The sequence below is a fragment of the Rhinichthys klamathensis genome, unplaced genomic scaffold, assembly GCF_029890125.1.
Source record: "Rhinichthys klamathensis goyatoka isolate OS25496 unplaced genomic scaffold, OSU_Roscu_1.1 h1tg000098l_1, whole genome shotgun sequence".
Lineage (NCBI taxonomy): Eukaryota > Metazoa > Chordata > Actinopteri > Cypriniformes > Leuciscidae > Rhinichthys > Rhinichthys klamathensis.
In genome coordinates this window covers 314,025-386,113 of record NW_026606637.1, presented here as the reverse complement: position 1 = coordinate 386,113, position 72,089 = coordinate 314,025, and the positions used below count along the sequence as shown (strand labels likewise).

Below are 72,089 nucleotides of genomic sequence, written 5' to 3'. Positions count from 1 at the left end.
CAAAGACTCTTTGGACAGAAAAATGTTAAGTGGGTCCTTAAGTGGACCACTCTATGGCTGATGAAACATCAGAAGGAGTTAATGTATAGTATGTATAGAAAGATCAAGAACAAGGATTCTCCGGCAAGATATATGTACAAAAAGTCATATTTGAACTACTGATGAAACTTCAGAAAGAGTCTATTATAATGCATAGAAAGATCAAGATTAAAGACTCTTTGTCCAGAAATGTGTTCATAAGGTCAAATATGGTCTAATCTATGGTTGAAGTAACATCAAAAGAAGTCTATGAGTATGCAAAGTAAGTTAACATATTTCTGGCCAAAGTCTGTTCTAAGGCTAAGTAGGTCAAATATGGACCACTGTCTGGCTGATGAAACATCAGAAGGTGTCTATGAGTATTTATAGAAAGTTCAAGATTAAGGACTCTTTGTCCAGAAATGTGCTCATAAGGTCAAATATGGTCTAATCTATGGTTGAAGTAACATCAAAAGAAGTCTATGAGTATGCATGGTAAGTTAGCCTTTGATAAGACCTTGGCCAGAAATATGTTAAGTAGGTCAAATATGGACCACTGTTTGGCTGATGAAACGTCACGAGTCTATGAGTTTTTATAGAAAGTTCAAGTTCAAGTTCAAAGACTCTTTGTCCAGAAATGTGTTTATAAGGTCAAATATGGTCTAAACTATGGTTGAAGTAACATCAAAAGAAGTCTGAGTATGCATAGTAAGTTAGCCTTTGATAAGACTTTGGCCAGAAATATGTTAAGTAGGTGGTCCACTGTTTAATGTTAAATATGTTAAGCATGAACCACTGTCTGGCTGATGAAACATCAGAAGGAGTCTATGAGAATTAATAGAAAGGTCAAGTTCAAGTTCAAAGACTCTTTGGACAGAAATATGTTAAGTAGATCTAATATGGACCACTCTATGGCTGATGAAACATCAGAAGGAGTTAATGTATAGTATGTATAGAAAGATCAAGAACAAGGATTCTCCGGCAAGATATATGTACAAAAAGTCATATTTGAACTACTGATGAAACTTCAGAAAGAGTCTAGTATTATGCATAGAAAGATCAAGATTAAAGACTCTTTGTCCAGAAATGTGTTCATAAGGTCAAATATGGTCTAATCTATGGTTGAAGTAACATCAAAAGAAGTCTATGAGTATGCAAAGTAAGTTAACATATTTCTGGCCAAAGTCTGTTCTAAGGCTAAGTAGGTCAAATATGGACCACTGTCTGGCTGATGAAACATCAGAAGGTGTCTATGAGTATTTATAGAAAGTTCAAGATTAAGGACTCTTTGTCCAGAAATGTGCTCATAAGGTCAAATATGGTCTAATCTATGGTTGAAGTAACATCAAAAGAAGTCTATGAGTATGCATGGTAAGTTAGCCTTTGATAAGACCTTGGCCAGAAATATGTTAGGTAGGTCAAATATGGACCACTCTCTGGCTCATGAAACATCAGAAGGAGTCTATGAGTATTTATAGAAAGTTCAAGTTCAAAGACTCTTTGGACAGAAATATGTTGAGTGGGTCTAATATGGACCACTCTATGGCTGATGAAACATCAGAAGGAGTTAATGTATAGTGTGTATAGAAAGATCAAGAACAAGGATTCTCCAGCAAGATTAAATATGCTAAATATGTTATCTTTCATAGCATTCATAAACTAACTTGTTTCGTTTTGCAATGAAGAGATATTGCATTACATATGAGTGGTTGCATCGCAACGCATACAGAACTAATTTATTCCCATGTGCATTGAAGAAGTAGCACATGACATACCGGTATGTGATGTTTCATTGCAATCCATGCACGAAATAAATGAATCCGTTATGCATTTATTTGCATGCAAAATCTAACTTATTTCTGTGCATTGAAGAGTACAACATATGTGCTTGTAGCATAGCGCTGCATACAGGACCTAAGTTTACTGACTTTATGCATTGAGGAATCACAGTAGTGACATGGTCTTTTTCATTGAACTGTATACAATAACTAACTTATTCTATTGTGAATGATTCAATCTTCGGTTGTGTATTCTTCAAAGTTAGATCTTGTAATGCAATGCAACAGCACACATGTATTCTCTTCAATGAACCGCAAAATGAGTTAGATGTTGTATGCATTGGAATGCAAAAGCACGCGTGTTGTACATCCGAAAGTGGGTAACACAAAATGCATGCTTTTGCATTCCAATGCATAAAACAACTAACTCATTTTGCTGTTCATTGAAGAGATTACATGTGTGTTGTTGCAATGCATTGCAAGATATTACTTGGAGATAAATCATCTTGCTGTTGCATTGCAATGCATACAAGAACGAACTTATTCCGATGCATTTTACTGTTGCTCTTCTAGTGCATTGCATACTCAGTCTAACTTATTTCACTGGGCAATTAAGAGATATCGCATAACATATGAGCTGTTGCTTTGCAACGTATTGCATTGCAAAGCTATGCATTTTGCACAGCAATGCATAAAGAACTAAACTCATTCCGTTGTGCATTGAAGATATAACATCTGGACTGTTTCATTGAACATACTCAATCTAACTGAATTCGTTGTGAAGTGAAATACATGAAATATGCTATCTTTCATGGTATTGCATAAAATAACTAATTTGTTTTGTTTTGAAAGGAAGAGATATTACATTACATATGAGCAGTTGCATCGCAACTTACACAGAATTAATTAATTCCCCTGTGCATTGAAGAAGTAGCACTGACATACTTGATGTTTCATTGCAATCCATGCACGAGACAAATTAATCCGTTGTGCATTTTAATTTTGCATTGGAGAGATACAACATATGTGCTTGTTGCATAGCGCTGCATATAGGACCTGAATTTACTGACTGATATGGTCTGTTTCATTGAACTGTATACAATAAACTAACTTATTCCGTTCATATACAATAACTGAATTATTCAATCTTCTGTTGTGCTTCTTCAGAGTAATTTAGATCTTGCAATGCAATGCAACGACAAATATGTAATCTCTCCAATAAACAGCAAAATGAGTAAGGTGATGTATGCATTGGAATGCAAAAGCACCCGTGTTGACATCCGAAAACTTAACAACATGCATGCTTTTGCATTCCAATGCATAAAACAACTAACTAATTTTGCTGTTCATTGAAGAGATAACACAATATGTGCTCTTGCACATGTGACGTAATAGAGTTATACTTTGTCTAACTTATTTCGCTGTTCAATGAAGAGATATCGCATACCACATGAGCTGTTGCATTGCAACGCATACAGAAGTAATTAATTCCCTTGTGCATTGAAGAAGTAGCACATGACATATGTGATATTGCATTGCATTGCATGTACGATATAAATTAATCCGTTGTGCATTTATTTGCATGCAAAAGCTAACGTTTTCAGTTGTGCATTAAAGATATAACATATAACATATGACCTGTTTCACTAAACTGTATACAATAACTAACTTATTCCGTTGTGCATTATTCACGCATGTTGAGTTACCACTTCGGATAGCACAATATGTGTGCTTTTGTATAGCAATGCATAAAGAACTAAACTCATTCTGTTTTGCATAGAAGATATAACACATGCACTGTTTCTTTGAACACACCCAATCTAACTGAATTCGTTGTGAAGTGAAAAACATTCAATACTATCTTTCATAGTATTGCATAAAATAACTAATTTGTTTTATTTTGAAATTAAGAGATACTGCATTGCATATGAGTTGCATCGCAACATATATACAGAACTCATTCCCCTGTGCATTGAAGAATTAGCACATGATATAAGTGATGTTTCATTGCAGTGCATGCACGATATAAATTAATCTGTTGTGCATTTATTTGCATGCAAAAGCTAACTTATTTCATTGTGCACTGAAGAGATACAACTTATGCTTTGCTGCATTGCACTGCAACTTCCATTGTGCATAAAATACATAAAATTCGCCTTCGGATAACACAATATGCGTGCTTTTGCATTACACTGCATAGGACAACTAAATCATTCTTGTGTGCATTGAAAACATAACATAAAAGGAAAGCAGTCGTTTGCATGTTAGTTCTTGTATACAGTGTATAATGCACAATGAATGAGTGTTGTTCTAGTTATGCTTTGCAATGCTTTGCAGTTTGCACATATGGTACATGCACGGTATACAAAAACTTCCGTTGTGCAATCTTCATTCTGCTATTGTGCATTCTTCAGAGTGTTAGATCTTGCAAGTTAGCATGAGTTAGATGTTGTGTGCATTGGAATTCAAAAGCACACAGTTGTGATACCCAAAAGGGAGATAAACCATATGTGCAAACTGCAAAGCATTGCAAAGCATAACTAGAACAACACTCATTCATTGTGCATTATACACTGTATACAAGAACTAACTTAATCCGTTGTGCATTCATGAATAATGTATGTATTGTATACAAAAACTAACATACTCCGTTGTGAAATGGAGAGATAAAAACGCAATATAGTAATTTTGCACTGCATCGCATACAATATCTAAATAATTTGATATAGCACAACATAAATTGCAGTACATGCAGACAACTACGAATTTGTTCCGATGTTCATTGAATAGATACCACACCATGTGTGCTCTTGCATTGCACTGCATACTCAATCTAGCTAAATTGACACGTGGATTTAAGAATTGACAAATAATAAGGTATCTTTCATGGCAATTAATTCCATTGTGCATTGAAAAGATAACACATGACAATTTCACTGTTTCATCGAAATCTATACAAGAATGAATGCAGCCATCGAGTAGTTCAAATATGACATTTTGAACATATTTCTGGCCAAAGAATCCTTGAACTTGATATTTCTATACATACTCATAGACTCCTCCTGATGTTTCATCAGCCAGACAGTGGTCCATATTTGAACTATACATATTTCTGGCCAAAGTCTTATCAAAGGCTAACTTACTATGCATACTCTTAAACTTCTTTTGATGTTACTTCAACCTTAGATTAGCCCAGATTTTTCCTTATGAACACATTTTTGGACAGAGTCCTTATTCTTGAATTTTCTATACATACTCATAGAGTCACTCTGAAGTTTCATCAGCCAGACATATTTGGCCCACCTAACATATTTCTGGCCAAAGAGTCATTGAACTTGAACTTTCTAAAAATATAGACAAGTTCTGATGTTTCTTCAGCCATCCAATAGTTAAAATATGATATTTTGAACCTATTTTTGTCCTGAGAGTCCTTAAACTTTCTTTAAATACTCATAGACTCCTTCTGATGTTTCATCTGCCAGACAGTGGTTCATATTTGACCTACTTAACATATTTCTGGCCAAGGTCTTATCAAAGGCTAACTTACTATGGATACTCATAGACTCCTTTTGATGTTACTACAACCATAGATTAGACCATATTTGACCTTATGAACACATTTCTGGACAAGTAGTCCTTAATCTTGAACTTTCTATAAATACTCAGACTCCTTCTGATATTTTATCAGCAGGAGAGTGGTCCATTTTTGACCTTCTTAACATATTTCAGGCAAAACTCTTATCAAGGGCTAACTTACACATCCTTTTGATGTTACGACAACCATAGATTAGAACATGGTTGAAAGAGTCCTTAATCTTGAACTTTCTATGCATACTCATAGACTCCTTCTGATGTTTCATCAGCCAGACAGTGGTCAATATTAGCCCACTTAACATATTTTTGGCCAAAGAGTCTTTGAACTTGAACTTTCTAAAAATACTCATAGACTCCTGATGTTTCATCAGCCACACAGTGGTCCATATTTGACTTCCTTAACATATTTCTGTCCAAAGAGTCTTTGAACTTGAACTTGAATTTCTAAAAATACTCATAGACTCCTTTTGATGTTCAATCAGCCAGAGAGTGGTCCATATTTTACCTACTTAACATATTTCTGGCCAAAATCTTATTACAGACTAACTTACTTAAATATACTTCAGTCTATACATACTTATAGACTTCTTTTGATGTTACTTCAACCATATATTAGAAAATATTTGATCTTATGAAAACATTTCTGGACAGAGTCCTTAATCTTGAACTTTTATACATACTCAGACTCCTTTTGATGTTTCATCAGTAGTTCAAATATAACTTTATGTACATTTTTCTTGCCAGAGAATCCTTGAACTTGATCTTACTATACATACTCATAGACTCCTCCTGATGTTTCATCAGCAAGAGAGTGGTCCATATTTGACCCTTTTAACATATTTCAGGCCAAAGAGTCTTTGAACTTGAACTTTCAATAAATAATAGACTCCTTCTGATGTTTCATCAGCCAGACAGTGGTCCATATTTGACATACGCAACATATTTCTTGCCAAAGTCTTATCAAAGGCTAACTTTCTATGCATACTCATAGACTTCTTTTGATGTTACTTCAACCATTGATTAGACCATGTTTGACCTTATGAACACATTTCTGGACAAAGAGTCCTTAATCTTGAACTTTCTATCTATACTTATAGACTCCTTCTGATGTTTCATCATCAAGACAGTGGTCCATATTTGACCCACTAAACACATTTCTGGCCAAAGAGTCTTTGAACTTGAACTTTCAATAAATAATAGACTCCTTCTGATGTTTCATCAGCCAAAGAGTGGACCATATTTTACCTACTTAACATATTTCTGGCCAAAGAGTCTTTGAACTTGAACTTGAACCTTCTATAAATACTCATATTCTCCTTCCGATGTTTCTTCAGCAAGACAGTGGTCCATATTTGACCTACTGAACACATTTCTGGCAAAAGAGTCCTCGATTTTGATCTTGCTATACATTCTCATAGAATCCTTCTGATGTTTCATCAGTAGTTCAAATATGATATTTTGAACCTATTTTTGGCCTGAGAGTCCATGAACTTTCTTTAAACACTCATAGACTCCTTCTGATGTTTCATCAGCCAGAAAGTGGTCCATATTTGACCTACTTAACATATTTCAGGCCAAAGAGTCTTTGAACTTGAACTTTCCATGAATAGTCATAGACTCCTTCTGATATTTCATCAGCCAGAGAGTGGTCCATATTTGACCTACTTAGCATATTTCTGGCCAAAGTCTTTTCAAAGGCTAACTTACTATGCATACTCATATACTTCTTTTTATGTTATTTCAAACATAGATTAGACCATATTTGACCTTATGAACACATTTCTGGACAAAGAGTCTTTAATCTTGAACTTTCTATACTCATAGACTCCTTCTGAAGTTTCATCAGTAATTCAAATATGACTTTTTGTACATATATCTTGCCAGAGAATCCTTAATCTTGATCTTTCTATACATAGTCATTGACTCCTTCTGATGTTTCATCAGCCATACAGTGGTCCATAATTGACCTTACTTAACATATTTCTGGCCAAATTCTTTTCAAAGTCTAACTTACTATGCATACTCATAGACTTCTTTTAATATTACTTCAACCATAGATTAGAGCATATTTGACCTTATGAACACATTTCTGGACAAAGAGTCCTTAATCTTGAACTTTTCTACATAATCTTAGAATCTTTATGAAGTTTCATCAGTAGTTCAAATACGACTTTTTGTACATATATCTTGCCGGAGAATCATTGAACTTGATCTTTCTGTACATACTCATTAACTCCTTCTGATGTTTCATCAGCCAGACAGTGGTCCATTTTAGACCTTCTTAACATATTTCTGTCCAAAGAGTCTTTGAACTTGAAATTGAACTTTCTATAAATACTCATAGACTCCTTCTGATGTTTCATCAGCCAGACAGTGGTCCATATTTGACTTCCTTAACATATGTCTGTCCAAAGAGTCTGAACTTGAACTTGAACTTTCTATAAATACTCATAGACTCCTTCTGATGTTTTATCACCAGGAGAGTGGTCCATTTTTGACCAACTTAACATATTTCTGGCCAAAGTCTTATCAAATGCTAACTTGCTATGCATACTCATAGACTTCTTTTGATGTTACTTCAACCATAGATTAGACCATATTTGACCTTATGAGCAGATTTCGGGACAAAGAGTCCTTAATCTTGAACTTTCTATACATACTCATAGACTCCTTTTGATGTTTCATCAGCCAGACAGTGGTCCATATTTGACCTACTTAACATATTTCTGGCCAAAGAGTCTTTGAACTTGAACTTGAACTTTCTATAAATACTCATAGTCTCCTTCTTATGTTACTTCAACCATAGATTAGACCATATTTGACCTTATAAACACATTTCTGGACAAAGTGTCCTTAATCTTGAACTTTCTATTCATACTCTAGACTCCTTCTGATGTTTATTCAGTAGTTCAAATATGACTTTTTGTACATATATGACAAATATGTACAAATATGTCCAGAGAATCCTTGGACTTGATCTTTCTATACATACTCATAGACTCCTTTTGATGTTTTATCAGCCAGACAGTAGTCTAAACTTGACCTACTGGACATATTTCTGGCAAAAGAGTTCATCAAAGGCTAACTTAGTATTCATTCTCATAGACTTCTTTTGATGTTACATCATCCATATTTTAGTCCATATTTGACCTATTAAACATTTTTCTGGCCATAGAGTCTTTGGACTTAAACTTGAACTTTCTATACATACTCATAGACTCATTCTGATATTTCATTAGTCAGACAGTAGTCCATATTTTAACTAACGAATATATTTCTGGCAAAATAGGCCAGATCATCAAAATCATCAAAGGCTACCTTTCTATGCGTTCTCATAGACTCCTTTTGATGTTACATCAAGCATATATTAGTCCACATTTGATCTATTGAACATTTTTCTGGCCAAAGAGTCTTTGGACTTGAACTTGAACTTTCTCTACATGAACTTGAACTTTCTATACTCATAGACTCATTCTGATATTTCATCAACCAGACATTAGTCCATTTTGACCTATTGAACATATTTCTGGCCAAAGAATCATTAAAGGCTATCTTACTATACATTCTCATAGACTTCTTTTGATATTGTATCAACCATATATTAGTCCATATTTGACCTATTGAACACATTTCCGAGTATATTTACCGTATATAAAGGTAAAGTTTAAAGACTCTTTGACCAGAAATATGTCATATTACTGTAAGTCATATTTGAACTACTGTTGAAACATCAGAAGGAGTCTATAGAAATTGAGCATATATAAAATGTTCCAAATCAAAGACTCCGAAATATGTTCGTTATGACAAATTTGGAAACTTGTCTGGGTGATGTAACATCTGAAGGGGTCATCAGTATGTATGTTAAGTTAAAATTCAAGGACTCTTTGGAAAGTTCAAGATCTAGGACTCATTGGCCAGAAATGTTTTCAATATGTCAAATATGGATTCATATATGGTTGATGTAACATCAAAAGAAGTCTATAAAAAATGGATAGTAAGTAAGCCCTTGATGATACTTTTGCCAAAAATATGTTCTGTAGGTCAAGTTTGGACTACTGTCTGGCTGATAAAACATCATAAGTCTATATGTATAAAAAGTTCAAGTTCAAGGACACTTTGGCCAGTAACATGTTCAAAAGGTTAAGAAACATAAGGAGCCTATGAGCATGTTTAGAAAGTTTAAAATCGAGGACTCTTTGGCCATTTATGGGGAATAGGTCAAATAAGGACTAATATAATGGTTAATTTAACATCAAATGAGTCTGCATGGTAAGTTAGATTTTGATGACTATTTGGTCAGAAATATGTTCAGTAGGTCAAATATGGACTACTGTCTGGCTGATGAAACATTCAAAAGAGTGTGTGTATGAATAGAAAGTTCTAAATATATTCTAAATGTCAAATTTGAACTACAGGATGGTTGAAGAAACATCAGAACAAGTCTATATGTTTAGAAAGTTCAATGTAGATGACTCTTTGGCCAGAAATGTGTTCAATAGGTCAAATGTAGACTAATATATGGTTTATTTAGCATTAAAAGAAGTCTATGAGAACACATAGTAAGTTAGACTGTGATAAAATTTTGGCCAGGAATATGTTACTGTAACTGTCTTGCCAGAAATATGTTCAGTAGGTCAAGTTTGGACTACTGTCTGGCTGCTGAAACATTAGAAGAAGTCTATGAAAATGTTTAGAAAGATCAAGTTCAATGATTCACTGACAAAAAATATGTTCAAAAGGTCAAATTTGGCTGAAGAAACATCAGAACAAGTCTCTATGTTTAGAAAGTTCAAGATTAAGGACTCTTTGTCCAGAAATCTGAGAAATCTTGCTCATTTGTTATGTAAGTCAAAAATGGACCACTCTCCTGCTGATAAAACATCAGAAGGAGTCTATGAGTATTAATAGAAAGTTCAAGATTAAGGATTCTTTGACCAGAAATGTGTTCATAAAGTCAAATATGGTCTAATCTATGGTTGAAGTAAAAACAAAAGAAGTCTATGAGTATTTATAGTAAGTTAGCCTTTGATAAGACCTTGGCCAGAAATATGTTAAGTAGGTCAAATATGGACCACTCTCTGGCTCATGAAACATCAGAAGGAGTCTATGAGTATTTATAGAAAGTTCAAGTTCAAAGACTCTTTGGACAGAAATATGTTAAGTGGGTCCTTAAGTGGACCACTCTATGGCTGATGAAACATCAGAAGGAGTTAATGAACAGTATGTATAGAAAGATCAAGAACAAGGATTCTCCGGCAAGATATATGTACAAAAAGTCATATTTGAACTACTGATGAAACTTCAGAAAGAGTCTAGTATTATGCATAGAAAGATCAAGATTAAAGACTCTTTGTCCAGAAATGTGTTCATAAGGTCAAATATGGTCTAATCTATGGTTGAAGTAACATCAAAAGAAGTCTATGAGTATGCATAGTAAGTTAACATATTTCTGGCCAAAGTCTGTTCTAAGGCTAAGTAGGTCAAATATGGACCACTGTCTGGCTGATGAAACATCAGAAGGTGTCTATGAGTATTTATAGAAAGTAATAAGCATAGTAAGTTAGCCTTTGATAAGACCTTGGCCAGAAATATGTTAAGTAGGTCAAATATGGACCACTGTCTGGCTGATGAAACGTCAGGAGTCTATGAGTATTTATAGAAAGTTCAAGTTCAAGTTCAAAGACTCTTTGTCCAGAAATGTGTTTATAAGGTCAAATATGGTCTAAACTATGGTTGAAGTAACATCAAAAGAAGTCTGAGTATGCATAGTAAGTTAGCCTTTGATAAGACCTTGGCCAGAAATATGTTAAGTAGGTGGTCCACTGTTAAATGTTAAATATGTTAAGCATAAACCACTGTCTGGCTGATGAAACATCAGAAGGAGTCTATGAGTATTTATAGAAAGGTCAAGTTCAAGTTCAAAGACTCTTTGGACAGAAATATGTTAAGTGGATCTAATATGGACCACACTATGGCTGATGAAACATCAGAAGGAGTTAATGTACAGTATGTATAGAAAGATCAAGAACAAGGATTCTCCGGCAAGATATATGTACAAAAAGTCATATTTGAACTACTGATGAAACTTCAGAAAGAGTCTAGTATTATGCATAGAAAGATCAAGATTAAAGACTCTTTGTCCAGAAATGTGTTCATAAGGTCAAATATGGTCTAATCTATGGTTGAAGTAACATCAAAAGAAGTCTATGAGTATGCATAGTAAGTTAACATATTTCTGGCCAAAGTCTGTTCTAAGGCTAAGTAGGTCAAATATGGACCACTGTCTGGCTGATGAAACATCAGAAGGTGTCTATGAGTATTTATAGAAAGTTCAAGATTAAGGACTCTTTGTCCAGAAATGTGCTCATATGGTCAAATATGGTCTAATCTATGGTTGAAGTAACATCAAAAGAAGTCTATGAGTATGCATGGTAAGTTAGCCTTTGATAAGACCTTGGCCAGAAATATGTTAAGTAGGTCAAATATGGACCACTCTCTGGCTCATGAAACATCAGAAGGAGTCTATGAGTATTTATAGAAAGTTCAAGTTCAAAGACTCTTTGGACAGAAATATGTTAAGTAGATCTAATATGGACCACTCTATGGCTGATGAAACATCAGAAGGAGTTAATGTATAGTATGTATAGAAAGATCAAGACCAAGGATTCTCAGGCAAGATATATGTACAAAAAGTTATGAACTACTGATGAAACCTCAGAAAGAGTCTATTATTATGCATAGAAAGATCAAGATTAAAGACTCTTTGTCCAGAAATGAGTATGCATAGTAAGTTAACATATTTCTGGCCAAAGTCTGTTCTAAGGCTAAGTAGGTCAAATATGGACCACTGTCTGGCTGATGAAACATCAGAAGGTGTTTATGAGTATTTATAGAAAGTTCAAGATTAAGGACTCTTTGTCCAGAAATGTGCTCATAAGGTCAAATATGGTCTAATCTATGGTTGAAGTAACATCAAAAGAAGTCTATGAGTATGCATGGTAAGTTAGCCTTTGATAAGACCTTGGCCAGAAATATGTTAAGTAGGTCAAATATGGACCGCTCTCTGGCTCATGAAACATCAGAAGGAGTCTATGAGTATTTATAGAAAGTTCAAGTTCAAAGACTCTTTGGACAGAAATATGTTAAGTGGGTCCTTAAGTGGACCCACTTAACATATTAAGAAATATGTTAAGTGGGTCCACTCTATGGCTGATGAAACATCAGAAGGAGTTAATGTATAGTATGTATAGAAAGATCTAGAACAAGGATTCTCCGGCAAGATATATGTACAAAAATTCATATTTGAACTACTGATGAAACTTCAGAAAGAGTCTATTATAATGCATAGAAAGATCAAGATTAAAGACTCTTTGTCCAGAAATGTGTTCATAAGGTCAAATATGGTCTAATCTATGGTTGAAGTAACATCAAAAGAAGTCTATGATTATGCATAGTAAGTTAACATATTTCTGGCCAAAGTCTGTTCAAAGGCTAAGTAGGTCAAATATGGACCACTGTCTGGCTGATGAAACATCAGAAGGTGTCTATGAGTATTTATAGAAAGTTCAAGATTAAGGACTCTTTGTCCAGAAATGTGCTCATAAGGTCAAATATGGTCTAATCTATGGTTGAAGTAACATCAAAAGAAGTCTATGAGTATGCATAGTAAGTTAGCTTTTGATAAGACCTTGGCCAGAAATATGTTAAGTAGGTCAAATATGGACCACTGTCTGGCTGATGAAACGTCAGGAGTCTATGAGTATTTATAGAAAGTTCAAGTTCAAGTTCAAAGACTCTTTGTCCAGAAATGTGTTTATAAGGTCAAATATGGTCTAAACTATGGTTGAAGTAACATCAAAAGAAGTCTGAGTATGCATAGTAAGTTAGCCTTTGATAAGACCTTGGCCAGAAATATGTTAAGTAGGTGGTCCACTGTTAAATGTTAAATATGTTAAGCATGAACCACTGTCTGGCTGATGAAACATCAGAAGGAGTCTATGAGTATTTATAGAAAGGTCAAGTTCAAGTTCAAAGACTCTTTGGACAGAAATATGTTAAGTAGATCTAATATGGACCACTCTATGGCTGATGAAACATCAGAAGGAGTTAATGTACAGTATGTATAGAAAGATCAAGAACAAGGATTCTCCAGCAAGATATATGTACAAAAAGTCATATTTGATCTTCTGATGAAACTTCAGAAAGAGTCTAGTATTAAGCATAGAAAGATCAAGATTAAAGACTCTTTGTCCAGAAATGTGTTCATAAGGTCAAATATGGTCTAATCTATGGTTGAAGTAACATCAAAAGAAGTCTTTGAGTATGCATAGTAAGTTAAAATATTTCTGGCCAAAGTCTGTTCAAAGGCTAAGTAGGTCAAATATGGACCACTCTCTGGCTGATGAAACATCAGAAGGTGTGGTTCAATCTATGGTTGAAGTAACATCAAAAGAAGTCTATGAGTATGCATGGTAAGTTAGCCTTTGATAAGACCTTGGCCAGAAATATGTTAAGTAGGTCAAATATGGACCGCTCTCTGGCTCATGAAACATCAGAAGGAGTCTATGAGTATTTATAGAAAGTTCAAGTTCAAAGACTCTTTGGACAGAAATATGTTAAGTGGGTCCTTAAGTGGACCACTCTATGGCTGATGAAACATCAGAAGGAGTTAATGTATAGTATGTATAGAAAGATCAAGAACAAGGATTCTCCGGCAAGATATATGTACAAAAAGTCATATTTGAACTACTGATGAAACTTCAGAAAGAGTCTATTATAATGCATAGAAAGATCAAGATTAAAGACTCTTTGTCCAGAAATGTGTTCATAAGGTCAAATATGGTCTAATCTATGGTTGAAGTAACATCAAAAGAAGTCTGAGTATGCGTAGTAAGTTAGCCTTTGATAAGACCTTGGCCAGAAATATGTTAAGTAGGTGGTCCACTGTTAAATGTTAAATATGTTAAGCATGAACCACTGTCTGGCTGATGAAACATCAGAAGGAGTCTATGAGTATTTATAGAAAGGTCAAGTTCAAGTTCAAAGACTCTTTGGACAGAAATATGTTAAGTAGATCTAATATGGACCACTCTATGGCTGATGAAACATCAGAAGGTGTCTTTGAATATGTATAGAAAGTTCAAGATTAAAGACTCTTTGTCCAGAAATGTGTTCATAAGGTCAAATATGGTCTAATCTATGGTTGAAGTAACATCAAAAGAAGTCTTTGAGTATGCATAGTAAGTTAAAATATTTCTGGCCAAAGTCTGTTCAAAGGCTAAGTAGGTCAAATATGGACCACTCTCTGGCTGATGAAACATCAGAAGGTGTCTTTGAATATGTATAGAAAGTTCAAGATTAAGGACTCTTTGTCCAGAAATGTGCTCATATGGTCAAATATGGTCTAATCTATGGTTGAAGTAACATCAAAAGAAGTTTATGAGTATGCATAGTAAGTTAGCCTTTGATAAGACCTTGGCCAGAAATATGTTAAGTAGGTCAAATATGGACCACTCTCTGGCTCATGAAACATCAGAAGGAGTCTATGAGTATTTATACAAAGTTCAAGTTCAAAGACTCTTTGGCCAGAAATATGTTAAGTAGGTCAAATATGGACCACTGTGTGGCTTATGAAACGTCAGAAGCACTCTGTGAGCATGTATATAAGATCAAGTTCAAGAACTCTCTGGACAGATTTATGTACAAAAAAAAATTTGAACTACTGAATTAACATCAGAACATGTCTTTATGTTTAGAAAGTTTAAGTTCAAAGACTCTTTGGACAGAAATATGTTAAGTGGGTCTAATATGGACCACTCTATGGCTGATGAAACATCAGAAGGAGTTAATGTACAGTATGTATAGAAAGATCAAGAACAAGGATTCTCCGGCAAGATATATGTACAAAAAGTCATATTTGAACTACTGATGAAACTTCAGAAAGAGTCTAGTATTATGCATAGAAAGATCAAGATTAAAGACTCTTTGTCCAGAAACGTGCTCATAAGGTCAAATATGGTCTAATCTATGGTTGAAGTAACATCAAAAGAAGTCTATGAGTATGCATAGTAAGTTAGCCTTTGATAAGACCTTGGCCAGAAATATGTTAAGTAGGTCAAATATGGACCACTGTCTGGCTGATGAAACGTCAGGAGTCTATGAGTATTTATAGAAAGTTCAAGTTCAAGTTCAAAGACTCTTTGTCCAGAAATGTGTTTATAAGGTCAAATATGGTCTAAACTATGGTTGAAGTAACATCAAAAGAAGTCTGAGTATGCATAGTAAGTTAGCCTTTGATAAGACCTTGGCCAGAAATATGTTAAGTAGGTGGTCCACTGTTAAATGTTAAATATGTTAAGCATAAACCACTGTCTGGCTGATGAAACATCAGAAGGAGTCTATGAGTATTTATAGAAAGGTCAAGTTTAAGTTCAAAGACTCTTTGGACAGAAATATGTTAAGTGGATCTAATATGGACCACTCTATGGCTGATGAAACATCAGAAGGAGTTAATGTACAGTATGTATAGAAAGATCAAGAACAAGGATTCTCCGGCAAGATATATGTACAAAAAGTCATATTTGAACTACTGATGAAACTTCAGAAAGAGTCTAGTATTATGCATAGAAAGATCAAGATTAAAGACTCTTTGTCCAGAAATGTGTTCATAAGGTCAAATATGGTCTAATCTATGGTTGAAGTAACATCAAAAGAAGTCTATGAGTATGCATAGTAAGTTAACATATTTCTGGCCAAAGTCTGTTCTAAGGCTAAGTAGGTCAAATATGGACCACTGTCTGGCTGATGAAACATCAGAAGGTGTCTATGAGTATTTATAGAAAGTTCAAGATTAAGGACTCTTTGTCCAGAAATGTGCTCATATGGTCAAATATGGTCTAATCTATGGTTGAAGTAACATCAAAAGAAGTCTATGAGTATGCATGGTAAGTTAGCCTTTGATAAGACCTTGGCCAGAAATATGTTAAGTAGGTCAAATATGGACCACTCTCTGGCTCATGAAACATCAGAAGGAGTCTATGAGTATTTATAGAAAGTTCAAGTTCAAAGACTCTTTGGACAGAAATATGTTAAGTAGATCTAATATGGACCACTCTATGGCTGATGAAACATCAGAAGGAGTTAATGTATAGTATGTATAGAAAGATCAAGACCAAGGATTCTCAGGCAAGATATATGTACAAAAAGTTATGAACTACTGATGAAACCTCAGAAAGAGTCTATTATTATGCATAGAAAGATCAAGATTAAAGACTCTTTGTCCAGAAATGAGTATGCATAGTAAGTTAACATATTTCTGGCCAAAGTCTGTTCTAAGGCTAAGTAGGTCAAATATGGACCACTGTCTGGCTGATGAAACATCAGAAGGTGTTTATGAGTATTTATAGAAAGTTCAAGATTAAGGACTCTTTGTCCAGAAATGTGCTCATAAGGACAAATATGGTCTAATCTATGGTTGAAGTAACATCAAAAGAAGTCTATGAGTATGCATGGTAAGTTAGCCTTTGATAAGACCTTGGCCAGAAATATGTTAAGTAGGTCAAATATGGACCGCTCTCTGGCTCATGAAACATCAGAAGGAGTCTATGAGTATTTATAGAAAGTTCAAGTTCAAAGACTCTTTGGACAGAAATATGTTAAGTGGGTCCTTAAGTGGACCACTCTATGGCTGATGAAACATCAGAAGGAGTTAATGTATAGTATGTATAGAAAGATCTAGAACAAGGATTCTCCGGCAAGATATATGTACAAAAAGTCATATTTGAACTACTGATGAAACTTCAGAAAGAGTCTATTATAATGCATAGAAAGATCAAGATTAAAGACTCTTTGTCCAGAAATGTGTTCATAAGGTCAAATATGGTCTAATCTATGGTTGAAGTAACATCAAAAGAAGTCTATGAGTATGCATAGTAAGTTAACATATTTCTGGCCAAAGTCTGTTCAAAGGCTAAGTAGGTCAAATATGGACCACTGTCTGGCTGATGAAACATCAGAAGGTGTCTATGAGTATTTATAGAAAGTTCAAGATTAAGGACTCTTTGTCCAGAAATGTGCTCATAAGGTCAAATATGGTCTAATCTATGGTTGAAGTAACATCAAAAGAAGTCTATGAGTATGCATGGTAAGTTAGCCTTTGATAAGACCTTGGCCAGAAATATGTTAAGTAGGTCAAATATGGACCACTCTCTGGCTCATGAAACATCAGAAGGAGTCTATGAGTATTTATAGAAAGTTCAAGTTCAAAGACTCTTTGGACAGAAATATGTTAAGTAGATCTAATATGGACCACTCTATGGCTGATGAAACATCAGAAGGAGTTAATGTATAGTATGTATAGAAAGATCAAGACCAAGGATTCTCAGGCAAGATATATGTACAAAAAGTTATGAACTACTGATGAAACCTCAGAAAGAGTCTATTATTATGCATAGAAAGATCAAGATTAAAGACTCTTTGTCCAGAAATGAGTATGCATTGTAAGTTAACATATTTCTGGCCAAAGTCTGTTCTAAGGCTAAGTAGGTCAAATATGGACCACTGTCTGGCTGATGAAACATCAGAAGGTGTTTATGAGTATTTATAGAAAGTTCAAGATTAAGGACTCTTTGTCCAGAAATGTGCTCATAAGGTCAAATATGGTCTAATCTATGGTTGAAGTAACATCAAAAGAAGTCTATGAGTATGCATGGTAAGTTAGCCTTTGATAAGACCTTGGCCAGAAATATGTTAAGTAGGTCAAATATGGACCGCTCTCTGGCTCATGAAACATCAGAAGGAGTCTATGAGTATTTATAGAAAGTTCAAGTTCAAAGACTCTTTGGACAGAAATATGTTAAGTGGGTCCTTAAGTGGACCCACTTAACATATTAAGAAATATGTTAAGTGGGTCCACTCTATGGCTGATGAAACATCAGAAGGAGTTAATGTATAGTATGTATAGAAAGATCTAGAACAAGGATTCTCCGGCAAGATATATGTACAAAAATTCATATTTGAACTACTGATGAAACTTCAGAAAGAGTCTATTATAATGCATAGAAAGATCAAGATTAAAGACTCTTTGTCCAGAAATGTGTTCATAAGGTCAAATATGGTCTAATCTATGGTTGAAGTAACATCAAAAGAAGTCTATGATTATGCATAGTAAGTTAACATATTTCTGGCCAAAGTCTGTTCAAAGGCTAAGTAGGTCAAATATGGACCACTGTCTGGCTGATGAAACATCAGAAGGTGTCTATGAGTATTTATAGAAAGTTCAAGATTAAGGACTCTTTGTCCAGAAATGTGCTCATAAGGTCAAATATGGTCTAATCTATGGTTGAAGTAACATCAAAAGAAGTCTATGAGTATGCATAGTAAGTTAGCTTTTGATAAGACCTTGGCCAGAAATATGTTAAGTAGGTCAAATATGGACCACTGTCTGGCTGATGAAACGTCAGGAGTCTATGAGTATTTATAGAAAGTTCAAGTTCAAGTTCAAAGACTCTTTGTCCAGAAATGTGTTTATAAGGTCAAATATGGTCTAAACTATGGTTGAAGTAACATCAAAAGAAGTCTGAGTATGCATAGTAAGTTAGCCTTTGATAAGACCTTGGCCAGAAATATGTTAAGTAGGTGGTCCACTGTTAAATGTTAAATATGTTAAGCATGAACCACTGTCTGGCTGATGAAACATCAGAAGGAGTCTATGAGTATTTATAGAAAGGTCAAGTTCAAGTTCAAAGACTCTTTGGACAGAAATATGTTAAGTAGATCTAATATGGACCACTCTATGGCTGATGAAACATCAGAAGGAGTTAATGTACAGTATGTATAGAAAGATCAAGAACAAGGATTCTCCAGCAAGATATATGTACAAAAAGTCATATTTGATCTTCTGATGAAACTTCAGAAAGAGTCTAGTATTAAGCATAGAAAGATCAAGATTAAAGACTCTTTGTCCAGAAATGTGTTCATAAGGTCAAATATGGTCTAATCTATGGTTGAAGTAACATCAAAAGAAGTCTTTGAGTATGCATAGTAAGTTAAAATATTTCTGGCCAAAGTCTGTTCAAAGGCTAAGTAGGTCAAATATGGACCACTCTCTGGCTGATGAAACATCAGAAGGTGTGGTTCAATCTATGGTTGAAGTAACATCAAAAGAAGTCTATGAGTATGCATGGTAAGTTAGCCTTTGATAAGACCTTGGCCAGAAATATGTTAAGTAGGTCAAATATGGACCGCTCTCTGGCTCATGAAACATCAGAAGGAGTCTATGAGTATTTATAGAAAGTTCAAGTTCAAAGACTCTTTGGACAGAAATATGTTAAGTGGGTCCTTAAGTGGACCACTCTATGGCTGATGAAACATCAGAAGGAGTTAATGTATAGTATGTATAGAAAGATCAAGAACAAGGATTCTCCGGCAAGATATATGTACAAAAAGTCATATTTGAACTACTGATGAAACTTCAGAAAGAGTCTATTATAATGCATAGAAAGATCAAGATTAAAGACTCTTTGTCCAGAAATGTGTTCATAAGGTCAAATATGGTCTAATCTATGGTTGAAGTAACATCAAAAGAAGTCTGAGTATGCATAGTAAGTTAGCCTTTGATAAGACCTTGGCCAGAAATATGTTAAGTAGGTGGTCCACTGTTAAATGTTAAATATGTTAAGCATGAACCACTGTCTGGCTGATGAAACATCAGAAGGAGTCTATGAGTATTTATAGAAAGGTCAAGTTCAAGTTCAAAGACTCTTTGGACAGAAATATGTTAAGTAGATCTAATATGGACCACTCTATGGCTGATGAAACATCAGAAGGTGTCTTTGAATATGTATAGAAAGTTCAAGATTAAAGACTCTTTGTCCAGAAATGTGTTCATAAGGTCAAATATGGTCTAATCTATGGTTGAAGTAACATCAAAAGAAGTCTTTGAGTATGCATAGTAAGTTAAAATATTTCTGGCCAAAGTCTGTTCAAAGGCTAAGTAGGTCAAATATGGACCACTCTCTGGCTGATGAAACATCAGAAGGTGTCTTTGAATATGTATAGAAAGTTCAAGATTAAGGACTCTTTGTCCAGAAATGTGCTCATATGGTCAAATATGGTCTAATCTATGGTTGAAGTAACATCAAAAGAAGTTTATGAGTATGCATAGTAAGTTAGCCTTTGATAAGACCTTGGCCAGAAATATGTTAAGTAGGTCAAATATGGACCACTCTCTGGCTCATGAAACATCAGAAGGAGTCTATGAGTATTTATACAAAGTTCAAGTTCAAAGACTCTTTGGCCAGAAATATGTTAAGTAGGTCAAATATGGACCACTGTGTGGCTTATGAAACGTCAGAAGCACTCTGTGAGCATGTATATAAGATCAAGTTCAAGAACTCTCTGGACAGATTTATGTACAAAAAAAAATTTGAACTACTGAATTAACATCAGAACATGTCTTTATGTTTAGAAAGTTTAAGTTCAAAGACTCTTTGGACAGAAATATGTTAAGTGGGTCTAATATGGACCACTCTATGGCTGATGAAACATCAGAAGGAGTTAATGTACAGTATGTATAGAAAGATCAAGAACAAGGATTCTCCGGCAAGATATATGTACAAAAAGTCATATTTGAACTACTGATGAAACTTCAGAAAGAGTCTAGTATTATGCATAGAAAGATCAAGATTAAAGACTCTTTGTCCAGAAATGTGCTCATAAGGTCAAATATGGTCTAATCTATGGTTGAAGTAACATCAAAAGAAGTCTATGAGTATGCATAGTAAGTTAGCCTTTGATAAGACCTTGGCCAGAAATATGTTAAGTAGGTCAAATATGGACCACTGTCTGGCTGATGAAACGTCAGGAGTCTATGAGTATTTATAGAAAGTTCAAGTTCAAGTTCAAAGACTCTTTGTCCAGAAATGTGTTTATAAGGTCAAATATGGTCTAAACTATGGTTGAAGTAACATCAAAAGAAGTCTGAGTATGCATAGTAAGTTAGCCTTTGATAAGACCTTGGCCAGAAATATGTTAAGTAGGTGGTCCACTGTTAAATGTTAAATATGTTAAGCATAAACCACTGTCTGGCTGATGAAACATCAGAAGGAGTCTATGAGTATTTATAGAAAGGTCAAGTTCAAGTTCAAAGACTCTTTGGACAGAAATATGTTAAGTGGATCTAATATGGACCACTCTATGGCTGATGAAACATCAGAAGGAGTTAATGTACAGTATGTATAGAAAGATCAAGAACAAGGATTCTCCGGCAAGATATATGTACAAAAAGTCATATTTGAACTACTGATGAAACTTCAGAAAGAGTCTAGTATTATGCATAGAAAGATCAAGATTAAAGACTCTTTGTCCAGAAATGTGTTCATAAGGTCAAATATGGTCTAATCTATGGTTGAAGTAACATCAAAAGAAGTCTATGAGTATGCATAGTAAGTTAACATATTTCTGGCCAAAGTCTGTTCTAAGGCTAAGTAGGTCAAATATGGACCACTGTCTGGCTGATGAAACATCAGAAGGTGTCTATGAGTATTTATAGAAAGTTCAAGATTAAGGACTCTTTGTCCAGAAATGTGCTCATATGGTCAAATATGGTCTAATCTATGGTTGAAGTAACATCAAAAGAAGTCTATGAGTATGCATGGTAAGTTAGCCTTTGATAAGACCTTGGCCAGAAATATGTTAAGTAGGTCAAATATGGACCACTGTCTGGCTGATGAAACGTCAGGAGTCTATGAGTATTTATAGAAAGTTCAAGTTCAAGTTCAAAGACTCTTTGTCCAGAAATGTGTTTATAAGGTCAAATATGGTCTAAACTATGGTTGAAGTAACATCAAAAGAAGTCTGAGTATGCATAGTAAGTTAGCCTTTGATAAGACCTTGGCCAGAAATATGTTAAGTAGGTGGTCCACTGTTAAATGTTAAATATGTTAAGCATGAACCACTGTCTGGCTGATGAAACATCAGAAGGAGTCTATGAGTATTTATAGAAAGGTCAAGTTCAAGTTCAAAGACTCTTTGGACAGAAATATGTTAAGTAGATCTAATATGGACCACTCTATGGCTGATGAAACATCACAAGGAGTTAATGTACAGTATGTATAGAAAGATCAAGAACAAGGATTCTCCGGCAAGATATATGTACAAAAAGTCATATTTGAACTACTGATGAAACTTCAGAAAGAGTCTAGTATTATGCATAGAAAGATCAAGATTAAAGACTCTTTGTCCAGAAATGTGTTCATAAGGTCAAATATGGTCTAATCTATGGTTGAAGTAACATCAAAAGAAGTCTATGAGTATGCAAAGTAAGTTAACATATTTCTGGCCAAAGTCTGTTCTAAGGCTAAGTAGGTCAAATATGGACCACTGTCTGGCTGATGAAACATCAGAAGGTGTCTATGAGTATTTATAGAAAGTTCAAGATTAAGGACTCTTTGTCCAGAAATGTGCTCATAAGGTCAAATATGGTCTAATCTATGGTTGAAGTAACATCAAAAGAAGTCTATGAGTATGCATGGTAAGTTAGCCTTTGATAAGACCTTGGCCAGAAATATGTTAGGTAGGTCAAATATGGACCACTCTCTGGCTCATGAAACATCAGAAGGAGTCTATGAGTATTTATAGATAGTTCAAGTTCAAAGACTCTTTGGACAGAAATATGTTGAGTGGGTCTAATATGGACCACTCTATGGCTGATGAAACATCAGAAGGAGTTAATGTATAGTGTGTATAGAAAGATCAAGAACAAGGATTCTCCAGCAAGATTAAATATGCTAAATATGTTATCTTTCATAGCATTCATAAACTAACTTGTTTCGTTTTGCAATGAAGAGATATTGCATTACATATGAGTGGTTGCATCGCAACGCATACAGAACTAATTTATTCCCATGTGCATTGAAGAAGTAGCACATGACATACCGGTATGTGATGTTTCATTGCAATCCATGCACGAAATAAATGAACCCACTGAGCAAGCGACGTCTGTGGACATACAAAACAGGTTGATATCACGTCCGTCCGTCCAGGCCATAATCTGAACGTCCATTGACATCCAGAATTAGTTGATTAATGACAATGAGAAATTATGTCCAATCTGGCTATAATCTAAACGTCCACTGACAGCCAGAACTAGTTGAGAAAAGACGTTCATACTGGCTATAATCTGAACGTCCGGTGACATCCAGAATTAGTCGATGAATGACTTAAAAAAATATGTCCAATCTGGCCATAATCTAAACGTCCACTGACAGCCAGAACTAGTTGAGAAAAGACGTTCATACTGACTATAATCTGGACGTCCGTTGACATCCAGAAATAGTCCATAAATGACGTGAATAAAGATATCCAATCTGGCCATTATCTTAATGTCCACTGACAGCCAGAACTAGTTGAGAAAAGACGTTCATACTGACTATAATCTGGACGTCCGTTGACATCCAGAAATGGTCCATAAATGACGTGAATAAAGATGTCCAATCTGGCCATTATCTAAACGTCCACTGACAGCCAGAACTAGTTGAGAAAAGACATTCATACTGACTATAATCTGGACGTCCGTTGACATCCAGAAATGGTCCATAAATGACGTGAATAAAGATGTCCAATCTGGCCATTATCTAAACGTCCACTGACAGCCAGAACTAGTTGAGAAAAGACGTTCATACTGACTATAATCTGGACGTCCGTTGACATCCAGAAATAGTCCAGAAATGACGTGAATAAAGATGTCCAATCTGGCCATTATCTAAACGTCCACTGACAGCCAGAACTAGTTGAGAAAAGACATTCATACTGACTATAATCTGGACGTCCGTTGACATCCAGAAATGGTCCATAAATGACGTGAATAAAGATGTCCAATCTGGCCATTATCTAAACGTCCACTGACAGCCAGAACTAGTTGAGAAAAGACATTCATACTGACTATAATCTGGACGTCCGTTGACATCCAGAAATGGTCCATAAATGACGTGAATAAAGATGTCCAATCTGGCCATTATCTAAACGTCCACTGACAGCCAGAACTAGGTGAGAAAAGACGTTCATACTGACTATAATCTGGACGTCCGTTGACATCCAGAAATGGTCCATAAATGACGTGAATAAAGATGTCCAATCTGGCCACAATCTAAACGTCCACTGACAGCCAGAACTAGTTGAGAAAAGACGTTCATACTGACTATAATCTGGACGTCCGTTGACATCCAGAAATAGTCCATAAATGACGTGAATAAAGATGTCCAATCTGGCCATTATCTAAACGTCCACTGACAGCCAGAACTAGTTGAGAAAAGACATTCATACTGACTATAATCTGGACGTCCGTTGACATCCAGAAATGGTCCATAAATGACGTGAATAAAGATGTCCAATCTGGCCATTATCTAAACGTCCACTGACAGCCAGAACTAGTTGAGAAAAGACGTTCATACTGACTATAATCTGGACGTCCGTTGACATCCAGAAACAGTCAATAAATTACGTAAATAAAAGATGTCCAATCTGGCCATTATCTAAACGTCCACTGACAGCCAGAACTAGTTCAGAACAGATGTTCATACTGCACTGTAAAAAAAAATCCTAATTTTACAGTAAATAACTTCCTATTTTCATCATTGTGGTGGCGTTCATGTGTGTTCAATTCGTAAATACGATCTTTATGACATGTCTTGAATGCATCAATAGCTCTATTTTAGGGACAATCCTTACAAACAATCATTGCTAAAATACATTACAGACTGTCACAGTGAGAAGATCTTTGTCCTTTATCAATGCTAAAGACCTAACCACTGCAGTCAACACCTTGGAGTATCCATGCTGTTAAATAAAAGTCTGTAGACAAGGGTTAAGGTTAGGGTTAACCCCTTAATTTCTAACCCCCGGTTTCACAGACAGGGTTTAGATATAAAGCCAGGATTAGGCCTTAGTTAAATTTGGGCATTCAATTATAGCTTTTAAAAATGTACCTTAGAAGAAAAAAACATTACTGGTGTGCATCTTGAGACAAAACAATGGCACTGACATAAGATATGTCAGTATAGCCTACAAGTTGCTTTCAGGTAATACAGCTCAAACGTGCATTTTAGTCTGGACTACAGGCTTAAAGGAGAACTCCGGCGCAAAATGAACCTCGGGTGTAATAACACATTGGTACAGACTAAATCGTTCCCTGAGATTTGTTTTCATGATAATCGAATGTAAAGAGTTTTATCTCTAAAAACAGTTTAGCTTATAACGCTAGTATATTGGGCATCGAGTAAGCAAAAAGAGATCGCTAGTTAATACCATTAACAAGGCTCAAATTAGCCCCACACTAACACGGCAGCATAATGAGTGTCCTTACATGCAAACCGAAGCATTGAGAACTTTGTAAGTGTATAGACAGTTTAATAAGAAGATACTTTACACAGACAGTACAGTTAGCGCATACAGACAGCAGCCATCTTGGAAAACAGTCTCGCATAAGAGAAGCACTTAACGCAACAGAGAAAATAAAAAAATAAATATAATTTATCTTATCTTCAATATCTACACGTACTGTTCGCTCACTCTCGTGGTTCGATTGGTCGAGACTGTTTTCCAAGATGGCTCCTGTCTGTATGCGCTAACTGTACTGTCTGTGTAAAGTATCTTCTTATTAAACTGTCTATACACTTACAAAGTTCTCAATGCTTCTTGCATGTAAGGACACTCATTATGCACTGTTCTGATAAATTGCTGTTTATCAGAACAGTGATAAATAAATGTTATTATATATGGTATACAAGTTACTGTTTAATCTTTCATTTTTTATCTTTCATTTTTTATCTTTCATTTTTAATCATGCACTGCAATGAAAACACATTTAAACAATTGATTAAATATAACAGCCAGCCTACAAATACAACTAAATAGCACGTGTATATTTTTTTCCTATTCTTTCTTTTAAAACATTTCATATTGTCCTGTTATTGCAATGTTTTCACACTATTGGCTGTCTCTCCGAGTTGTTTTGAGCATGATTGGTTATTCTGACTGTCATCCAGGAATCTGGCCAATGACAACTATGCGCGCCTTTACCAGTCAAGTTTGAATACGTCAGTTGAAGTGAGTGGGTGTCTGTGCTCCTGCTCGGGACCTACTTCGGTTTTGTGGCTTTTACATTGTTTAAAACATGGATTATTTTACATCGGACTGCTAAATGTTTATTTTGAGCGAGTTGCGGGATGTAAATGAAGAACAAACAAGGAATATGGACAACGAACAATGGACATATTGCAATCTACGGAAGGTAACGTAAATAACTTTTTATTTTATACAAATTCTAATACATCAAAATATAGTGTATTAAATTGAGAATCTAAACGCGATTAGAGAAATATTGATATTAGTACGGTATTCCAATGTATTAGGCTAATTATGTGCTGAGCTAGCATGTGTATTGTCAGCTAACTTAGTTTATGATAAAAAATAAAATAAAACTCAGCATTGGAGCTTTACAATGAGTGAACTGAGAACATTGTCTCTTTAGACAGAAGAACTCGAACCACACTCCTTTACTCGAGTCTAGAAGAATCTGCAAACTAGGCTTTTAAATTGTTGATCGCGGGATTTAACGTTAAAGTTAGGCCTAACGTTATTGTCTTGGAGCTGGTGAGTCAATTTTGCAAGCTTTTGCAAATGTCTCTGTTAGTAGCCTAAGTAAAAACAAATAGCTAATATTGCTGTGTGTGTTTCCTTCATGATCCAGGCATTTTGGGAGTAACGTTAAATATTATCCAGCCACACGATCTTCAGATGGTGAGTATTGTCATAAAATACACGTGAAATAGAGGCAGAACATGGACACTCTGCTCAAAGGCACACTGGTTCAAACCCTCCAGACAATGTTTTATCTTCTATCTTCTTGAGTTTATACAGGCCTAGCTGACCCAAAAATAAATGTCTAACTTACTTTTGTGAAACACAAGAATGTTGGGAATAAAACAACTGTATGAGAAAAACAAAAACAAATAAGGCATTTCTCAAGATATCTTAATTATGGTTCTACATAAGAAACTCATACAGTTTCAACATGAGGGTGAGTAGGCTAAATAATGAGAGAACTTTTCTTTTTTTTTTGGATGAGCTGTTCTTTTAAGGACATTTGCTAAATTAACCATGGTTTTTATTATAGTAAAGGTGTAGAAACCATGTTTTTTTTATGGTGGATTGATTACAATAATTTATTACCATTTGGTTAGTGTCACAAAACATTGTTAATTTTAGTAAGGGTTCTCCAGATTTATATAACACATAACCTGTATAATTTATTTAAGGAACACATTAAAAATGGTCCTATGTCACCCAGATCAATAATTTATTAACGCACTTTTTAACTTTTTTTTTTTTTTAGATCAAGCATTGGAACAATGTTTACGGAGCAGAACAGGCACCAACAGAGAAACAAGTCCATCACTAGTAAGTATCCATTGCAGTATCTAAAACCGTAGTCAATTTTAAAGGCACAGTGCACTCCAAAATAAAAAAAAATCTATTTTTTCCCGTGCCATTCCAGATGTATATTTTCCACAAAGATTTTTTGAAAAATTATCCATTATTGTAAGCCAATATAATGCAAGTGCATGCACCAGAAACTTCATACAGTACAGCCTGCTGTGTTGTTCACACAAGATGTTTTCTGCATTTATCATGTGAGCTTTACAATGCTCTTGGACTTTTTCGACCTTCCGCATTTTGGTGTCTATTCACTTGCAGTATTTAACACAAACACAAGAGATGGATAATTTTTCTAAAAGTCTAGTTTATTTTTTCTAAAATGTGTTCATCTGAAGAAAGAAAATCACATACCCTTTCGGACGGCATAAGGTAGAGAAAATAAAGGGGGTATCAGTTTACTCTCCTTTAGCTACTATTTATAAACCTTACATGTGATTTAATAAATTTACAATTAAAGGGGTGTTCCAAGCAAACAGCTATGTGTGTTTATATTAGGGGTGTACGATTCAGAAAATGTCACGATTCCGATTTTTAGGCTCAAGATTCGATTCAATAGCGATTTTCGATGCAAAAACGATTCTCGATTTAAAAAAAACGATTCACAGTATGTAAATGTAGTTACTTTTCCTATGTAGGTATTAGGGATGTGCATCTCCATAACTGAGGCCGATGCGATACGCATGTCGATGCATAGCCAACGATACGATACATTAAAGATAGGCTACATATAAGCAGCTACCGATGCAATGCAATGCGATTCACTATTATTACGATGCGGTGCGATTTGATTTCAACTCAACGCGATGCGATTCAATGTAATACGATGCAATGGAGAAAAATATGATGCTATGCAATTCAATATTCAATTATTTTATTTATTTTGTTCATATTTTGTGCCATCTGACTTTTAACGCATGGCTCTTTCACATACAAAAGATTTGGTTTTCAAAACAAAAAAAAACATAGCGTTGCGACGTTCGTCTGTTATAGGACAACTTAGTTTGAATAAACGAGCAGACACTGCTACTTGCTCTACGTTTATTTAGAATTAACAGCCAGACAACTAGCAGTGACTTGAGCTTTCCATTAAATGAATCACACACAGTAAACAAATCCTTAAAGACCCACTCCGATGAAAATAATGTTTTTCTAGGTGTTAACATGTTCTTGTGGCATTTTTCTGATGTTAGAGGACATATCTTGAGAAAAATAAGCTTGTATTTCTGAGTATTTCTACATTCAAATGGCTGTGAATCAGTAGCAGACGCTAAAATGCCGGCTAAAATAGACTGGAGTTGTGACGTAGTAACTCCACTGGGCGTCTCCACACGCGATGTCTTGGAGTGAAATAATGATTGGTGATCGGTGATAACTTTGATTAACTTCGGATAATAATAATTAACGTGTATATAATACTGTTGCCCCACCGGTATTGGGGGTGTAAGCTAGCGGGAGAGACAGAGCTCTCAGCAACGGGCAGGGGGAGGGTCGTCTCCGTGCCAACGGCACCGCCCACAACGCAGAGGCGATTTGCTAATGAGCTACTGCCGCTCTGCTGAAGCGAAGTCCCAGAATACGGCACAGGTTTTGTGATTTTGGCTAAAAATGGCATAATCATAATTTAAAGACCACTGGGAATGTTTAAAAATAGCTCAAAATATGATCGGAGTGGGACTTTAACAAAAAAAAATCAAACAGGCCTATTCTGGTGGGTGCGGTGATGCGGTGGTGTAACATGTAAGGCTGGTGCTGCCAATAAGCACCTAAAATCTGTCACAAAGAACCGGCAAAAGTAATGATTATGAATATGTAAAATATAGCAATGAGATATTTTAATTGTTTATTAATAAACAAGTGTTTTCTTTGCCAGTGTCGGCTGCAAAGATGAAGTTGACGATGCTGACTCACGATCTTCGCAGTAGTCAACGCGCCAGAGAGAAATACACAATTCATACGGATTATCTGCTTATTACATAAGCAGAGAGCAGTCTGTATTCTTACGTTTTGAATTGTTCTGTTTAAAAGTAGACCTGTCTGTGAGGCAAGTAGGCTACCTTATATGCTGAGTTTCGGTTCATTTATGAGACGAGCTCCAGTTCACACGCCGGCGCCTCCGTGTTTATCGTCTGCTATATTTACTTCTTATTTATTAAATCCAGGCAATTGGTTGATGAAACATTGATTAAAATTAAGATACAATTAATACAAAACTAAATGCACTTTAAAGAAAGGTTTTGTGCTTTCTGTTTGGTGTGTCTGTGAAATTTTTAAAGCATCTTTTAGTGCCGCGTTCAGAGCGCTCATGTCCGTAACATTGTTTTTTCCTCATAAATGCAAACCCAATTTTTTTTTTTTTACACTTTTTTTTGTTCTGTGGAGACTACAGTTAGGCCTACTCATAATTTGTATTCTGAATACGTAACGCTGGTATATGTATTCCGTTACTCCCCAACACTGATATTAGTATAACCTTATCTGCAATATATTTTAATAACACGGTTTTGGCGGTTATAGAGTTTATTGTGGCAAAAATTCATCTCAAACAAACATCACTGCGTAAGAGACACTCAGAGTCAAATTATATAAAATAGAAGTATTTATTCTTGCAAGAATAGGAGCAGTCTAATACACAGTTGTTACCCTGTGCAGAAGAGTGACACACCCCCAGACAGACTGAACTAGCTTTTATCTTAGTTTCAAGGCCTTCTTCCCCCCAGAGCCTTCCTCCCAGTAGTTTTCCATAGACGTCACTAGTTGGCCCACTAAGCTCCCCTGCACTAAGTGGCCTTCTGACATCTAGGTCAGAGGTCCTTGTTCGTCTGTTCTCTGGAGTGTCTCCCTCTTCTGCCTCCCCAGGTACATAAACAGAATCCTCTCTCACTACAAGTGAGAGACACACATGTGACATTCTTTGAATCATCTATATTTAACTAAAGATCAATGAATATCATTAAAATTGCCACCACAAGTTCTAATGACGGTGTTCAACTATAACCATCGGTCTCACGGTTATAGAATAACCGTCACACCCCTAGTTTTAACATAAACAATAATAAAAATAAAAAACCTTTCACAAACAGGTCTTCGATAACTATTCAAATGTAAATAAATATATATGTTAGGGGTGTGACGGTTCACAAAATTCACGGTTCGGTACGTTTTTGATACAGCAAAAAGAAAGAAAAGCCAGAGAAATTTCCTTGATTTAATTTTTTTAATAATTTTTCATCAAAGTATGATAATTTTTTACTTTGAGCAGTGATGGAGCTACACTTGACTCTTCTTAGGAGCATATAAAACAAAAACAGCTCCTTGCTCCTTGAAAAAAATTAATTGTAATATTGTAGTAGTTATAAACAAAGGTTTATTTTATTTCAGATTAACATTTGAGGGCAGCAATTTTATTCATAATGTCGAAATAAAACCGACGTAACGTTACTTGAAAGCATTATAGCCTACTATTCCTGCCAAACTTCCATGGTTACAGTTAGTAGTGTTACTACAGTAAATCCATGGTGAATGTTGCTGATCTGTGGGCACTGGATAGTTCATTCATGGCACAATGTTTATTCCTGTTTTCCACGTCAGCGCTGTTTGATCCGTTAATAACGGAGAAATGTGAATGTTTCTCACTAGATCTCGCTGCGATATTATTACTTCAGTGGCAAATTCAACTGCTTTCTTTACTGGATCTCTTAGTGCTGTGTAGTAACAGTGTCGCTTGATCAAGACGCTGGATTGGTCCAAACTGATAAACGATCCGTCAACCACACAATAACGAGTAGCGCAGCTGCAGTTTCGTTCCGCTTACATTACGTTTGCTATTTGATGTTGGGCAATGTTGTGGTCGCGGCAGCATCTCTTACATTATGAGCACGCTTGCCACGCCCCTACATTTTAAATAACGAAATTTTGGTCAGCAGGAAAAATGGTCCAACAAACCGTTCGGTTTGTAATGCACACTGAACCGAAAGCCTCGTACCGAACGGTTCAATACGAATACGAATATATATATGTATATGTGTGTGTGTATATATATATGTATGTGTGTGTGGAATGCTTTATATCAGGCTTGATGTAATTTTACTTGATTTGTGATTTAATAACTGTTTCATTTCATTGATTCGAGTACTAAAATTTTCTATGCATCTCTGCTGCAAGCTAAACCACAACAGTGGCGTTTGTATTTATTTATTTTACATGTGTATTTTTTTGCTTTGATTGTAGCTGCTGTCATGAAATGGGACCCAGCTGCAACAGAGGCCCAAATAAAGTCTGCAGCCGATCATCTGAAACATGCCCCCGGGAGAGTCGGGGCTTGCCGCTATAAATGAAGCTTGTGAAGCTTATAGCAGCCACATTTTGTTAATTGATATGTTATACTGTTTTAACAACATTTTATAGATTATTTAAAGGGAAATTGTGTTAATTTATAACTTTACTGTTCTGGCTTTTAAGTTTTGGTCCAGTAGAACAAAATAGTAATAAAATATATATTTTGAGATTTAAATAGTTGATTTCTTGGAGTGATCAGTTTGGTTTACAGGCAAATGGTAAGCAGTTTATTACAATTATATTGATAAGATATACAAATGCAAGACTTGTATATACACTACACAGTTCCCGTATTCAATTGAGTATTCAATATTATCAAAATTCTTTCAAATCTTATTTAGGTCTATGGTCTGTGTGTCTGCAGTTTCATGACACGACAACCATTAACAATGAGTAACTGGGTTTTTCTCAGTGAGAACTAACTCACTGCCACTGTTTTGAAGTAAAGATTTTTTAAAGTTGGATCCTTGCAAAATGCACAAATGGGATTTCCGTTTCAATATGGGTCTTTAACAGTCTTCTTTGACATTTATACTACAGAAAACGTGACTAATACAACTTTTATTCTGGCTGCCTTTAGATGTCTAACAATTACGTCTGTAGCATGTCTTTAATTGACGTCTAAACAATGTCCAAAATTTTTTTATAAAAAACGTTCATTCTGGCTCCTGTGAAGACGTCTTCTGGATGTCTAACAATTACGTCTGTAGCACGTCTTTAATTTACGTCTAAACAACGTCCAGAAAAGACGTATAAAAACCTTTCATTCTGGCTCCTGTGAAGACGTCTTCTGGATGTCTAACAATTACGTCTGTAGCACGTCTTTAATTTACGTCTATACAATGTCCAGAAAAGACGTATAAAAAACTTTCATTCTGGCTCCTGTAAAGACGTCTTCTGGATGTCTAACAATTACGTCTGTAGCACGTCTTTAATTTACGTCTATACAATGTCCAGAAAAGACGTATAAAAAAACTTTCATTCTGGCTCCTGTAAAGACGTCTTCTGGATGTCTAACAATTACGTCTGTAGCACGTCTTTAATTTACGTCTAAACAACGTCCAGAAAAGACGTATAAAAATCTTTCATTCTGGCTCCTGTGAAGACGTCTTCTGGATGTCTAACAATTACGTCTGTAGCACGTCTTTAATTTACGTCTATACAATGTCCAGAAAAGACGTATAAAAAACTTTCATTCTGGCTCCTGTGAGGACGTCTTCTGGATGTTTAAAAATTACGTCTGTAGCACGTCTTTAATTGACGTCTAAACAACGTCCAGAAAAGACGTATAAAAAACTTTCATTCTGGCTCCTGTGAGGACGTCTTCTGGATGTCTAACAATTACGTCTGTAGCACGTCTTTAATTTACGTCTAAACAACGTCCAGAAAAGACGTATAAAAAACTTTCATTCTGGCTCCTGTGAGGACGTCTTCTGGATGTTTAAAAATTACGTCTGTAGCACGTCTTTAATTGACGTCTAAACAACGTCCTGAAAAGACGTATAAAAAACTTTCATTCTGGCTCCTGTGAGGACGTCTTCTGGATGTCTAACAATTACGTCTTTTAGACGTATTATAGACGACTGTTTGCTCGCTGGGAATCCGTTATGCATTTATTTGCATGCAAAATCTAACTTATTTCTGTGCATTGAAGAGTACAACATATGTGCTTGTAGCATAGCGCTGCATACAGGACCTAAGTTTACTGACTTTATGCATTGAGGAATCACAGTAGTGACATGGTCTTTTTCATTGAACTGTATACAATAACTAACTTATTCTATTGTGAATGATTCAATCTTCGGTTGTGTATTCTTCAAAGTTAGATCTTGTAATGCAATGCAACAGCACACATGTATTCTCTTCAATGAACCGCAAAATGAGTTAGATGTTGTATGCATTGGAATGCAAAAGCACGCGTGTTGTACATCCGAAAGTGGGTAACACAAAATGCATGCTTTTGCATTCCAATGCATAAAACAACTAACTCATTTTGCTGTTCATTGAAGAGATTACATGTGTGTTGTTGCAATGCATTGCAAGATATTACTTGGAGATAAATCATCTTGCTGTTGCATTGCAATGCATACAAGAACGAACTTATTCCGATGCATTTTACTGTTGCTCTTCTAGTGCATTGCATACTCAGTCTAACTTATTTCACTGGGCAATTAAGAGATATCGCATAACATATGAGCTGTTGCTTTGCAACGTATTGCATTGCAAAGCTATGCATTTTGCACAGCAATGCATAAAGAACTAAACTCATTCCGTTGTGCATTGAAGATATAACATCTGGACTGTTTCATTGAACATACTCAATCTAACTGAATTCGTTGTGAAGTGAAATACATGAAATATGCTATCTTTCATGGTATTGCATAAAATAACTAATTTGTTTTGTTTTGAAAGGAAGAGATATTACATTACATATGAGCAGTTGCATCGCAACTTACACAGAATTAATTAATTCCCCTGTGCATTGAAGAAGTAGCACTGACATACTTGATGTTTCATTGCAATCCATGCACGAGACAAATTAATCCGTTGTGCATTTTAATTTTGCATTGGAGAGATACAACATATGTGCTTGTTGCATAGCGCTGCATATAGGACCTGAATTTACTGACTGATATGGTCTGTTTCATTGAACTGTATACAATAAACTAACTTATTCCGTTCATATACAATAACTGAATTATTCAATCTTCTGTTGTGCTTCTTCAGAGTAATTTAGATCTTGCAATGCAATGCAACGACAAATATGTAATCTCTCCAATAAACAGCAAAATGAGTAAGGTGATGTATGCATTGGAATGCAAAAGCACCCGTGTTGACATCCGAAAACTTAACAACATGCATGCTTTTGCATTCCAATGCATAAAACAACTAACTAATTTTGCTGTTCATTGAAGAGATAACACAATATGTGCTCTTGCACATGTGACGTAATAGAGTTATACTTTGTCTAACTTATTTCGCTGTGCAATGAAGAGATATCGCATACCACATGAGCTGTTGCATTGCAACGCATACAGAAGTAATTAATTCCCTTGTGCATTGAAGAAGTAGCACATGACATATGTGATATTGCATTGCATTGCATGTACGATATAAATTAATCCGTTGTGCATTTATTTGCATGCAAAAGCTAACGTTTTCAGTTGTGCATTAAAGATATAACATATAACATATGACCTGTTTCACTAAACTGTATACAATAACTAACTTATTCCGTTGTGCATTATTCACGCATGTTGAGTTACCACTTCGGATAGCACAATATGTGTGCTTTTGTATAGCAATGCATAAAGAACTAAACTCATTCTGTTTTGCATAGAAGATATAACACATGCACTGTTTCTTTGAACACACCCAATCTAACTGAATTCGTTGTGAAGTGAAAAACATTCAATACTATCTTTCATAGTATTGCATAAAATAACTAATTTGTTTTATTTTGAAATTAAGAGATACTGCATTGCATATGAGTTGCATCGCAACATATATACAGAACTCATTCCCCTGTGCATTGAAGAATTAGCACATGATATAAGTGATGTTTCATTGCAGTGCATGCACGATATAAATTAATCTGTTGTGCATTTATTTGCATGCAAAAGCTAACTTATTTCATTGTGCACTGAAGAGATACAACTTATGCTTTGCTGCATTGCACTGCAACTTCCATTGTGCATAAAATACATAAAATTCGCCTTCGGATAACACAATATGCGTGCTTTTGCATTACACTGCATAGAACAACTAAATCATTCTTGTGTGCATTGAAAACATAACATAAAAGGAAAGCAGTCGTTTGCATGTTAGTTCTTGTATACAGTGTATAATGCACAATGAATGAGTGTTGTTCTAGTTATGCTTTGCAATGCTTTGCAGTTTGCACATATGGTACATGCACGGTATACAAAAACTTCCGTTGTGCAATCTTCATTCTGCTATTGTGCATTCTTCAGAGTGTTAGATCTTGCAAGTTAGCATGAGTTAGATGTTGTGTGCATTGGAATTCAAAAGCACACAGTTGTGATACCCAAAAGGGAGATAAACCATATGTGCAAACTGCAAAGCATTGCAAAGCATAACTAGAACAACACTCATTCATTGTGCATTATACACTGTATACAAGAACTAACTTAATCCGTTGTGCATTCATGAATAATGTATGTATTGTATACAAAAACTAACATACTCCGTTGTGAAATGGAGAGATAAAAACGCAATATAGTAATTTTGCACTGCATCTCATACAATATCTAAATAATTTGATATAGCACAACATAAATTGCAGTACATGCAGACAACTACGAATTTGTTCCGATGTTCATTGAATAGATACCACACCATGTGTGCTCTTGCATTGCACTGCATACTCAATCTAGCTAAATTGACACGTGGATTTAAGAATTGACAAATAATAAGGTATCTTTCATGGCAATTAATTCCATTGTGCATTGAAAAGATAACACATGACAATTTCACTGTTTCATCGAAATCTATACAAGAATGAATGCAGCCATCGAGTAGTTCAAATATGACATTTTGAACATATTTCTGGCCAAAGAATCCTTGAACTTGATATTTCTATACATACTCATAGACTCCTCCTGATGTTTCATCAGCCAGACAGTGGTCCATATTTGAACTATACATATTTCTGGCCAAAGTCTTATCAAAGGCTAACTTACTATGCATACTCTTAAACTTCTTTTGATGTTACTTCAACCTTAGATTAGCCCAGATTTTTCCTTATGAACACATTTTTGGACAGAGTCCTTATTCTTGAATTTTCTATACATACTCATAGAGTCACTCTGAAGTTTCATCAGCCAGACATATTTGGCCCACCTAACATATTTCTGGCCAAAGAGTCATTGAACTTGAACTTTCTAAAAATATAGACAAGTTCTGATGTTTCTTCAGCCATCCAATAGTTAAAATATGATATTTTGAACCTATTTTTGTCCTGAGAGTCCTTAAACTTTCTTTAAATACTCATAGACTCCTTCTGATGTTTCATCTGCCAGACAGTGGTTCATATTTGACTTACTTAACATATTTCTGGCCAAGGTCTTATCAAAGGCTAACTTACTATGGATACTCATAGACTCCTTTTGATGTTACTACAACCATAGATTAGACCATATTTGACCTTATGAACACATTTCTGGACAAGTAGTCCTTAATCTTGAACTTTCTATAAATACTCAGACTCCTTCTGATATTTTATCAGCAGGAGAGTGGTCCATTTTTGACCTTCTTAACATATTTCAGGCAAAACTCTTATCAAGGGCTAACTTACACATCCTTTTGATGTTACGACAACCATAGATTAGAACATGGTTGAAAGAGTCCTTAATCTTGAACTTTCTATGCATACTCATAGACTCCTTCTGATGTTTCATCAGCCAGACAGTGGTCAATATTAGCCCACTTAACATATTTTTGGCCAAAGAGTCTTTGAACTTGAACTTTCTAAAAATACTCATAGACTCCTGATGTTTCATCAGCCACACAGTGGTCCATATTTTACTTCCTTAACATATTTCTGTCCAAAGAGTCTTTGAACTTGAACTTGAATTTCTAAAAATACTCATAGACTCCTTTTGATGTTCAATCAGCCAGAGAGTGGTCCATATTTTACCTACTTAACATATTTCTGGCCAAAATCTTATTACAGACTAACTTACTTAAATATACTTCAGTCTATACATACTTATAGACTTCTTTTGATGTTACTTCAACCATATATTAGAAAATATTTGATCTTATGAAAACATTTCTGGACAGAGTCCTTAATCTTGAACTTGTATACATACTCAGACTCCTTTTGATGTTTCATCAGTAGTTCAAATATAACTTTATGTACATTTTTCTTGCCAGAGAATCCTTGAACTTGATCTTACTATACATACTCATAGACTCCTCCTGATGTTTCATCAGCAAGAGAGTGGTCCATATTTGACCCTTTTAACATATTTCAGGCCAAAGAGTCTTTGAACTTGAACTTTCAATAAATAATAGACTCCTTCTGATGTTTCATCAGCCAGACAGTGGTCCATATTTGACATACGCAACATATTTCTTGCCAAAGTCTTATCAAAGGCTAACTTTCTATGCATACTCATAGACTTCTTTTGATGTTACTTCAACCATTGATTAGACCATGTTTGACCTTATGAACACATTTCTGGACAAAGAGTCCTTAATCTTGAACTTTCTATCTATACTTATAGACTCCTTCTGATGTTTCATCATCAAGACAGTGGTCCATATTTGACCCACTAAACACATTTCTGGCCAAAGAGTCTTTGAACTTGAACTTTCAATAAATAATAGACTCCTTCTGATGTTTCATCAGCCAAAGAGTGGACCATATTTTACCTACTTAACATATTTCTGGCCAAAGAGTCTTTGAACTTGAACTTGAACCTTCTATAAATACTCATATTCTCCTTCCGATGTTTCTTCAGCAAGACAGTGGTCCATATTTGACCTACTGAACACATTTCTGGCAAAAGAGTCCTCGATTTTGATCTTGCTATACATTCTCATAGAATCCTTCTGATGTTTCATCAGTAGTTCAAATATGATATTTTGAACCTATTTTTGGCCTGAGAGTCCATGAACTTTCTTTAAACACTCATAGACTCCTTCTGATGTTTCATCAGCCAGAAAGTGGTCCATATTTGACCTACTTAACATATTTCAGGCCAAAGAGTCTTTGAACTTGAACTTTCCATGAATAGTCATAGACTCCTTCTGATATTTCATCAGCCAGAGAGTGGTCCATATTTGACCTACTTAGCATATTTCTGGCCAAAGTCTTTTCAAAGGCTAACTTACTATGCATACTCATATACTTCTTTTTATGTTATTTCAAACATAGATTAGACCATATTTGACCTTATGAACACATTTCTGGACAAAGAGTCTTTAATCTTGAACTTTCTATACTCATAGACTCCTTCTGAAGTTTCATCAGTAATTCAAATATGACTTTTTGTACATATATCTTGCCAGAGAATCCTTAATCTTGATCTTTCTATACATAGTCATTGACTCCTTCTGATGTTTCATCAGCCATACAGTGGTCCATAATTGACCTTACTTAACATATTTCTGGCCAAATTCTTTTCAAAGTCTAACTTACTATGCATACTCATAGACTTCTTTTAATATTACTTCAACCATAGATTAGAGCATATTTGACCTTATGAACACATTTCTGGACAAAGAGTCCTTAATCTTGAACTTTTCTACATAATCTTAGAATCTTTATGAAGTTTCATCAGTAGTTCAAATACGACTTTTTGTACATATATCTTGCCGGAGAATCATTGAACTTGATCTTTCTGTACATACTCATTAACTCCTTCTGATGTTTCATCAGCCAGACAGTGGTCCATTTTAGACCTTCTTAACATATTTCTGTCCAAAGAGTCTTTGAACTTGAAATTGAACTTTCTATAAATACTCATAGACTCCTTCTGATGTTTCATCAGCCAGACAGTGGTCCATATTTGACTTCCTTAACATATGTCTGTCCAAAGAGTCTGAACTTGAACTTGAACTTTCTATAAATACTCATAGACTCCTTCTGATGTTTTATCACCAGGAGAGTGGTCCATTTTTGACCAACTTAACATATTTCTGGCCAAAGTCTTATCAAATGCTAACTTGCTATGCATACTCATAGACTTCTTTTGATGTTACTTCAACCATAGATTAGACCATATTTGACCTTATGAGCAGATTTCGGGACAAAGAGTCCTTAATCTTGAACTTTCTATACATACTCATAGACTCCTTTTGATGTTTCATCAGCCAGACAGTGGTCCATATTTGACCTACTTAACATATTTCTGGCCAAAGAGTCTTTGAACTTGAACTTGAACTTTCTATAAATACTCATAGTCTCCTTCTTATGTTACTTCAACCATAGATTAGACCATATTTGACCTTATAAACACATTTCTGGACAAAGTGTCCTTAATCTTGAACTTTCTATTCATACTCTAGACTCCTTCTGATGTTTATTCAGTAGTTCAAATATGACTTTTTGTACATATATGACAAATATGTACAAATATGTCCAGAGAATCCTTGGACTTGATCTTTCTATACATACTCATAGACTCCTTTTGATGTTTTATCAGCCAGACAGTAGTCTAAACTTGACCTACTGGACATATTTCTGGCAAAAGAGTTCATCAAAGGCTAACTTAGTATTCATTCTCATAGACTTCTTTTGATGTTACATCATCCATATTTTAGTCCATATTTGACCTATTAAACATTTTTCTGGCCATAGAGTCTTTGGACTTAAACTTGAACTTTCTATACATACTCATAGACTCATTCTGATATTTCATTAGTCAGACAGTAGTCCATATTTTAACTAACGAATATATTTCTGGCAAAATAGGCCAGATCATCAAAATCATCAAAGGCTACCTTTCTATGCGTTCTCATAGACTCCTTTTGATGTTACATCAAGCATATATTAGTCCACATTTGATCTATTGAACATTTTTCTGGCCAAAGAGTCTTTGGACTTGAACTTGAACTTTCTCTACATGAACTTGAACTTTCTATACTCATAGACTCATTCTGATATTTCATCAACCAGACATTAGTCCATTTTGACCTATTGAACATATTTCTGGCCAAAGAATCATTAAAGGCTATCTTACTATACATTCTCATAGACTTCTTTTGATATTGTATCAACCATATATTAGTCCATATTTGACCTATTGAACACATTTCCGAGTATATTTACCGTATATAAAGGTAAAGTTTAAAGACTCTTTGACCAGAAATATGTCATATTACTGTAAGTCATATTTGAACTACTGTTGAAACATCAGAAGGAGTCTATAGAAATTGAGCATATATAAAATGTTCCAAATCAAAGACTCCGAAATATGTTCGTTATGACAAATTTGGAAACTTGTCTGGGTGATGTAACATCTGAAGGGGTCATCAGTATGTATGTTAAGTTAAAATTCAAGGACTCTTTGGAAAGTTCAAGATCTAGGACTCATTGGCCAGAAATGTTTTCAATATGTCAAATATGGATTCATATATGGTTGATGTAACATCAAAAGAAGTCTATAAAAAATGGATAGTAAGTAAGCCCTTGATGATACTTTTGCCAAAAATATGTTCTGTAGGTCAAGTTTGGACTACTGTCTGGCTGATAAAACATCATAAGTCTATATGTATAAAAAGTTCAAGTTCAAGGACACTTTGGCCAGTAACATGTTCAAAAGGTTAAGAAACATAAGGAGCCTATGAGCATGTTTAGAAAGTTTAAAATCGAGGACTCTTTGGCCATTTATGGGGAATAGGTCAAATAAGGACTAATATAATGGTTAATTTAACATCAAATGAGTCTGCATGGTAAGTTAGATTTTGATGACTATTTGGTCAGAAATATGTTCAGTAGGTCAAATATGGACTACTGTCTGGCTGATGAAACATTCAAAAGAGTGTGTGTATGAATAGAAAGTTCTAAATATATTCTAAATGTCAAATTTGAACTACAGGATGGTTGAAGAAACATCAGAACAAGTCTATATGTTTAGAAAGTTCAATGTAGATGACTCTTTGGCCAGAAATGTGTTCAATAGGTCAAATGTAGACTAATATATGGTTTATTTAGCATTAAAAGAAGTCTATGAGAACACATAGTAAGTTAGACTGTGATAAAATTTTGGCCAGGAATATGTTACTGTAACTGTCTTGCCAGAAATATGTTCAGTAGGTCAAGTTTGGACTACTGTCTGGCTGCTGAAACATTAGAAGAAGTCTATGAAAATGTTTAGAAAGATCAAGTTCAATGATTCACTGACAAAAAATATGTTCAAAAGGTCAAATTTGGCTGAAGAAACATCAGAACAAGTCTCTATGTTTAGAAAGTTCAAGATTAAGGACTCTTTGTCCAGAAATCTGAGAAATCTTGCTCATTTGTTATGTAAGTCAAAAATGGACCACTCTCCTGCTGATAAAACATCAGAAGGAGTCTATGAGTATTAATAGAAAGTTCAAGATTAAGGATTCTTTGACCAGAAATGTGTTCATAAAGTCAAATATGGTCTAATCTATGGTTGAAGTAAAAACAAAAGAAGTCTATGAGTATTTATAGTAAGTTAGCCTTTGATAAGACCTTGGCCAGAAATATGTTAAGTAGGTCAAATATGGACCACTCTCTGGCTCATGAAACATCAGAAGGAGTCTATGAGTATTTATAGAAAGTTCAAGTTCAAAGACTCTTTGGACAGAAATATGTTAAGTGGGTCCTTAAGTGGACCACTCTATGGCTGATGAAACATCAGAAGGAGTTAATGAACAGTATGTATAGAAAGATCAAGAACAAGGATTCTCCGGCAAGATATATGTACAAAAAGTCATATTTGAACTACTGATGAAACTTCAGAAAGAGTCTAGTATTATGCATAGAAAGATCAAGATTAAAGACTCTTTGTCCAGAAATGTGTTCATAAGGTCAAATATGGTCTAATCTATGGTTGAAGTAACATCAAAAGAAGTCTATGAGTATGCATAGTAAGTTAACATATTTCTGGCCAAAGTCTGTTCTAAGGCTAAGTAGGTCAAATATGGACCACTGTCTGGCTGATGAAACATCAGAAGGTGTCTATGAGTATTTATAGAAAGTAATAAGCATAGTAAGTTAGCCTTTGATAAGACCTTGGCCAGAAATATGTTAAGTAGGTCAAATATGGACCACTGTCTGGCTGATGAAACGTCAGGAGTCTATGAGTATTTATAGAAAGTTCAAGTTCAAGTTCAAAGACTCTTTGTCCAGAAATGTGTTTATAAGGTCAAATATGGTCTAAACTATGGTTGAAGTAACATCAAAAGAAGTCTGAGTATGCATAGTAAGTTAGCCTTTGATAAGACCTTGGCCAGAAATATGTTAAGTAGGTGGTCCACTGTTAAATGTTAAATATGTTAAGCATAAACCACTGTCTGGCTGATGAAACATCAGAAGGAGTCTATGAGTATTTATAGAAAGGTCAAGTTCAAGTTCAAAGACTCTTTGGACAGAAATATGTTAAGTGGATCTAATATGGACCACTCTATGGCTGATGAAACATCAGAAGGAGTTAATGTACAGTATGTATAGAAAGATCAAGAACAAGGATTCTCCGGCAAGATATATGTACAAAAAGTCATATTTGAACTACTGATGAAACTTCAGAAAGAGTCTAGTATTATGCATAGAAAGATCAAGATTAAAGACTCTTTGTCCAGAAATGTGTTCATAAGGTCAAATATGGTCTAATCTATGGTTGAAGTAACATCAAAAGAAGTCTATGAGTATGCATAGTAAGTTAACATATTTCTGGCCAAAGTCTGTTCTAAGGCTAAGTAGGTCAAATATGGACCACTGTCTGGCTGATGAAACATCAGAAGGTGTCTATGAGTATTTATAGAAAGTTCAAGATTAAGGACTCTTTGTCCAGAAATGTGCTCATATGGTCAAATATGGTCTAATCTATGGTTGAAGTAACATCAAAAGAAGTCTATGAGTATGCATGGTAAGTTAGCCTTTGATAAGACCTTGGCCAGAAATATGTTAAGTAGGTCAAATATGGACCACTCTCTGGCTCATGAAACATCAGAAGGAGTCTATGAGTATTTATAGAAAGTTCAAGTTCAAAGACTCTTTGGACAGAAATATGTTAAGTAGATCTAATATGGACCACTCTATGGCTGATGAAACATCAGAAGGAGTTAATGTATAGTATGTATAGAAAGATCAAGACCAAGGATTCTCAGGCAAGATATATGTACAAAAAGTTATGAACTACTGATGAAACCTCAGAAAGAGTCTATTATTATGCATAGAAAGATCAAGATTAAAGACTCTTTGTCCAGAAATGAGTATGCATAGTAAGTTAACATATTTCTGGCCAAAGTCTGTTCTAAGGCTAAGTAGGTCAAATATGGACCACTGTCTGGCTGATGAAACATCAGAAGGTGTTTATGAGTATTTATAGAAAGTTCAAGATTAAGGACTCTTTGTCCAGAAATGTGCTCATAAGGTCAAATATGGTCTAATCTATGGTTGAAGTAACATCAAAAGAAGTCTATGAGTATGCATGGTAAGTTAGCCTTTGATAAGACCTTGGCCAGAAATATGTTAAGTAGGTCAAATATGGACCGCTCTCTGGCTCATGAAACATCAGAAGGAGTCTATGAGTATTTATAGAAAGTTCAAGTTCAAAGACTCTTTGGACAGAAATATGTTAAGTGGGTCCTTAAGTGGACCCACTTAACATATTAAGAAATATGTTAAGTGGGTCCACTCTATGGCTGATGAAACATCAGAAGGAGTTAATGTATAGTATGTATAGAAAGATCTAGAACAAGGATTCTCCGGCAAGATATATGTACAAAAATTCATATTTGAACTACTGATGAAACTTCAGAAAGAGTCTATTATAATGCATAGAAAGATCAAGATTAAAGACTCTTTGTCCAGAAATGTGTTCATAAGGTCAAATATGGTCTAATCTATGGTTGAAGTAACATCAAAAGAAGTCTATGATTATGCATAGTAAGTTAACATATTTCTGGCCAAAGTCTGTTCAAAGGCTAAGTAGGTCAAATATGGACCACTGTCTGGCTGATGAAACATCAGAAGGTGTCTATGAGTATTTATAGAAAGTTCAAGATTAAGGACTCTTTGTCCAGAAATGTGCTCATAAGGTCAAATATGGTCTAATCTATGGTTGAAGTAACATCAAAAGAAGTCTATGAGTATGCATAGTAAGTTAGCTTTTGATAAGACCTTGGCCAGAAATATGTTAAGTAGGTCAAATATGGACCACTGTCTGGCTGATGAAACGTCAGGAGTCTATGAGTATTTATAGAAAGTTCAAGTTCAAGTTCAAAGACTCTTTGTCCAGAAATGTGTTTATAAGGTCAAATATGGTCTAAACTATGGTTGAAGTAACATCAAAAGAAGTCTGAGTATGCATAGTAAGTTAGCCTTTGATAAGACCTTGGCCAGAAATATGTTAAGTAGGTGGTCCACTGTTAAATGTTAAATATGTTAAGCATGAACCACTGTCTGGCTGATGAAACATCAGAAGGAGTCTATGAGTATTTATAGAAAGGTCAAGTTCAAGTTCAAAGACTCTTTGGACAGAAATATGTTAAGTAGATCTAATATGGACCACTCTATGGCTGATGAAACATCAGAAGGAGTTAATGTACAGTATGTATAGAAAGATCAAGAACAAGGATTCTCCAGCAAGATATATGTACAAAAAGTCATATTTGATCTTCTGATGAAACTTCAGAAAGAGTCTAGTATTAAGCATAGAAAGATCAAGATTAAAGACTCTTTGTCCAGAAATGTGTTCATAAGGTCAAATATGGTCTAATCTATGGTTGAAGTAACATCAAAAGAAGTCTTTGAGTATGCATAGTAAGTTAAAATATTTCTGGCCAAAGTCTGTTCAAAGGCTAAGTAGGTCAAATATGGACCACTCTCTGGCTGATGAAACATCAGAAGGTGTGGTTCAATCTATGGTTGAAGTAACATCAAAAGAAGTCTATGAGTATGCATGGTAAGTTAGCCTTTGATAAGACCTTGGCCAGAAATATGTTAAGTAGGTCAAATATGGACCGCTCTCTGGCTCATGAAACATCAGAAGGAGTCTATGAGTATTTATAGAAAGTTCAAGTTCAAAGACTCTTTGGACAGAAATATGTTAAGTGGGTCCTTAAGTGGACCACTCTATGGCTGATGAAACATCAGAAGGAGTTAATGTATAGTATGTATAGAAAGATCAAGAACAAGGATTCTCCGGCAAGATATATGTACAAAAAGTCATATTTGAACTACTGATGAAACTTCAGAAAGAGTCTATTATAATGCATAGAAAGATCAAGATTAAAGACTCTTTGTCCAGAAATGTGTTCATAAGGTCAAATATGGTCTAATCTATGGTTGAAGTAACATCAAAAGAAGTCTGAGTATGCGTAGTAAGTTAGCCTTTGATAAGACCTTGGCCAGAAATATGTTAAGTAGGTGGTCCACTGTTAAATGTTAAATATGTTAAGCATGAACCACTGTCTGGCTGATGAAACATCAGAAGGAGTCTATGAGTATTTATAGAAAGGTCAAGTTCAAGTTCAAAGACTCTTTGGACAGAAATATGTTAAGTAGATCTAATATGGACCACTCTATGGCTGATGAAACATCAGAAGGAGTTAATGTACAGTATGTATAGAAAGATCAAGAACAAGGATTCTCCAGCAAGATATATGTACAAAAAGTCATATTTGATCTTCTGATGAAACTTCAGAAAGAGTCTAGTATTAAGCATAGAAAGATCAAGATTAAAGACTCTTTGTCCAGAAATGTGTTCATAAGGTCAAATATGGTCTAATCTATGGTTGAAGTAACATCAAAAGAAGTCTTTGAGTATGCATAGTAAGTTAAAATATTTCTGGCCAAAGTCTGTTCAAAGGCTAAGTAGGTCAAATATGGACCACTCTCTGGCTGATGAAACATCAGAAGGTGTCTTTGAATATGTATAGAAAGTTCAAGATTAAGGACTCTTTGTCCAGAAATGTGCTCATATGGTCAAATATGGTCTAATCTATGGTTGAAGTAACATCAAAAGAAGTTTATGAGTATGCATAGTAAGTTAGCCTTTGATAAGACCTTGGCCAGAAATATGTTAAGTAGGTCAAATATGGACCACTCTCTGGCTCATGAAACATCAGAAGGAGTCTATGAGTATTTATACAAAGTTCAAGTTCAAAGACTCTTTGGCCAGAAATATGTTAAGTAGGTCAAATATGGACCACTGTGTGGCTTATGAAACGTCAGAAGCACTCTGTGAGCATGTATATAAGATCAAGTTCAAGAACTCTCTGGACAGATTTATGTACAAAAAAAAATTTGAACTACTGAATTAACATCAGAACATGTCTTTATGTTTAGAAAGTTTAAGTTCAAAGACTCTTTGGACAGAAATATGTTAAGTGGGTCTAATATGGACCACTCTATGGCTGATGAAACATCAGAAGGAGTTAATGTACAGTATGTATAGAAAGATCAAGAACAAGGATTCTCCGGCAAGATATATGTACAAAAAGTCATATTTGAACTACTGATGAAACTTCAGAAAGAGTCTAGTATTATGCATAGAAAGATCAAGATTAAAGACTCTTTGTCCAGAAATGTGCTCATAAGGTCAAATATGGTCTAATCTATGGTTGAAGTAACATCAAAAGAAGTCTATGAGTATGCATAGTAAGTTAGCCTTTGATAAGACCTTGGCCAGAAATATGTTAAGTAGGTCAAATATGGACCACTGTCTGGCTGATGAAACGTCAGGAGTCTATGAATTTTATAGAAAGTTCAAGTTCAAGTTCAAAGACTCTTTGTCCAGAAATGTGTTTATAAGGTCAAATATGGTCTAAACTATGGTTGAAGTAACATCAAAAGAAGTCTGAGTATGCATAGTAAGTTAGCCTTTGATAAGACCTTGGCCAGAAATATGTTAAGTAGGTGGTCCACTGTTAAATGTTAAATATGTTAAGCATAAACCACTGTCTGGCTGATGAAACATCAGAAGGAGTCTATGAGTATTTATAGAAAGGTCAAGTTCAAGTTCAAAGACTCTTTGGACAGAAATATGTTAAGTGGATCTAATATGGACCACTCTATGGCTGATGAAACATCAGAAGGAGTTAATGTACAGTATGTATAGAAAGATCAAGAACAAGGATTCTCCGGCAAGATATATGTACAAAAAGTCATATTTGAACTACTGATGAAACTTCAGAAAGAGTCTAGTATTATGCATAGAAAGATCAAGATTAAAGACTCTTTGTCCAGAAATGTGTTCATAAGGTCAAATATGGTCTAATCTATGGTTGAAGTAACATCAAAAGAAGTCTATGAGTATGCATAGTAAGTTAACATATTTCTGGCCAAAGTCTGTTCTAAGGCTAAGTAGGTCAAATATGGACCACTGTCTGGCTGATGAAACATCAGAAGGTGTCTATGAGTATTTATAGAAAGTTCAAGATTAAGGACTCTTTGTCCAGAAATGTGCTCATATGGTCAAATATGGTCTAATCTATGGTTGAAGTAACATCAAAAGAAGTCTATGAGTATGCATGGTAAGTTAGCCTTTGATAAGACCTTGGCCAGAAATATGTTAAGTAGGTCAAATATGGACCACTCTCTGGCTCATGAAACATCAGAAGGAGTCTATGAGCATTTATAGAAAGTTCAAGTTCAAAGACTCTTTGGACAGAAATATGTTAAGTAGATCTAATATGGACCACTCTATGGCTGATGAAACATCAGAAGGAGTTAATGTATAGTATGTATAGAAAGATCAAGACCAAGGATTCTCAGGCAAGATATATGTACAAAAAGTTATGAACTACTGATGAAACCTCAGAAAGAGTCTATTATTATGCATAGAAAGATCAAGATTAAAGACTCTTTGTCCAGAAATGAGTATGCATAGTAAGTTAACATATTTCTGGCCAAAGTCTGTTCTAAGGCTAAGTAGGTCAAATATGGACCACTGTCTGGCTGATGAAACATCAGAAGGTGTTTATGAGTATTTATAGAAAGTTCAAGATTAAGGACTCTTTGTCCAGAAATGTGCTCATAAGGACAAATATGGTCTAATCTATGGTTGAAGTAACATCAAAAGAAGTCTATGAGTATGCATGGTAAGTTAGCCTTTGATAAGACCTTGGCCAGAAATATGTTAAGTAGGTCAAATATGGACCGCTCTCTGGCTCATGAAACATCAGAAGGAGTCTATGAGTATTTATAGAAAGTTCAAGTTCAAAGACTCTTTGGACAGAAATATGTTAAGTGGGTCCTTAAGTGGACCCACTTAACATATTAAGAAATATGTTAAGTGGGTCCACTCTATGGCTGATGAAACATCAGAAGGAGTTAATGTATAGTATGTATAGAAAGATCTAGAACAAGGATTCTCCGGCAAGATATATGTACAAAAATTCATATTTGAACTACTGATGAAACTTCAGAAAGAGTCTATTATAATGCATAGAAAGATCAAGATTAAAGACTCTTTGTCCAGAAATGTGTTCATAAGGTCAAATATGGTCTAATCTATGGTTGAAGTAACATCAAAAGAAGTCTATGATTATGCATAGTAAGTTAACATATTTCTGGCCAAAGTCTGTTCAAAGGCTAAGTAGGTCAAATATGGACCACTGTCTGGCTGATGAAACATCAGAAGGTGTCTATGAGTATTTATAGAAAGTTCAAGATTAAGGACTCTTTGTCCAGAAATGTGCTCATAAGGTCAAATATGGTCTAATCTATGGTTGAAGTAACATCAAAAGAAGTCTATGAGTATGCATAGTAAGTTAGCTTTTGATAAGACCTTGGCCAGAAATATGTTAAGTAGGTCAAATATGGACCACTGTCTGGCTGATGAAACGTCAGGAGTCTATGAGTATTTATAGAAAGTTCAAGTTCAAGTTCAAAGACTCTTTGTCCAGAAATGTGTTTATAAGGTCAAATATGGTCTAAACTATGGTTGAAGTAACATCAAAAGAAGTCTGAGTATGCATAGTAAGTTAGCCTTTGATAAGACCTTGGCCAGAAATATGTTAAGTAGGTGGTCCACTGTTAAATGTTAAATATGTTAAGCATGAACCACTGTCTGGCTGATGAAACATCAGAAGGAGTCTATGAGTATTTATAGAAAGGTAAAGTTCAAGTTCAAAGACTCTTTGGACAGAAATATGTTAAGTAGATCTAATATGGACCACTCTATGGCTGATGAAACATCAGAAGGAGTTAATGTACAGTATGTATAGAAAGATCAAGAACAAGGATTCTCCAGCAAGATATATGTACAAAAAGTCATATTTGATTTTCTGATGAAACTTCAGAAAGAGTCTAGTATTAAGCATAGAAAGATCAAGATTAAAGACTCTTTGTCCAGAAATGTGTTCATAAGGTCAAATATGGTCTAATCTATGGTTGAAGTAACATCAAAAGAAGTCTTTGAGTATGCATAGTAAGTTAAAATATTTCTGGCCAAAGTCTGTTCAAAGGCTAAGTAGGTCAAATATGGACCACTCTCTGGCTGATGAAACATCAGAAGGTGTGGTTCAATCTATGGTTGAAGTAACATCAAAAGAAGTCTATGAGTATGCATGGTAAGTTAGCCTTTGATAAGACCTTGGCCAGAAATATGTTAAGTAGGTCAAATATGGACCGCTCTCTGGCTCATGAAACATCAGAAGGAGTCTATGAGTATTTATAGAAAGTTCAAGTTCAAAGACTCTTTGGACAGAAATATGTTAAGTGGGTCCTTAAGTGGACCACTCTATGGCTGATGAAACATCAGAAGGAGTTAATGTATAGTATGTATAGAAAGATCAAGAACAAGGATTCTCCGGCAAGATATATGTACAAAAAGTCATATTTGAACTACTGATGAAACTTCAGAAAGAGTCTATTATAATGCATAGAAAGATCAAGATTAAAGACTCTTTGTCCAGAAATGTGTTCATAAGGTCAAATATGGTCTAATCTATGGTTGAAGTAACATCAAAAGAAGTCTGAGTATGCATAGTAAGTTAGCCTTTGATAAGACCTTGGCCAGAAATATGTTAAGTAGGTGGTCCACTGTTAAATGTTAAATATGTTAAGCATGAACCACTGTCTGGCTGATGAAACATCAGAAGGAGTCTATGAGTATTTATAGAAAGGTCAAGTTCAAGTTCAAAGACTCTTTGGACAGAAATATGTTAAGTAGATCTAATATGGACCACTCTATGGCTGATGAAACATCAGAAGGAGTTAATGTACAGTATGTATAGAAAGATCAAGAACAAGGATTCTCCGGCAAGATATATGTACAAAAAGTCATATTTGAACTACTGATGAAACTTCAGAAAGAGTCTATTATTATGCATAGAAAGATCAAGATTAAAGACTCTTTGTCCAGAAATGTGTTCATAAGGTCAAATATGGTCCAATCTATGGTTGAAGTAACATCAAAAGAAGTCTATGAGTATGCATAGTAAGTTAACATATTTCTGGCCAAAGTCTGTTCAAAGGCTAAGTAGGTCAAATATGGACCACTGTCTGGCTGATGAAACATCAGAAGGTGTCTATGAGTATTTATAGAAAGTTCAAGATTAAGGACTCTTTGTCCAGAAATGTGCTCATAAGGTCAAATATGGTCTAATCTATGGTTGAAGTAACATCAAAAGAAGTCTATGAATATGCATGGTAAGTTAGCCTTTTATAAGACCTTGGCCAGAAATATGTTAAGTAGGTCAAATATGGACCACTGTCTGGCTGATGAAACGTCAGGAGTCTATGAGTACTTATAGAAAGTTCAAGTTCAAGTTCAAAGACTCTTTGGCCAGAAATATGGACCACTGTGTGGCTTATGAAACGTCAGAAGCACTCTGTGAGCATGTATAGAAAGGTCAAGTTCAAGAACTCTCTGGACAGATTTATGTACAAAAAAAAAATTTGAACTACTGAATTAACATCAGAACATGTCTTTATGTTTAGAAAGTTCAAGTTCAAAGACTCTTTGGACAGAAATATGTTAAGTGGGTCTAATATGGACCACTCTATGGCTGATGAAACATCAGAAGGAGTTAATGTATAGCATGTGTAGAAAGATCAAGTTCAAGAACTCTCTGGCCAGATTTATGTACAAAAGATCAAATTTGAACTACTGAATTAACATCAGAACATGTCTTTATGTTTAAAAAGTTAAAGGTAGAGGACTCTTTTGGCCAGAAATATATTCAAGGATAAATGCAGAAAACAACTAACTAATTTTGCTGTTCATTGAAGAGATTATGTGTGTTTGTTGCATTGCATTGTAATATCTATTTTACTATGTGTATTGGAGATAAACCATATGTGCTGCTTGCACAGCAAAGAACTATACTTTTTCGGTTGTGCATTGAGATAACATAAGCACGATTTCATTGAACATAATCTTAAAACTTAAAACTAAAACTTAATCTAAAAACTTACTGAATTCGTCGTGCTATAAAGTATAATACTATATATGCGAAATATGTTATCTTTCATAGCATTCATAAACTAACTTGTTTCGTTTTGCAATGAAGAGATATTGCATTACATATGAGTGGTTGCATCACAACGCATACAGAACTAATTTATTCCCATGTGCATTGAAGAAGTAGCACATGCCATACCGGTATGTGATGTTTCATTGCAATCCATGCACGAGATAAATGAATCCGTTATGCATTTATTTGCATGCAAAATCTAACTTATTTCTGTGCATTGAAGAGTACAACATATGTGCTTGTAGCATAGCGCTGCATCCAGGACCTAAGTTTACTGACTTTATGCATTGAGGAATCACAGTAGTGACATAGTCTTTTTCATTGAACTGTATACAATAACTAACTTATTCTATTGTGAATTATTCAATCTTCGGTTGTGTATTCTTCAAAGTTAGATCTTGTAATGCAATGCAACAGCACACATGTATTCTCTTCAATGAACCGCAAAATGAGTTAGATGTTGTATGCATTGGAATGCAAAAGCACGCGTGTTGTGACATCCGAAAGTGGGTAACACAAAATGCATGCTTTTGCATTCCAATGCATAAAACAACTAACTAATTTTGCTGTTCATTGAAGAGATAACACAATATGTGCTCTTGCACATGTGACGTAATAGAGTTATACTTTGTCTAACTTATTTCGCTGTGCAATGAAGAGATATCGCATACCACATGAGCTGTTGCATTGCAACGCATACAGAAGTAATTAATTCCCTTGTGCATTGAAGAAGTAGCACATGACATATGTGATATTGCATTGCATTGCATGTACGATATAAATTAATCCGTTGTGCATTTATTTGCATGCAAAAGCTAACGTTTTCAGTTGTGCATTAAAGATATAACATATAACATATGACCTGTTTCACTAAACTGTATACAATAACTAACTTATTCCGTTGTGCATTATTCACGCATGTTGAGTTACCACTTCGGATAGCACAATATGTGTGCTTTTGTATAGCAATACATAAAGAACTAAACTCATTCTGTTTTGCATAGAAGATATAACACATGCACTGTTTCTTTGAACATACCCAATCTAACTGAATTCGTTGTGAAGTGAAAAACATTCAATACTATCTTTCATAGTATTGCATAAAATAACTAATTTGTTTTATTTTGAAATTAAGAGATACTGCATTGCATATGAGTTGCATCGCAACATATATACAGAACTCATTCCCCTGTGCATTGAAGAATTAGCACATGATATAAGTGATGTTTCATTGCAGTGCATGCACGATATAAATGAATCTGTTGTGCATTTATTTGCATGCAAAAGCTAACTTATTTCATTGTGCACTGAAGAGATACAACTTATGCTTTGCTGCATTGCACTGCAACTTCCATTGTGCATAAAATACATAAAATTCGCCTTCGGATAACACAATATGCGTGCTTTTGCATTACACTGCATAGAACAACTAAATCATTCTTGTGTGCATTGAAAACATAACATAAAAGGAAAGCAGTCGTTTTATTGCACGGTATACAAAAACTTCCGTTGTGCAATCTTCATTCTGCTATTGTGCATTCTTCAGAGTGTTAGATCTTGCAAGTTAGCATGAGTTAGATGTTGTGTGCATTGGAACCCAAAAGGGAGATAAACCATATGTGCAAACTGCAAAGCATTGCAAAGCATACTAGAACAACACTCATTCATTGTGCATTATACACTGTATACAAGAACTAACTTAATCCGTTGTGCATTCATGAATAATGTATGTATTGTATACAAAAACTAACATACTCCGTTGTGAAATGGAGAGATAAAAACGCAATACAGTAATTTTGCACTGCATCGCATACAATATCTAAATAATTTGATATAGCACAACATAAATTGCAGTACATGCAGACAACTACGAACTTGTTCCGATGTTCATTGAATAGATACCACACCATGTGTGCTCTTGCATTGCACTGCATACTCAATCTAGCTAAATTGACACGTGGATTTAAGAATTGACAAATAATAAGGTATCTTTCATGGCAATTAATTCCATTGTGCATTGAAAAGATAACACATGACAATTTCACTGTTTCATCGAAATCTATACAAGAACGAATGCAGCCATCGAGAAGTTCAAATATGACATTTTGAACATATTTCTGGCCAAAGAATCCTTGAACTTGATCTTTCTATACATAGATTAGACCAGTTTCTTCAGCCATCCAATAGTTAAAATATGATATTTTGAACCTATTTTGTCCTGAGAGTCCTTAAACTTTCTTTAAATACTCATAGACTCCTTCTGATGTTTCATCTGCCAGACAGTGACCTACTTAACATATTTCTGGCCAAGGTCTTATCAAAGGCTAACTTACTATGGATACTCATTGACTCCTTTTGATGTTACTACAACCATAGATTAGACCATATTTGACCTTATGAACACATTTCTGGACAAGTAGTCCTTAATCTTGAACTTTCTATAAATACTCAGACTCCTTCTGATATTTTATCAGCAGGAGAGTGGTCCATTTTCTTAACCTTCTTAAGAAAGCTACCTTCTTAACATATTTCAGGCAAAACTCTTATCAAGGGCTAACTTACTATGCATACTCACATCCTTTTGATGTTACGACAACCATAGATTAGAACATGGTTGAAAGAGTCCTTAATCTTGAACTTTCTATGCATACTCATAGACTCCTTCTGATGTTTCATCAGCCAGACAGTGGTCAATATTAGACCCACTTAACATATTTTTGGCCAAAGAGTCTTTGAACTTGAACTTTCTAAAAATACTCTTAAATGCACAACGAAATAAGTTGGATCTTGCAAGCAATGCAATGCAACAGCAATCATGTTGTGTGATAGGTCCAAAGCACAACGGAAGATGATAGATCTATAGCAATGCAATTTGAAAGTACTTTGTTATTTGTTGTCTCTTCAATGCACAAACGGAATAAAATCTTGAATGCAAGGCACATATGTATATCTTCAGTGCACAATGGAATATGATAGATATTGTATGCATTGCAACATGGCATGAGTTAGTTCCCATAAGATAACTATTTATATTGTTTTATCTCAAACGCAACAGCACCTGTATTGTGCTATCGCTTTAATGCAAAACGAAATAAATTAATATGCAATCAATGAAATACTGCAATCTTGTATGTAATCTAATGAAACAGAGCATATTATGTGTTATTCTCAGGAAAAGGTTAGTTCTTGTACGCATTGCAACGTAATGTCACATATGTTCTCTTCAATGCAGAACGGAATTAGACATTCTTTAAGTGCAGAAAGGAAAAAGCTATATAGATCTTGCAAACAGCACATATCTTATGTTTTATTTCTTTAATGTACAAACTGAATAGTTAGTTGTCAAGAAACAGAGCACATGTTATGTTTTTTCTTCACTTCACAAGGGAACAAGTTAGCTCTTGAATGCAGGAATGTACGCACACGTTGTGTTTTATTACTTGAATGCAAAAAGGAATAAGTTAGATCTTGAATGCAATGCAATGAATATCATGCACACAAAATGAGTTAGTTCTTGTATACAATGCAACAATAAACATGTTTTAAATCTTAAATGCATCAGCTTCTGTGTTGTTACGTTATTCTTAAATGCACTATGGAATAAGTCAGTTCTCGTATGCATTGCAATGCAACAGCACATAAAGATCATCTTCAGTGCACAACGGAATGAGATAGTTCTTGTATGCATTGCAATGCAACAGTAAATATGTTTTTTTTATCTCTTAAATGAAACAAATTCTTTGTTGTGTTATTCTTAAATGTATAATGGAATAAATCAGTCATTGCAATGAAATTGCATATTTCATGATATTTTCAATGCACAGTGCATGAGTTAGTTCTTGTTTGCATCTGAACCTAGGTTATGTGTTATTCTTCAATGCACAAGTCAATAAGTTAGGTCTTGCAAGATGTTGTGTTAGCTCTTCAATGCACGCCGGATAGACGGATCGTGTATGCATCAACACATATGTTGTGCACAACGGAACAAGTTAGGACTTGTATGCAGTGCAATGAAATAGAACATATCTCATGTGTTATTCTTTACCGCACACTCAATAATCATTTAGTTCATGTATGCCATGATACATACGATGCATTAACTGGAATATGTTTTGCTTTCAAGTGAAATAAACAATTTAGGCAATGTTCAAGGGGTTGTGCAACAGCAGTAGTGGATCAATATAAAACGAAAAGGAAGCATTAAAACGCATTACGTTAATAATTAAGAACATGTTTGGCATTGCATAAGATGTCATTAAACAATGCTTTATTTCGAATATCTAATAAGAATTTGCTTTTGCATTTCACTTTGGAGCATTAAAGCAATGGTAGAGGATGCAATACTTTTTGCACACAAAATTACAACATTTAAGCAATGGAGTGTCAAAAGACATTGCATGAGAGACATAATCTTTTGCATTCAGTTGCGTAAGCACTGATCTTTACTATCATGCAAAAAACACAAATGCACTTAAACCAATGTATTCCATTTGTGCAAGCAAACTTAAAGCCTCTAGACTCGTTGCCATTTCTATATAGGAAAACACCTTTTCCTAAGATTTTCTTACTGACCTGTCTTGCTGATTTAACATCAGATGGAGTCTATTTGTATTGAAAGTTACCATTTGGCCTAAATTATGTTAAGATGGTATAGACTACTCTATGGTTGATGTGTAAAGCAGAAAAAGATGAAAAACCTGACTGATGATGAGCATGTGAAGAAAGCTCATTGTCCGAGAACTATTTGGCCTGAATATGTTCAATGTGTCAAATATGGACTCCTGTATGCTTAAAGAAATATCAGACGGTTTCAATGAGTACATATAGAAAGTTCAAGAGCAAGGCCAGAAATAGAATTGTCAAGAAATTTGGCCTGACAATATGGCCAGAGGGAACTTTTTCATGGCTGATAAAACGGCAGGAGGAGTCAATGATTATGTATAGAAAGTTCAAGAGCCTGTGCCTGTAATATGTTAAATTGGTCAAATTTGGACTTCTTCCTGGCTGATGTAAAAACAAAAGAAGTCAATGCGTAGGCCTATGTATAGAAAGTTCAAGATATAGGACTCGACCAGGAAATATTTTTTGTCAAAAAATCCTCGCTGAATTTCCTCCATCAGGAGTCAATGGTTATGTATAGAAAGTTAAAAACTGAGTTCTGTCCGGCTGAATTAACATCAGGAGTCAATGAGAATGTATAGAAACATCAAAGTCAACATCAGGGAATCTTGGGCCTGAATTATGATATGTAGTTCAAATATGCAGAGCAATGCAAAATCACCTGTTTGTGATATCTCTTCAATGCACAACGAAAAGTTAGTTCTTGTACAGTTAGCCTACAATAAAATATAAGTGCAGTGCAATGCAATGCTGATGAGAGAGGTATAAGGGCACAAGCCATCACTTTGAGTGATTTATGGCCCAATAAAATGGTTCCCACGCTCAAGCCACGCCCCCTTCTACCCCACCCACCCACTTCCGGTCTGAACACCTGGACCGTGGGAATTTTCCCACGGCCCCCCCTCCTCTTTCCACCTCCCTCACCCCCTCCGGCCACCCCTCCCCTTAGGGTTGTGAGGATTTGAAGTGTGTCAGTGAGAGTTTTATGATTTTAAAAATGTAAAACGTTAAAAAATGTTGAAAAACATTAAAACAATGTTGAAAAACATTAAAACAATGTGTTTTCAAATCTTTTTTTATTTTATTTTTTTATTTATTTTTAAGAAGGTTGACCGTAAGGTTGACGAGGTAAGTTCAGTGTTTTATCAAAGTCTGTTGTACATTCAAAACCAGTTTTAAAACAGTGTATAAATGTTAAAAGTATAAATTGTATTTCTTATAAGTGTTAGTGTTAAAATGTCATCAGACAAATAATCGTTTGTGCAAAACGTTGAAAGAGGAAGATAAGTTTAACCAGTTTTGTGTTTAAACATGTGTGAAAGAGCACAGAGTGTAATCTCCGGGATGCACGATAAAAAACACATCTGATCGTACAGGAGGTCTGACAGCAATGATGACAGCAAAGTCTGTACACCACCCCACACCCTGACTCCTCCCACGGCACACCCACACGTGACGTGTGTGGGAAAACACTTTTTTTTTTATTAATCTTTTATATTTGTTTAATACGGGGTTTTTATTCTATAATTATTTGTATATCTCTCTATGTAAATAGGTTTTGGATACTCCGTACATGGATACTCCTTGTAGGAGCCTATAAGTTGTTAAGCATAACAATGACTACCCTACAGATGAATGCATAATTAAATGTTTAGACCAAAGAATTTAAGTCTCACCGCTAGACACACACACACACACACACACACACACACACACACACACACACACACACTATCACATACTATTGGCTCCGTAATGTCTGACCCCCCCCCCCCCCCCCCCCCCTTGATGTGTTTGAAAACATGAGGGGGTCTGTTTTTATTTTTTCTCTTTTGAAGTTTTGGTGAAGAGTGGTTTTATTTTATTGCATGGCTTATCAGTGATGTTTGGCCGGTTCTATCGTGAGATTCACCACGTGTCTTTTTCTAGTTGTAAAATCAACTATCAGATCCCATGCGGAGTTGTGAAGTTTTGGTGAAGCGTGATTTTATTTTATTGCATGGGTTATTTTATTTTATTGCATGGTTTTTATCAGCGATGTTTGGCCCGGTTCTATCGGGAGATTCACCATATGTTTTTCTAGTTGTAAAGTCAGCTATCAGATCCCATGCGGAGTTGAAAGAACTATTCTTCGAGAAAGATGTGTTTTCCGACGGAGGATCGTTTTACTTAGGGGTTGAGAGGAAAAATGTGTTTTTTGAATTTGGGGGGGTCTTACGAAGACAAGAGACCAGCTCATTTGATCGATATACACTGAGCGAGATCGTCTACAGATTCGATATCCTACAAAACATGGCCGAAGATCAATACGGTAGGGTGTAGTCTATTTCTTATTTTTTACAAAAATATTATAACAAATGAGTGTTTAATTTTCTTCTCTCATTTTTAAACATGAAACAGCAGAGGGAGCCGAGGGTGTATATTTTGACGAAGATTTGATGGAAATTTTGAACGAGCTTTGTGAGTAAATTTTCCAAACGTTATACATTTCATTGAAAATATTACTGTTGTTAATATACACCTGTCTGATTTTAGATGTGGAGTCCTTTCCAGACGGTGTTTCACCTGATGATTTTTTACATGTTTATAATGAAAATTCGTCAGAAGTGAATAACTTCGAAAACATATTATCACGCTCCCCCAGTCACGTGCTAGGATGCTCAGGGGATGTATTGGCGAGTGTAGCGACCGATCCATTGGATGAGACCAGTAGGTCGTACGACAACGTCACACCTTGGGGGACGCCAGGGTCGTCGAGCTACGGGTCGTCACACAGATCCCACGAAAGCGATACGACTTCGGACGGGGATACGCATCAGGAGCCTTCATCCAGCGACGGGGCAACACAATCTATTGCTCCGGGCGGTCTCAGAGGCTCCGGACGTGGGATTAAGCGTCTTCGGGAGGTTTATGGGGACTATAATTCTGACAACGGGGAAGAGTTAGAATATCCATGCGAAGGTGAGCGACGATGTTTTTTTTTTTTTTTTTTTTTTTTTACCTTATCATATTTTATATTTTCCTAGAATTATTTTATATTTTCCTAGATTTCTAAAATAATAATTGAAATGTTTTTTTTATTTTTATTCTCCAGAGCAAAACTTTGAGGCACAATGCACGTCCACTTCAACACCGTGTAGGAAACGGTTTTCAGACTTATATCACGGAACCGAATCGGCTGTGAACTCTCCAAATGACAATTGTGAGTTGCAAATTTTTACATATTTTCTTCTAACAAATATTTCATATAATAACCTATTATTATGTTTTCATCTAGCACAATTTTACGATGAGGTATATCACGGAACCGAATCGGCTGTGAACTCTCCAAATGACAATTGTGAGTTGCAAATTTTTTTACATATTTTCTTCTAACAAATATTTCGTATAATAACCTATTATTATGTTTTCATCTAGCACAATTTTACGATGAGGTATATCACGGAACCGAATCGGCTGTGAACTCTCCAAATGACAATTGTGAGTTGCATTTTTTTTTTTTTTTTTTTTTTTTTTTTTTTACATATTTCATCTAACAAATATTTCATATAATAACCTATTATTATGTTTCATCTAGCACATGAATACGACGAGAGGGGTTTAGAGTTTTTCTTACAATCCCAGGAAGCGGTGTTGGACGCCTTCGATTCTGACCAGGATTCATCAGATGACGGCAGTTCTGAGGACTCTGCAGGATGTTTCAGGCCCCCATACAGATGTTGTGATGTCCAGAACCTGAGCCATGACATGCTTCGCAGCACCAACAGGAATTTTTTACGGATTTTAGAAGTTGCTAACCAACCTTTATCGTTTCAACAAACCGAGGCCATTGTGTACGAGTCCCAAAGCGATGTTGTCACACTTCTACACAGAGTGATAGACCAGCAGAATCGCCATACGACTGATTTAAGGAGCGCTGTTGATTTTTTTGGAGTTTGTCATGAGCAAACTTTGAACGAAAACAGGCAATTACGTAGTGAGGTTTTGGCAGTGCGCGGGGAAATTACGCAGGCACGGGAAGACCTGCAGCTACAGACAATTGCATTGTCGCTATTCTCAGAGAGACTAAATATTCTTCAAAGACTATTGCGGGAATTACATGAGGTCTTCATGAGAAGGTGATCATTTCCTTATTTTTTATTTCAAACGAGTGGTGTTATTTTGTTTAATTTGATGGTTATTATTTGTATCTGTTTTAAAAAACTAGTAGTGACTAGTTATTGATGTGGTATTATTGTTTATGTGGTAGTCCTACACATGCTTTTGTTTTACACGATTTAAATAAAACATATCAAAATGCTTTCTAAAAGAGCGCGCACAGACTCAGACTCTGAAGCCGAAGAAGCCGAAAGATCTAGACGTCACACTAACAGTTTACGTCTTTTAATAAATGAGCAGTTACGAATGATAAACACAAATGGTCTAACCACAACCGAGCTATTGCGAAATATAATAGCAGAGCAAGAAAATTTGGGGGAAATACCCGTACATGACGAAAATGAAAGCACACAGACAGGCGCGGGGGTGCCTGATCGAACGAACCCCCAGCCCCCTGAGATGAGTTTGAGCCAGGCAGAAATACGCAGTCTTGCTACCGAGGGTGGTCGCGTGGGTGATTTCACAATTATTCCAAGACCGCGTTTCAACGGAGTAGAAATTAATAGAACGCTTAATCTCAGAGAAATAGACACGAACGATTTAGCCGCTTTTAATATTCATCTGCATAACATTTTAAATGAGATTGTAGATTTTTCTCAACTGATGGCCGGTGAAACGGGATATATCAACATTGCGTTGTCTGGAGAAAGTTTACCCACGTCCATAAACACCGTTTTAACACCCGAGAATAATCATGATCCCTCATTATTTATCGAACAGCTTGAACAAGCAACACAGAGCAACAGTGAGATTTGCACTGATACATCACTATCGTTACAGATTTCAGTAGCTATGGACAGGCCTGGAGGGGGTCGCAGAAGAATTACAAGTCATGCGATCAGCGAGAGTGTAGAGAGGAATAAAATGCATTTGTTCAGCCCTACAAATTTCGAAAATAATATGTGTTTGAGTTTTTGTCTAGCCTATTTCCTTAACCCGTCGCTTACTGATCAGCAGTTACAAAGACCGGCGTACGAAATCCATACAAGTTGTGGCTTTACACCACATGATAAAATAGGGTATCACAATTTGGCTGTTTTCGAGAGAAAATATGATCTAAAAATTGTGGTATTTCATCGAGACTGCTCAGGGAGGCTACAAGTGTACAAAAACATGGATGAAATTCATCCAAAGACTGTGCATTTGTATAATCACGAGGGGCATTATCATCTAATAAAAAATTTGAAAGGTTTTATAGGGAATAGCTATGTCTGCCAATTCTGCAACAGAGGGCACAACGATATACGCACACACAGATGTAAATATGTATGTAAAGTGTGCAATACGGCCGAATGCCGATCACATGCTACAAACTCTAGACAATGTCCAGATTGCCTCAGATATTGTAGCAATACCTTCTGCTACAATACGCATAAAAAATCACGAGTACCTGGTGAAAGATCGCAGTGTGATACCCTGCGTTTCTGCCCGAAATGTCACTCTATTTATAGGGTTGTGAGAAACGGCGATAAGTTGAAACCCCACACCTGTTCTCCAAAGCGTTGCGTACATTGCAAAGAGGTCTTGCCAGATGATGGCAGCCACGAGTGCTATATTCAACCTCTTAAGCCTGAAACACATGACAAAAAATACATTTATTACGATTTTGAAACTATGTTTGAAAATGGCAGGCATACAGCTAATTATGTATGTGCAATGACACACGACGGCGAGACGTTTGAAGCAGGTGGTACAGAATGTGTAGAGCTTCTGGTTAAACACTTTAGACGTACGAAATACGCAGGCTTTACATTCATAGGACATAATTCATCGGGCTTTGACAATTTTATACTGGCGGAACACCTTGCAAAGGAGGGGTTAACACCAAAAATTATTATGCAAGGATGTCGTATATTATACATGTACGATACTGTGTTTAGACAACGTTTTGTCGATTCTTTTCAGTTTATCCCAATGTCTCTGGGAAAAATACCCTCGGCGTTAAACCTGGGTGTGTGTGTTAAGGGTTTTTTCCCCCACCACTTCAATAGATTGGAGAATGCAAATTACGTGGGGCCCTACCCAGCAAAAGAGTTTTACGGTTATGACACTCTCAGTCAAACCGAGCGCTCTAGATTTGATCAATGGTACACAGGTGTATCAGGGGTCTTTGACTTCAAAAAGGAGCTCACTTTTTACTGTCGGAATGACGTGATTATTTTACGCCTAGCGTGTATAAAATATCGTGAAGAATTCATCGAATGTACAAACATTGATCCGTTTAAATCAGTGACACTTGCTGGAACGTGTATGAAGGTGTTCAAAACTAATTTCCTTGCGCGTGACACCCTGGCTCTCACACACAGTCACGCATACATTAATCAGTATAAAGCTTTCTCAAACGCGTCTATACAATGGCTGGAGTTTTACGCGAAGAAACAGAACGTGGATGTCCAACACGCATTGAACAGCGGCGAAGCCAGCTTCGGACCCTATCATGTTGACGGGTATTACGTGAGTGAAGAGGGTGTCAAGACAGCTTTAGAGTATTTAGGGTGCTTTTTTCACGGACATTGTTGCAGATTTAAGGATGAAGAAATTAATCCCTTATCAAGAGTGTCTTTCGGGGCACTCAGGAGACAATCGGATGATAAACTAGAAGCCCTTCGTAAAGTGTATTCCTTGCGCGTTATTTCTATGTGGGGGTGTGAGTGGGAGGCTGCGAAACAAACAGATCCGACAGTGATACAATTTATGAAATCTTACGAAGCGCCCGAGAGAATGACGCCTCGTGAAGCACTTTATGGAGGACGTACAAATACGTATAAACTATACCACGAAACAGCCGAGGATGAGAGGGTGGATTATTATGATTTTACATCCTTGTATCCGTACGTACAATCATGTAAAACTTATCCTATTGGCCACCCTAAAATATTTTTTAAGGATTTCGAACCTATAGAGAATTATTTTGGGCTTGTCAAAGCCACCGTCCTCCCCCCTCGCAAGCTCTATCACCCTGTTCTGCCTTACAGAAGCGGTGGTAAGCTATTATTTCCTTTGTGTAGGACTTGTGCTGAGAGCCGGATTCAGACCCCTCAATGCTGTCACACGGATGAGGACAGGTGTATGACAGGCTCGTGGGTTTCCATCGAATTACAGCGAGCTATTCAACACGGATATGAGGTGTTGAAAATAGATGAAATCTGGCATTTTGAACAAACATCTGACAGCTTGTTCAGTGATTATGTAAATACATTTCTAAAATTCAAGCAGGAAGCCTCTGGCTTTCCCTCACACGTGGTGACAGACGCAGATAAGCAGTCTTATGTCGACGATTATCTTGAAAACCAAGGGGTTCAACTGGACATTTCTAATATTTCATACAATCCGGCAAAAAGATCCATAACGAAGCTAATCATGAATACTCTTTGGGGTCGCTTCTCTCTTCGCAGCCATCTCCCCAGCGCCGAGCTTCTGACAGAACCTGAAGAGTTCACACAGCGTCTTTTTAGCAATGCGTATGTGATAAAACATTTCTCTTTTGTATCTGACTCCGTGGCTTTAATCCAATGGTCTTACGCGCAACAAGACCCCTCTCCGACTCGTGATGTTAACGTGTTTATTGGGGCATTCACCACTGCATACGCGCGACTCGAGCTCTATAATCTTTTGGATAAATTAGATAAGAGAGTCCTTTATGCCGATACAGATTCTGTTATCTTTGTATCGAAAAACGGAGATTGGATTCCTGAGACAGGACCTTATCTCGGTCAGCTCACGAGCGAATTAGAACCGTCAGACTATCTGGTTTTATTTTCAGCATCAGGGCCTAAATCTTATGGTTTTGCCACTAAAAATGGGCATACGTGTCTCAAAGCTAAAGGGATAACGCTTCACGCTAAGAACGCGCAAATAGTCACGCTGCAGAGTCTGATAGGTCTTGTGCGCTCATATGTTGAGACAGGTGTCAGTACGCACCTGCTCGCTAGCACGGACACCATCACACGCAATAAGTCGCGCTTCACGCTGCATAATAAAACAGTTGTGAAGACGTTCAGAATCGTGTATGACAAGCGTGTCCTTCTACCTGACTACACAACATTACCTTACGGGTTTTAACAATATCTGTGAATATGTGTGAAACAGATGTTTTTGACTATAGACTCAGACATCCTTTTTCCGGGGTTGTTAGCGGTCCAAGCAATAGCGGGAAGACTTTTTTTGTGAAGACTCTAATGTATAACTCAGACAGAATGTGTTCTGTGAAGTTTGATAATTTTGTTTACATATATACATCCTGGCAACCTTTATACGACGAACTGTTGCATGCTTTTGATATTAAATTCATTGAAAATATCCCCAAGAAACTGGATGATGAATCTTTATTTCCTCGCGATAAAAGATCCCTTTTAATTTTAGATGATGTCATGTCTCAAGCAGCATGCAGTTCTGAAGTCGAGAGGGTTTTTACACAGTACACCCATCACAATGGGATTAGTTGCTTATTTTTGGTGCAGAATCTTTTTTTCCAGGGTAAATCTACCAGAACTATAGGGCTTAACGCAAATTATTTAATAATATTTAAAAACCCCCGAGATAAGCAACAGATAGGTGTTTTGGGTCGTCAGATGTTTCCTGGTAATACAAAATTTTTCATCGAAGCGTACCAGGATGCAACCGAGAGGCCTTACAGCTATTTACTGATAGATTATAAACCGCAAACACCTGAAAGATTTCGTCTCAGAACAGATTTACTGTCAGACTATCCGGCGGTCTACGTCAAGAAAGGGTGTTTAACATGAGTTCGAGACTTTCCAGAAATCTGTACCTTTTGAAGTTATTATACAAGAGCTCACCCAGACAACGAAACGCTATTCTCCATTCAGCACCTGACGAGCTTATACTGGCTCTCTGCGAAGTCGCACTCAATATTCTTCATGGTAAGATCCCTCTAACAGCGAAACAACACGGATCTTTAAAAAGGAGAAAGACTGAAATAAAGTACGTCGCTAATAAAAAGATCAACATAACCAGAAAGAGGCGCATGATTAATCAAAAAGGAGGGTATATCTTGCCTTTATTATCAGTAGCTCTGCCTTTCATATCTAGTCTGATAACTAGAAGCTAAATCTGAAGAGAATGGATCATACTGATAAAATGTATCTAGTGCCAAAGCATCAATTGGACAGACTAAGGTCTGCACAAACACCTCGCGAAAACATCCACACTTTTGTGGAGGACCATCTGGATTCAGCTATTAGAGAGATATTGCAGAAACATGATTTGAACACGTACGAGAAGGCAAAACTTTACACCAATGCTTTACAGCGATATCTTAGTGTGGTGAAACACAACAATATGGAAAGTAGCACACTGACCTTCACACACCCACCCGTTGAGACCGAGACCAGTGAGATCGCTCATGCATCAGATAGATCTGAGGAAGCCCCTGATGATGTAATCGTATCTGAAGTATTAAACAATGTACCACAGAGAAGTTTAAAAAATGTGAAATATATTATGGATAAAATGTCCAAAGCCAAACACTTGTCTTCATGGACAGATAACGGGGAATTTGTTTATAAAGGGGCAATCATCCCCGGATCCCATGTGTTTGATCTGGTGAAAAGTGTGACGTCACCACAGATGATACGCGATAACAGGCGCCCAGTGGGGTGGCATGCGTTTCTGGAGGCTTTTGCCAATCTGCACATACCTTATTCGACTGTAGCCAACCATCATGTTAGGCACATGATCGAATCGCTTAAAAGAAAAACAACAGATGATAGCTTTGGAGATGTACCGTCGAAATCATTGAAAAAACGAGGACATCGTAAAACACCACCGCACACCCCTGATGCAGCTGTATTTAATTCTTCTAAATTAGACAGTAAACAATGGTTGGATTTTTAACAAATGATTTTATCTATTTTACCCAATGTGTGTGACTTATCCTATTTCATAAGTCTATGAATTTCATATTTTTTATTTGAAAAGATGTATATTGTGTTGTTGCTTTTGTGATGTCAAATAAAAGGGGAGAAACACATCATTCGTTTACGTGTCATTTTATTCGATACATATGCACATACACCATGAGTTAATACGTCTGATATGTTTTACCAGTCTGTACACACTGTATACACTTGAATGATTTCCTATCACAGACACGGGGTTTCAATTTTTTTACAAAAAGAGATACCATAGAGTCATTTTTTAACAGATTATCATTATGGTAAAATTTCATTATATTCTAATACTCAAAACCTCGAGAAATATGATACAGAAAAAAAACACAATGCTGTCCACAGGTAACAGAAGTATAATCTTGCACTTGTCTGGTAGAATAATGAACTTGTGTAGAATTATTTTTTAGAAAATCTTGAATAGACCTAGGAAAACAGTCTGCATTCGGAGGGTTGCCGAAGCTGTCAAAGAAACACGCGACACCATTTCGACCTACGTGCATCGCCACCCAATGTTGCCCCGGATCACCCGATGCGTCTGTATTAGAGATTAACAGGGCCGGTGTATCTACCAATGGTGCTTTGGGGAGGTAATCGCTAGGAAACACACCTAGAAAATTGATGTCACAGAAGTTATCCATGATTTCCGTCAACTGCACAGTATTCATTTCAAGCCCCCACGTCAGTGGTGTTCAGCGAGCACCTGTCTCCGGTTTGATATTTCGAGAAGAGAATCGTAGGTTGCATAAATTAAAAGATTGACGGTGTGTTCAAGCGGCTCTCTAAAACGCACTTCTAATCTAATATTTCCCGATCTAATTAGTGACATGTGTTGCCCACATTCGTCATCGGGCGTGAGATTGAAAGCGTAGAGTGTGTATCCATTTAGAAAATCCTCCCTGTCTATGGCCAGCGGCTGATTCTTCAAATGTCTACCGGTCGCAGACACCAGCTGGTAAAATTCCCTAACGGCGTTACCTAAATTATATTGGGGTTGAAGAGGCCTATTAGGATTCGAGACTCCATCTGCGGTGAGATTGAGATACTCTAAATTAAAGTGCTTAAAAGCAAAAGGGTTTTTGTCATAAGCCCCTGTGAACGCCGAGTTATCAGTCATAGCTAAAATGATAGATTTTGGAAGAGTGCCGAGGAAGAGATTCTCGTGGTTTGAGACGCGCGCCCCTGCTGGTATGGAGAAATTTTTCACACAGACACGGTCTATGGGGTATTTGGCTGTCGCCGAGAGAAGCGCTTGTGCGTGCCCCAAACGCACAGCCGGTGACACGCTCACTCTCTTGACAAAGAGTGAAGCTGAGAGAATTTTTAGCTTGTAATCGATGGCGTCGCCACTCATCAAGCAGAATGCGTCTTTTGCTCTGGTTAGGCGAATACGGATATCAACCCCGTTCAATAATAGTTTCGGTTGAAAGAACATATCACAGTGTATCGGTGCTAATAACTCCACCACATTACTGGCATTGGTGAACGCGGCTCTTTTTGTCAAACCTTCGTTGCCGGCTCCAGGGATAGTCGAATCCATACTCCCGGCCGTATCCTTAAAAAAAAGACCTGCTGAAAAGTTGCTTTCTAACGTGTCTCTCCCATAATTAATGAGCGTTTCGATAATACATCTATAAGGATAAGTGCTGGACGGTTGTGAGACTAGACGATCCCCCAAAGACACATCAACCTGTGAGAAGATAGTCGCCGCCGGGTAATTGAGAACCGTCACTGGAGCTCCCTCAGGACAATCGGACCCGTCCGGCATAGTTATTTTGACACGGGTAAATAATAATGTGTTATTCAAATCTGTGTAATCTTCACCCGTCCCCGCTATGAAGAATTCAATCGGAGATAAATCAGAAATAGCCGAAATCGGTGGGTATTCGATGTAGGTGTTCTTCTCAATAGCTGTTTGTGTCAAAGGGACGGTAAACAGATCCAGCTCGGATTTAACACATTCGTCAGACATGCAATGTAGCAGAGACATGTTTTTTATTTTTATTTTTTAGAATATAGTATTGACTCGTCTTTTTAATTTTGTGGTTCTTTTCACACGCTTCACACGAGTTCTTCTTTTGATTTTTGCGACTGAGCGTTTTTTGGTGACGCTCCTGCTTTTCTTTATGCCATGACCACGCCCCTTTCTCATACGGGCCCCAGGTGGCTTTAATCGTCTACGCCCCATCACCATCAGACCATGCCCGCTCTGACCGTCATCGTTGTTATATGACTTTGCTAGGGCTGTGCTAACGACGTCACTCACTATATTTTTTGCTGCGGTTTTCATGTGTGGTTTTGCTATACTGAACCCTCTCCTAATAAGCGGCACAGCCAATCTATACAACCCTCTAAACAAACCACCGATACCTGATAAAAAACCCCCACCGTACATAACACCGCCGCCGGTGTATCCGGGGATACCATTTCCGGTTTGCGCTTGGTAGTACGAGACGTAACGCTCGGGATCCGGCTGGTATGGTGCTAGATAAGCCATTTTTTAAAACAGGTGTTGCTTCACGGGTCTAAAGTGTAGTTTAGATACAACCTTCCCGTAGGTGAATGGGACGTCTCTGTTTAAGTCGTCTTTAATCTCTATAGTAATCTCGTTAATACTGTTTTTATTAAGGCGCACGTAGTGTGACTTGTCGTACCTGACACTGACAACTTTGTTAGTCTCACCTTCGATGTGTACTGTGCCTAGTAAAGGTACATGGACATCTCCAACTGTCTGGCACTCGATTATATCAGTGTATACATACAATGTGTAAAAACCCCCACTTATATCAGCCTGGAACGGAGCATATGCGATGTGTGTGTCTCGATGTTCATCCGAACTGTTTACAGTTTCTATAGAAACCCCTGGTTTTAAACCCAGGATGATAGCCAGCTTGCCATAAAATGTCAGCGACGTCCCGTGAGGTGCTTTCAGAAATACCTTATTCTTTATACGGTCGTAGACGAGTCGTACCGCCGGGGGGAGAGAGATGTTTATATCCCTGAGTAAGATGGGTACATCCTCAAAATACCCACATTTCAACGTATACCGATTTGTTGATAATTTTAGAGGTTTCTGAAACGCATCACCCCTAACAGGGAGCTCGTGGTTATCCTGCAGCAGACATTGATCACAAACAATAACAAAAAATGCGTCATCCTCATTAAATGCATACCACGTCAACGGGTATTCAAATTCGACCAATGCCACCTCCCACAGGCCTTTTAAAATTATACTTCTGGCCAGTCTAGTTCTGTAATTGGATATACAATTCTCAGGATAGATGCCACTCGAGGCATTGCACGGGAGCGTGACATAGAACCCCTCCTCAGACATAATTCACATAAATGACACCTGTCACGAATTCACTACGGCTTTAAGACGGTTTGTAGATCCATCACCTGCTTTTCGGGGACCCAGCTGTTGAATTTTGTAGGCCAGCCAAGCCACTTGACGAGAACGTACATGACTTTTCCACGACGTTGCTTGTCCAGTATTTTTTCAACTTTGAAAGCCGAATTATTACTAACTATAATCCTCTGTAATTCTTGTTCATAAAAACAACCTTCAATCAAGTCCCCGTCATAGTCCTGTATCCGATACACGACCGGATTTCGGGGTATACACGCCGTTATGGTGAAGTATTCTTCAGTATAATTCTGTTCGTACCCCTTTGCGAAAATATTACGGGTTTTAGATACTCGTACAACGTCTCCAATCGAGAATTTAAACTTGGGTGTCTCTTTACGTTTTTCCCCATATAAATTATTAAACACCACATTTTCATTTTCCTTATCCACATCCACTGGTCTCATTTTAATTGACTTGTGGTAGCTTGAATTATACCCATCTGTCAGGTCTTGCAATATGTCACAGTAGCGTTTGGAATTTATAGCTGTCAAATAACGCCACATTCGTCCTTTTAAAGTTCTATTAAATCTTTCGACCACACTCGCTTTTAAATCGCTGGCTGTTGCAAAATGATGTATGTTATATTTTTTCATCAATTGCTGAAAATGTTTATTGAAAAATTCTGTACCCTTATCTGTCTGTAACTTGACAGGTATCTGCCCCTCTCTCAAAATAGACGTAAAAGCTTTAACCACTTCCGGTCCGGTCTTATTTTTCAAAGGTCTGGTCCAAGCGTATTTACTGAAAACATCTATAACCGTAATTATATATTTAATACCCTGATTGTGTTTAGAAAAAGAAGACATATCGACTAAATCCATCTGAAACTGTTGGCTTTTCCCATACACCACTACACGGTTCCGTTTATATTTTATTGGTGCAGTTCGATGGAGCGTGTATGTGTCCTGACTTGAAAGCCATTCGGTCACCTCTTTATCAGATAATTTTACACCGTATTCCTGTAAAACAGCCTGTTTTAATCTGTTTTTACCCCCCAAAGCACCGGAATTTGCAGGGTCATAGTAAATCTTTTTCATAAGGTCCTGATTAGCCATGTCGTCACTGTGGGTTTTCAGAGAATAATGAGTCAGATGGCGAAAGTTGTCAAGATTTTATTTTTATTTTTTGCAATCACACGTATATATCATCAAACAACAAAGGCTTTTTTTTTTTTTTTTTTTTTTTTTTTTCATGTACATTTATTTTTTCCGTGTACATTTATTTATTTCAGGAATATCAATTAATTTTTTACAAAAACACACTTTTTTTTTTTTTTTTCAGGATTTACAAGCATACATAATGAATTAAATGTCGATCATCCAAACAGTAAAATAAACCTCACACACATTTCAAAATTTCTCTCCAGAATGTGTTCAAGTAACAGGTCAATAATTTGGGGGACATCCGCCCCCCTCTTTCTTAACAATCTGCAGACATCAGTTACATATACGTACAAAGACATACAATGTTTCCTATTCTAAGAGAGTTCTGACATTCAGGCATTAGTTCGAGGATGTTTTTGACAGTCGTGTACGGATCGGAGTTATGGCTGACGGATATGTTCACCATGTTATTCCAGTCGCTCGATGACTCGCGTGCAGTGTTCATATGACTCATTAACTTCGCTAG

General features: G+C 36.1%; 1 protein-coding gene across 1 annotated transcript; it reads right to left on the bottom strand.

The window, feature by feature from the left end:
• Positions 1 to 64,062: 64,062 nt before the first annotated feature.
• On the bottom strand, positions 64,063 to 69,041 carry LOC130086553 (uncharacterized protein F54H12.2-like). The gene is made up of 4 exons (XM_056252615.1): positions 67,892 to 69,041; positions 67,549 to 67,661; positions 65,975 to 66,036; positions 64,063 to 64,186 (listed from the first exon to the last, which is right to left on the bottom strand). Exons 1-4 carry the CDS (start codon positions 69,039 to 69,041, stop codon positions 64,063 to 64,065), a joined length of 1,449 nt encoding a protein of 482 aa, XP_056108590.1.
• Between the last annotated feature and the right edge of the window lie 3,048 nt (positions 69,042 to 72,089).

Coding starts and splice junctions, on each gene's coding strand:
- LOC130086553 (XM_056252615.1), bottom strand. CDS start 69,041: ATGTCTCTGCTACATTGCATGTCTGACGAATGTGTTAAATCCGAGCTG. Junction 67,662..67,891: donor TCTCACGCCCGATGACGAAT/GTGGGCAACACA, acceptor TCAATTTTCTAG/GTGTGTTTCCTAGCGATTAC. Junction 64,187..65,974: donor AGCCAGTATAAGCTCGTCAG/GTGCTGAATGGA, acceptor TCCGTGTGACAG/CATTGAGGGGTCTGAATCCG.